Genomic DNA, 72,089 nt, shown 5'->3' on the forward strand with positions numbered 1-72,089 from the left:
AACAGTCTACGCTTTTATCGTACCTAGGAAGACCAGTAGTTGTTTCCGATGCACATCTGGAGACAATCTGTATTCTGTGGACTATCTGAGTGTTGATGAAACACAGAAATTATATCGGGATTGAATACAACAGTCACCATGCGCACTTTCCTTCATGGGAAAAATGTCTCAAACAGTCTACGCTTTGGTCTTTCCCTTGAAGGCCAGAAGTAGATTCCGATACACATCTGGAGGTATTCTGTAATCTGTGGCCTATCAGAGTGTTGATGAAACACAGAAATTGCATCGGGATTGAATACAACAGTCACTATGCGCACTTTCCTCCATGGGAGTAATGTCTCAAACAGTCTACGCTTTGATCGTTTCCTGGAAGACCAGTAGTAGTACCGATGCACATCTAGAGGCATTTTGTAATCAGTGGACTATCAGAGAGTTGATGAAACACAGAAATTGCATCGGGATTGAATACAACAGTCACCATGCGCACTTTCCTCCATGGGAGTAATGTCTATAACAGTCTACGCTTTGATAATTCCCTGGAAGACCAGTAGAAGTTTCCAATGCACATCTGGAGGCATTCTGTAATCTGTGGACTATCTGAGTGTTGATCAAACAAAAATATTAAATCGGGATTGAATACAACAGTCACCATGCGCACTTTCCTTCTGGGAAAAATGTCTCAAACATTCTACGCTTTGATCGTTCCCTTGAAGGCCAGTAGTAGTTTCCGATGCACATCTGGAGGCATTCTGTAATCTGTGGACTAACAGAGTGGTGATGAAACACAGAAAATGCATCGGGATTGAGTAAAACAGTCACCATGCGCACTTTCCTTCATGGGAAAAATGTCTCAAACATTCTACGCTTTGATCGTTACCTTTAAGGCCAGTAGTAGTTTCCGATGCACATCTGGAGGCATTCTGTAATCTGTGGATTATCAGAGTTTTGATGAAACACAGATATTGCATCGGGATTGAATACAACAGTCACCATGCGCACCTTCCTCCATGGGAGTAATGTCTCAAACAGTTTACGCTTTGATCGTTCCCTGGAAGACCAGTAGTAGTTTCCGATACACGTCTGGTGGCATTCTGTAATCTGTGGACTATCTGAGTGTTGATGAAACACAGAAATGGCATCGGGATTCAATACAACAGTCACCATGCGCACTTTCCTCCATGGGAGTATTGTCTCAGACAGACTACGCTTTGGTTGTTCCCAGGAAGACCAGTAGTAATTTCCGATGCACATCTGGAGGCATTCTATAATCTGTGGACTATCAGAGTGTTGATGAAACACAGATAATGCATCGGGATTGAGTAAAACAGTCACCATGTGCACTTTCTTCCATGTGGTAATTCTCATAAAGGCTACGCTTTGATCGTTCCCTGGTTGACCAGTAGTAGTTTCCGATGCACATCTGGAGGCATTCTGTAATCTGTGGATTATCAGACTGTTGATGAAACACAGAAATTGCATCGGGATTGAATACAATAGTCACCATGCGCACTTTCCTCTATGGGAGTAATGTCTGAAACAGTCTACGCTTTGATCGTACCTAGGAAGACCAGTGGTAGTTTCCGATGCACATCTGGAGACAATCTGTAATATGTGGACTATCAGAGTGTTAATGAAACACAGAAATTGCAACGGGATTGAATACAACAGTCACCATGCGCACTTTCCTCCATGGGGGTAATTCTCAAACAGTCTACGCTTTGATCGTTCCGTGGAAGACCAGTAGGAGTTTCCGATGCACATCTGGAGGCATTGTGTATCTGTGGATCTTCAAAGTGTGGATTGAAACTCAGAAATTGCCTCGGGATTGAATACAACAGTCACCATGCGCACTTTCCTCCATGGGATTAATGTCTCAAACAGTATACGCTTTGATCGTTTCCTGGAAGACCAGTAGTAGTACCGATGCACATCTGGAGGCATTTTGTAATCTGTGGACTATCAGAGAGTTGATGAAACACAGAAATTCCATCGGGATTGAATACAACAGTCACCATGCGCACTTTCCTCCATGGGAGTAATGTCTATAACAGTCTACGCTTTGATAATTCCCTGGAAGACCAGTAGAAGTTTCCAATGCACATCTGGAGGCATTCAGTAATCTGTGGACTATCTGAGTGTTGATCAAACAAAAAAACTAAATCGGGATTGAATACAACAGTCACCATGCGCACTTTCCTTCATGGGAAAAATGTCTCAAACATTCTACGCTTTGATCGTTCCCTTGAAGGCCAGTAGTAGTTTCCGATGCACATCTGGAGGTATTCTGTAATCTGTGGCCTATCAGAGTGTTGATGAAACACAGATATTGCATCGGGATTGAATACAACAGTCACCATGCGCACTTTCCTCCATGGGAGTAATGTCTCAAACAGTCTACGGTTTGATTGTTCCCTGGAAGACCAGTAGTAGTTTCCGATGCACATCTGGAGGCATTCAGTAATCTGTGGACTATCAGAGTGTTGATGAAACACAGAAATTGCATCGGGACTGAATACAACAGTCACCATGCGCACTTTCCTCCATGGGAGTAATGTCTCAAACAGTCTACTCTTTGATCGTTCACTGGAAGACCAGTAGTAGTTTCCGAAGCAAGTCTGGAGGCATTCTGTAATCTGTGGACTATCAGAGTGTTGATGAAACACAGAAATTGCATCGGGATTGAATACAACAGTCACCATGCGCACTTTCCTTTATGGGGTAATTCTCAAACAGTCTACGCTTTTATCGTTCCGTGGAAGACCAGTAGTAGTTTCCGATGCACGTCTGGAGGCATTCTGTTATCTGTGGACCTTCAAAGTGTGTATCAAAACACAGAAATTACATCGGGATTGAATATAACAGTCACCATGCGCACTTTCCTCCATGGGAGTATTGTCTCAGACAGACTACGCTTTGGTTGTTCCCAGGAAGACCAGTAGTAATTTCCGATGCACATCTGGAGGCATTCTATAATCTGTGGACTATCAGAGTGTTGATGAAACACAGATAATGCATCGGGATTGAGTAAAACAGTCACCATGTGCACTTTCTTCCATGTGAGTAATTCTCATACAGGCTACGCTTTGATCGTTCCCTGGTTGACCAGTAGTAGTTTCCGATGCACATCTGGTGGCATTCTGTAATCTATGGATTATCAGACTGTTGATGAAACACAGAAATTGCATAGGGATTGAATACAATAGTCACCATGCGCACTTTCCTCTATGGGAGTAATGTCTGAAACAGTCTACGCTTTGATCGTACCTAGGAAGACCAGTGGTAGTTTCCGATGCACATCTGGAGACAATCTGTAATATGTGGACTATCAGAGTGTTAATGAAACACAGAAATTGCAACGGGATTGAATACAACAGTCACCATGCGCACTTTCCTCCATGGGGGTAATTCTCAAACAGTCTACGCTTTGATCGTTCCGTGGAAGACCAGTAGGAGTTTCCGATGCACATCTGGAGGCATTGTGTATCTGTGGATCTTCAAAGTGTGGATTGAAACACAGAAATTGCCTCGGGATTGAATACAACAGTCACCATGCGGACTTTCCTCCATGGGAGTAATGTCTCAAACAGTCTACGCTTTGATCGTTTCCTGGAAGACCAGTAGTAGTACCGATGCACATCTGGAGGCATTTTGTAATCTGTGGACTATCAGAGTGTTGATGAAACACAGAAATTGCATCGGGATTGAATACAACAGTCACCATGCGCACTTTCCTCCATGGGAGTAATGTCTATAACAGTCTACGCTTTGATAATTCCCTGGAAGACCAGTAGAAGTTTCCAATGCACATCTGGAGGCATTCAGTAATCTGTGGACTATCTGAGTGTTGATCAAACAAAAAAATTAAATCGGGATTGAATACAACAGTCACCATGCGCACTTTCCTTCATGGGAAAAATGTCTCAAACATTCTACGCTTTGATCGTTCCCTTGAGGGCCAGTAGTAGTTTCCGATGCACATCTGGAGGTATTCTGTAATCTGTGGCCTATCAGAGTGTTGATGAAACACAGATATTGCATCGGGATTGAATACAACAGTCACCATGCGCACTTTCCTCCATGGGAGTAATGTCTCAAACAGTCTACGGTTTGATTGTTCCCTGGAAGACCAGTAGTAGTTTCCGATGCACATCTGGAGGCATTCAGTAATCTGTGGACTATCAGAGTGTTGATGAAACACAGAAATTGCATCGGGACTGAATACAACAGTCACCATGCGCACTTTCCTCCATGGGAGTAATGTCTCAAACAGTCTAATCTTTGATCGTTCACTGGAAGACCAGTAGTAGTTTCCGAAGCAAGTCTGGAGGCATTCTGTAATCTGTGGACTATCAGAGTGTTGATGAAACACAGAAATTGCATCGGGATTGAATACAACAGTCACCATGCGCACTTTCCTTTATGGGGTAATTCTCAAACAGTCTACGCTTTTATCGTTCCGTGGAAGACCAGTAGTAGTTTCCGATGCACGTCTGGAGGCATTCTGTAATCTGTGGACCTTCAAAGTGTGTATCAAAACACAGAAATTACATCGGGATTGAATATAACAGTCACCATGTGCACTTTCCTCTATGGGAGTAATGTCTGAACAGTCTACGCTTTTATCGTACCTAGGAAGACCAGTAGTTGTTTCCGATGCACATCTGGAGACAATCTGTATTCTGTGGACTATCTGAGTGTTGATGAAACACAGAAATTATATCGGGATTGAATACAACAGTCACCATGCGCACTTTCCTTCATGGGAAAAATGTCTCAAACAGTCTACGCTTTGGTCTTTCCCTTGAAGGCCAGAAGTAGATTCCGATACACATCTGGAGGTATTCTGTAATCTGTGGCCTATCAGAGTGTTGATGAAACACAGAAATTGCATCGGGATTGAATACAACAGTCACCATGCGCACTTTCCTCCATGGGAGTAATGTCTCAAACAGTCTACGCTTTGATCGTTTCCTGGAAGACCAGTAGTAGTACCGATGCACATCTGGAGGCATTTTGTAATCAGTGGACTATCAGAGAGTTGATGAAACACAGAAATTGCATAGGGATTGAATACAACAGTCACCATGCGCACTTTCCTCCATGGGAGTAATGTCTATAACAGTCTACGCTTTGATAATTCCCTGGAAGACCAGTAGAAGTTTCCAATGCACATCTGGAAGCATTCTGTAATCTGTGGACTATCTGAGTGTTGATCAAACAAAAATATTAAATCGGGATTGAATACAACAGTCACCATGCGCACTTTCCTTCTGGGAAAAATGTCTCAAACATTCTACGCTTTGATCGTTCCCTTGAAGGCCAGTAGTTGTTTCCGATGCACATCTGGAGGCATTCTGTAATCTGTGGACTAACAGAGTGGTGATGAAACACAGAAAATGCATCGGGATTGAGTAAAACAGTCACCATGCGCACTTTCCTTCATGGGAAAAATGTCTCAAACATTCTACGCTTTGATCGTTACCTTTAAGGCCAGTAGTAGTTTCCGATGCACATCTGGAGGCATTCTGTAATCTGTGGATTATCAGAGTTTTGATGAAACACAGATATTGCATCGGGATTGAATACAACAGTCACCATGCGCACCTTCCTCCATGGGAGTAATGTCTCAAACAGTTTACGCTTTGATCGTTCCCTGGAAGACCAGTAGTAGTTTCCGAAGCAAGTCTGGAGGCATTCTGTAATCTGTGGACTATCAGAGTGTTGATGAAACACAGAAATTGCATCGGGATTGAATACAACAGTCACCATGCGCACTTCCCTTTATGGGGTAATTCTCAAACAGTCTACGCTTTTATCGTTCCGTGGAAGACCAGTAGTAGTTTCCGATGCACGTCTGGAGGCATTCTGTTATCTGTGGACCTTCAAAGTGTGTATCAAAACACAGAAATTACATCGGGATTGAATATAACAGTCACCATGCGCACTTTCCTCCATGGGAGTATTGTCTCAGACAGACTACGCTTTGGTTGTTCCCAGGAAGACCAGTAGTAATTTCCGATGCACATCTGGAGGCATTCTATAATCTGTGGACTATCAGAGTGTTGATGAAACACAGATAATGCATCGGGATTGAGTAAAACAGTCACCATGTGCACTTTCTTCCATGTGAGTAATTCTCATACAGGCTACGCTTTGATCGTTCCCTGGTTGACCAGTAGTAGTTTCCGATGCACATCTGGAGGCATTCTGTAATCTGTGGATTATCAGACTGTTGATGAAACACAGAAATTGCATAGGGATTGAATACAATAGTCACCATGCGCACTTTCCTCTATGGGAGTAATGTCTGAAACAGTCTACGCTTTGATCGTACCTAGGAAGACCAGTGGTAGTTTCCGATGCACATCTGGAGACAATCTGTAACATGTGGACTGTCAGAGTGTTAATGAAACACAGAAATTGCAACGGGATTGAATACAACAGTCACCATGCGCACTTTCCTCCATGGGGGTAATTCTCAAACAGTCTACGCTTTGATCGTTCCGTGGAAGACCAGTAGGAGTTTCCGATGCACATCTGGAGGCATTGTGTATCTGTGGATCTTCAAAGTGTGGATTGAACACAGAAATTGCCTCGGGATTGAATACAACAGTCACCATGCGGACTTTTCTCCATGGGAGTAATGTCTCAAACAGTCTACGCTTTGATCGTTTCCTGGAAGACCAGTAGTAGTACCGATGCACATCTGGAGGCATTTTGTAATCTGTGGACTATCAGAGTGTTGATGAAACACAGAAATTGCATCGGGATTGAATACAACAGTCACCATGCGCACTTTCCTCCATGGGAGTAATGTCTATAACAGTCTACACTTTGATAATTCCCTGGAAGACCAGTAGAAGTTTCCAATGCACATCTGGAGGCATTCTGTAATCTGTGGACTATCTGAGTGTTGATCAAACAAAAAAATTAAATCGGGATTGAATACAACAGTCACCATGCGCACTTTCCTTCATGGGAAAAATGTCTCAAACATTCTACGCTTTGATCGTTCCCTTGAGGGCCAGTAGTAGTTTCCGATGCACATCTGGAGGTATTCTGTAATCTGTGGCCTATCAGAGTGTTGATGAAACACAGATATTGCATCGGGATTGAATACAACAGTCACCATGCGCACTTTCCTCCATGGGAGTAATGTCTCAAACAGTCTACGGTTTGATTGTTCCCTGGAAGACCAGTAGTAGTTTCCGATGCACATCTGGAGGCATTCAGTAATCTGTGGACTATCAGAGTGTTGATGAAACACAGAAATTGCATCGGGACTGAATACAACAGTCACCATGCGCACTTTCCTCCATGGGAGTAATGTCTCAAACTGTCTACTCTTTGATCGTTCACTGGAAGACCAGTAGTAGTTTCCGAAGCAAGTCTGGAGGCATTCTGTAATCTGTGGACTATCAGAGTGTTGATGAAACACAGAAATTGCATCGGGATTGAATACAACAGTCACCATGCGCACTTTCCTTTATGGGGTAATTCTCAAACAGTCTACGCTTTTATCGTTCCGTGGAAGACCAGTAGTAGTTTCCGATGCACGTCTGGAGGCATTCTGTAATCTGTGGACCTTCAAAGTGTGTATCAAAACACAGAAATTACATCGGGATTGAATATAACAGTCACCATGTGCACTTTCCTCTATGGGAGTAATGTCTGAACAGTCTACGCTTTTATCGTACCTAGGAAGACCAGTAGTTGTTTCCGATGCACATCTGGAGACAATCTGTATTCTGTGGACTATCTGAGTGTTGATGAAACACAGAAATTATATCGGGATTGAATACAACAGTCACCATGCGCACTTTCCTTCATGGGAAAAATGTCTCAAACAGTCTACGCTTTGGTCTTTCCCTTGAAGGCCAGAAGTAGATTCCGATACACATCTGGAGGTATTCTGTAATCTGTGGCCTATCAGAGTGTTGATGAAACACAGAAATTGCATCGGGATTGAATACAACAGTCACCATGCGCACTTTCCTCCATGGGAGTAATGTCTCAAACAGTCTACGCTTTGATCGTTTCCTGGAAGACCAGTAGTAGTACCGATGCACATCTGGAGGCATTTTGTAATCAGTGGACTATCAGAGAGTTGATGAAACACAGAAATTGCATAGGGATTGAATACAACAGTCACCATGCGCACTTTCCTCCATGGGAGTAATGTCTATAACAGTCTACGCTTTGATAATTCCCTGGAAGACCAGTAGAAGTTTCCAATGCACATCTGGAGGCATTCTGTAATCTGTGGACTATCTGAGTGTTGATCAAACAAAAATATTAAATCGGGATTGAATACAACAGTCACCATGCGCACTTTCCTTCTGGGAAAAATGTCTCAAACATTCTACGCTTTGATCGTTCCCTTGAAGGCCAGTAGTTGTTTCCGATGCACATCTGGAGGCATTCTGTAATCTGTGGACTAACAGAGTGGTGATGAAACACAGAAAATGCATCGGGATTGAGTAAAACAGTCACCATGCGCACTTTCCTTCATGGGAAAAATGTCTCAAACATTCTACGCTTTGATCGTTACCTTTAAGGCCAGTAGTAGTTTCCGATGCACATCTGGAGGCATTCTGTAATCTGTGGATTATCAGAGTTTTGATGAAACACAGATATTGCATCGGGATTGAATACAACAGTCACCATGCGCACCTTCCTCCATGGGAGTAATGTCTCAAACAGTTTACGCTTTGATCGTTCCCTGGAAGACCAGTAGTAGTTTCCGATACACGTCTGGTGGCATTCTGTAATCTGTGGACTATCTCAGTGTTGATGAAACACAGAAATGGCATCGGGATTCAATACAACAGTCACCATGCGCACTTTCCTCCATGGGAGTATTGTCTCAGACAGACTACGCTTTGGTTGTTCCCAGGAAGACCAGTAGTAATTTCCGATGCACATCTGGAGGCATTCTATAATCTGTCGACTATCAGAGTGTTGATGAAACACAGATAATGCATCGGGATTGAGTAAAACAGTCACCATGTGCACTTTCTTCCATGTGGTAATTCTCATACAGGCTACGCTTTGATCGTTCCCTGGTTGACCAGTAGTAGTTTCCGATGCACATCTGGAGGCATTCTGTAATCTGTGGATTATCAGACTGTTGATGAAACACAGAAATTGCATCGGGATTGAATACAATAGTCACCATGCGCACTTTCCTCTATGGGGTTTAATGTCTGAAACAGTCTACGCTTTGATCGTACCTAGGAAGACCAGTGGTAGTTTCCGATGCACATCTGGAGACAATCTGTAATATGTGGACTATCAGAGTGTTAATGAAACACAGAAATTGCAACGGGATTCAATACAACAGTCACCATGCGCACTTTCCTCCATGGGGGTAATTCTCAAACAGTCTACGCTTTGATCGTTTCGTGGAAGACCAGTAGGAGTTTCCGATGCACATCTGGAGGCATTGTGTATCTGTGGATCTTCAAAGTGTGGATTGAAACTCAGAAATTGCCTCGGGATTGAATACAACAGTCACCATGCGGACTTTCCTCCATGGGATTAATGTCTCAATCAGTATACGCTTTGATCGTTTCCTGGAAGACCAGTAGTAGTACCGATGCACATCTGGAGGCATTTTGTAATCTGTGGACTATCAGAGAGTTGATGAAACACAGAAATTCCATCGGGATTGAATACAACAGTCACCATGCGCACTTTCCTCCATGGGAGTAATGTCTATAACAGTCTACGCTTTGATAATTCCCTGGAAGACCAGTAGAAGTTTCCAATGCACATCTGGAGGCATTCAGTAATCTGTGGACTATCTGAGTGTTGATCAAACAAAAAAATTAAATCGGGATTGAATACAACAGTCACCATGCGCATTTTCCTTCATGGGAAAAATGTCTCAAACATTCTACGCTTTGATCGTTCCCTTGAAGGCCAGTAGTAGTTTCCGATGCACATCTGTAGGTATTCTGTAATCTGTGGCCTATCAGAGTGTTGATGAAACACAGATATTGCATCGGGATTGAATACAACAGTCACCATGCGCACTTTCCTCCATGGGAGTAATGTCTCAAACAGTCTACGGTTTGATTGTTCCCTGGAAGACCAGTAGTAGTTTCCGATGCACATCTGGAGGCATTCAGTAATCTGTGGACTATCAGAGTGTTGATGAAACACAGAAATTGCATCGGGACTGAATACAACAGTCACCATGCGCACGTTCCTCCATGGGAGTAATGTCTCAAACAGTCTACTCTTTGATCGTTCACTGGAAGACCAGTAGTAGTTTCCGAAGCAAGTCTGGAGGCATTCTGTAATCTGTGGACTATCAGAGTGTTGATGAAACACAGAAATTGCATCGGGATTGAATACAACAGTCACCATGCGCACTTTCCTTTATGGGGTAATTCTCAAACAGTCTACGCTTTTATCGTTCCGTGGAAGACCAGTAGTAGTTTCCGATGCACGTCTGGAGGCATTCTGTAATCTGTGGACCTTCAAAGTGTGTATCAAAACACAGAAATTACATCGGGATTGAATATAACAGTCACCATGTGCACTTTCCTCTATGGGAGTAATGTCTGAAACAGTCTACGCTTTGATTGTACCTAGGAAGACCAGTAGTTGTTTCCGATGCACATCTGGAGACAATCTGTATTCTGTGGACTATCTGAGTGTTGATGAAACACAGAAATTATATCGGGATTGAATACAACAGTCACCATGCGCACTTTCCTTCATGGGAAAAATGCCTCAAACAGTCTACGGTTTGGTCTTTCCCTTGAAGGCCAGAAGTAGATTCCGATACACATCTGGAGGTATTCTGTAATCTGTGGCCTATCAGAGTGTTGATGAAACACAGAAATTGCATCGGGATTGAATACAACAGTCACCATGCGCACTTTCCTCCATGGGAGTAATGTCTCAAACAGTCTACGCTTTGATCGTTTCCTGGAAGACCAGTAGTAGTACCGATGCACATTTGGAGGCATTTTGTAATCAGTGGACTATCAGAGAGTTGATGAAACACAGAAATTGCATCGGGATTGAATACAACAGTCACCATGCGCACTTTCCTCCATGGGAGTAATGTCTATAACAGTCTACACTTTGATAATTCCCTGGAAGACCAGTAGAAGTTTCCAATGCACATCTGGAGGCATTCTGTAATCTGTGGACTATCTGAGTGTTGATCAAACAAAAATATTAAATCGGGATTGAATACAACAGTCACCATGCGCACTTTCCTTCTGGGAAAAATGTCTCAAACATTCTACGCTTTGATCGTTCCCTTGAAGGCCAGTAGTAGTTTCCGATGCACATCTGGATGCATTCTGTAATCTGTGGACTAACAGAGTGGTGATGAAACACAGAAAATGCATCGGGATTGAGTAAAACAGTCACCATGCGCACTTTCCTTCATGGAAAAAATGTCTCAAACATTCTACGCTTTGATCGTTACCTTTAAGGCCAGTAGTAGTTTCCGATGCACATCTGGAGGCATTCTGTAATCTGTGGATTATCAGAGTTTTGATGAAACACAGATATTGCATCGGGATTGAATATAACAGTCACCATGCGCACCTTCCTCCATGGGAGTAATGTCTCAAACAGTTTACGCTTTGATCGTTCCCTGGAAGACCAGTAGTAGTTTCCGATACTCGTCTGGTGGCATTCTGTAATCTGTGGATTATCAGACTGTTGATGAAACACAGAAATTGCATCGGGATTGAATACAATAGTCACCATGCGCACTTTCCTCTATGGGAGTAATGTCTGAAACAGTCTACGCTTTGATCGTACTTAGGAAGACCAGTGGTAGTTTCCGATGCACATCTGGAGACAATCTATAATATGTGGACTATCAGAGTGTTAATGAAACACAGAAATTGCAACGGGATTGAATACAACAGTCACCATGCGCACTTTCCTCCATGGGGGTAATTCTCAAACAGTCTACGCTTTGACCGTTCCGTGGAAGACCAGTAGGAGTTTCCGATGCATATCTGGAGGCATTGTGTATCTGTGGATCTTCAAAGTGTGGATTAAAACACAGAAATTGCCTCGGGATTGAATACAACAGTCACCATGCGGACTTTCCTCCATGGGATTAATGTCTCAAACAGTATACGCTATGATCGTTTCCTGGAAGACCAGTAGTAGTACCGATGCACATCTGGAGGCATTTTGTAATCTGTGGGCTATCAGAGAGTTGATGAAACACAGAAATTGCATCGGGATTGAATACAACAGTCACCATGCGCACTTTCCTCCATGGGGGTAATGTCTATAACAGTCTACGCTTTGATAATTCCCTGGAAGACCAGTAGAAGTTTCCAATGCACATCTGGAGGCATTCTGTAATCTGTGGACTATCTGAGTGTTGATCAAACAAAAAAATTAAATCGGGATTGAATACAACAGTCACCATGCGCACTTTCCTTCATGGGAAAAATGTCTCAAACATTCTACGCTTTGATCGTTCCCTTGATGGCCAGTAGTAGTTTCCGATGCACATCTGGAGGTATTCTGTAATCTGTGGCCTATCAGAGTGTTGATGAAACACAGATATTGCATCGGGATTGAATACAACAGTCACCATGCGCACTTTCCTCCATGGGAGTAATGTCTCAAACAGTCTACGGTTTGATTGTTCCCTGGAAGACCAGTAGTAGTTTCCGATGCACATCTGGAGGCATTCAGTAATCTGTGGACTATCAGAGTGTTGATGAAACACAGAAATTGCATCGGGACTGAATACAACAGTCACCATGCGCACTTTCCTCCATGGGAGTAATGTCTCAAACAGTCTACTCTTTGATCGTTCACTGCAAGACCAGTAGTAGTTTTCGAAGCAAGTCTGGAGGCATTCTGTAATCTGTGGCCTATCAGAGTGTTGATGAAACACAGAAATTGCATCGGGATTGAATACAACAGTCACCATGCGCACTTTCCTTTATGGGGTAATTCTCAAACAGTCTACGCTTTTATCGTTCCGTGGAAGACCAGTAGTAGTTTCCGATGCACGTCTGGAGGCATTCTGTAATCTGTGGACCTTCAAAGTGTGTATCAAAGCACAGAAATTACATCGGGATTGAATATAACAGTCACCATGTGCACTTTCCTCTATGGGAGTAATGTCTGAAACAGTCTACGCTTTGATTGTACCTAGGAAGACCAGTAGTTGTTTCCGATGCACATCTGGAGACAATCTGTATTCTGTGGACTATCTGAGTGTTGATGAAACACAGAAATTATATCGGGATTGAATACAACAGTCACCATGCGCACTTTCCTTCATGGGAAAAATGTCTCAAACAGTCTACGCTTTGGTCTTTCCCTTGAAGGCCAGAAGTAGATTGCGATACACATCTGGAGGTATTCTGTAATCTGTGGCCTATCAGAGTGTTGATGAAACACAGAAATTGCATCGGAATTGAATACAACAGTCAGCATGCGCACTTTCCTCCATGGGGTAATTCTCAAACAGTCTATGCTTTTATCGTTCCATGGAAGACCAGTAGTAGTTTCCGATGCACGTCTGGTGCATTCTGTAATCTGTGGACCTTCAAAGTGTGTATCAAAACACAGAAATTGCATCGGGATTAAATACAACAGTCACCATGTGCACTTCCTCCATGGGAGTAATGTCTCAAACAGACTACGCTTTGATCGTTCCCTGGAAGACCAGTAGTAGTTTCCGATGCACATCTTAAGGCATTCTGTAATCTGTGGAATTTCAAAGTGTGGATTGAAACACAGAAATTGCATCGGGATTAAATACAACAGTCATCATGCGCACTTTCCTCCATGGGAGTAATGTCTCTAACAGTCTACGCTTTGATCATTCCCTGGAAGACCAGTAGTAGTTTCCGATGCTCATCTGGAGGCATTCTGTAATCTGTGGACTATCTGAGTGTTGATGAGACACAGAAATATCGTCGGGATTGAATACAACAGTCACCATGCGCACTTTCCTCCATGGAAGTAATGTCTCAAACTGTCTACTCTTTGATCGTTCCCTTGAAGACTAGTAGTAGTTTCCGATGCACATCTGGAGGCACTCTGTAACCTGTGGACTATCAGAGTGTTGATGAACCACAGAAATGGCATCGGGATTTAATACAACAGTCACCATGCGCACTTTCCTCCATGGGAGTATTGTCTCAGACAGTCTACACTTTGGTCGTTCCCAGGAAGACCAGTAGTGGTTTCCGATGCACATCTGGAGGCATTCTGTAATCTGTGGACTATCAGAGTGGTGATGAAACACAGAAAATGCATCGAGATTGAGTAAAACAGTCACCATATGCACTTTCCTCATGTGAGTAATTTTCATACAGGCTAAGATTTGATCGTTCCCTGGAAGACCAGTAGTAGTTTCCGATGCACATCTGGAGGCATTCTGTAATCTGTGGACTATCAGACTGTTGATGAAACACAGAAATTGCATCGGGATTGAATACAATAGTCACCATGCGCACTTTGATCCATGGGAGTAATGTCAGAAACAGTCTACGCTTTGCTCGTACCTAGGAAGACCAGTAGTAGTTTCCGATGCACATATGGAGACAATCTGTAATCTGTGGACTATCTGAGTGTTGATGAAACACAGAAATTATATCGGGATTGAATACAACAGTCACCATGCGCACTTTCCTTCATGGGAAAAATGTCTCAAACATTCTACGCTTTGGTCTTTCCCTTGAAGGCCAGTAGTAGATTCCGATCCACATCTGGAGGTATTCTGTAATCTGTGGCCTATCAGAGTGTTGATGAAACACAGAAATTGCATCGGGATTGAATACAACAGTCACCATGCGCACTTTCCTCCTTGGAAGTAATGTCTCAAACAGTCTACGCTTTGATCGTTCCCTTGAAGACTAGTAGTAGTTTCCGATGCACATCTGGAGGCATTCTGTAATCTGTGGGCTATCAGAGTGTTGATGAAACACAGAAATTGCATCGGGATCGAATACAACAGTCTTTATGCGCACTTTCCTCCATGGGAGTAATGTCTCAAACAGTCTACGTTTTGATCGTTCCCTGGAAGACCAGTAGTAGTTTACGATGCACATCTGGAGACAATCTGTAATCTGTAGACTATCAGAGTGTTGATGAAACACAGATATTGCATCGGGATTGAATACAACAGTCACCACGCGCACTTTCCACCATGGGAGAAATGTCTCTAACAGTCTACGCTTTGATCGTTCCCTGGAAGACCAGTAGTAGTTTCCGATGCACATCTGGAGGCATTCTGTAATCTGTGGACTATCAGAGTGTTGATGAAACACAGAAATTGCATCGGGATTGAATAAAGCCGTCACCATGCGCACTTCCCTCCATGGAAGTAATGTCTCTAACAGTCTACGCTTTGATCGTTCCCTGGAAGACCAGTAGTAGTTTCCGATGCACATCTGGAGGCATTCTGTAATCTGTGGACTATCAGAGTGTTGATGAAACACAGAAATTGCATCGGGATTGAATAAAGCCGTCACAATGCACACTTTCCTCCATGGAAGTAATGTCTCTAACAGTCGACGCTTTGATAATTCCCTGGAAGACCAGTAGCAGTTTCTAATGCACATCTGGAGGCACTCTGTAATCTGTGGACTATCTGAGTGTTGATCAAACAAAATAATTACATCGGGATTGAATACAACAGTCACCATGCGCACTTTCCTCCATGGGAGTAATGTCTCAAACAGTCTACGTTTTGATCGTTCCCTGGAAGACCAGTAGTAGTTTACGATGCACATCTGGAGACAATCTGTAATCTGTGGACTATCAGAGTGTTGATGAAACACAGAAATTGCATCGGGATTGTATACAACAGTCACCACGCGCACTTTCCAACATGGGAGAAATGTCTCTAACAGTCTATGATTTGATCGTTCCCTGGAAGACCAGTTGTAGTTTCCGATGCACATCTGGAGGCATTCTGTAATCTGTGGACTATCAGAGTGTTGATGAAACACAGAAATTGCATCGGGATTGAATAAAGCCGTCACCATGCGCACTTTCCTCCATGGAAGTAATGTCTCTAACAGTCTACGCTTTGATAATTCCCTGTAAGACCAGTAGCAGTTTGTAATGCACATCTGGAGGCATTCTGTAATCTGTGAACTATCTGAGTGTTGATCAAACAAAAAAATTACATCGCGATTGAATACAACAGTCAGCATGCGCACTTTCCTTCATGGGAAAAATTTCTCAAACATTATACGCTTTGATCGTTCCCTTGAAGGCCAGTAGTAGTTTCCGATGCACATCTGGAAGCATTCAGTAATCTGTGGTCTATCAGAGTGTTGATGAAACACAGAAATTGCATCGGGATTGAATACAACAGTCACCATGCGCACTTTCCTCCATGGGGGTAATTCTCAAACAGTCTACGCATTTATCGTTCCGTGGAAGACCAGTAGTTGTTTCCGATGCACGTCTGACGGCATTCTGTAATCTGTGGACCTTCAAAGTGTGTATCAAAACACAGAAATTGCATCGGGATTGAATACAACAGTCACCATGCGCACTTTCCTCCATGGGAGTAATGTCTCAAACAGTCTACGTTTCGATCGTTCTCTGGAAGACCAGTAGTAGTTTCCGAAGCAAGTCTGGAGGCATTCTGTAATCTGATGAGTATCTGAGTGTTGATGAAATACAGAAATTGCATCGAGTTTGAATACAACAGTCACCATGCGCACTTTCCTCCATGGAAGTAATGTCTCTAACAGTCTACGCTTTGATAATTCCCTGGAAGACCAGTAGTAGTTTCCGATGCACATCTGGAGGCATTCTGTAATCTGTGGACTATCTGAGTGTTGATCAAACAAAAAAATTACATCGGCATTGAATACAACAGTCACCATGCGCACTTTCCTCCATGGGAGTAATGTCTCAAACAGTCTACTCTTTGATCGTTCTCTGGAAGACCAGTAGTAGTTTCCGAAGCAAGTCTGGAGGCATTCTGTAATCTGATGAGTATCTGAGTGTTGATGAAACACAGAAATTGCATCGGGATTGAATACAACAGTCACCATGCGCACTTTCCTCCATGGGGGGTAATGTCTCAAACAGTCTACGTTTTGATCGTTCCCTGGAAGACCATTAGTAGTTTACGATGCACATCTGGAGACAATCTGTGATCTGTAGACTATCAGAGTGTTGATGAAACACAGAAATTGCATCGGGATTGAATACAACAGTCACCACGCGCACTTTCCACCATGGGAGAAATGTCTCTAACAGTCTACGCTTTGATCGTTCCCTGGAAGACCAGTAGTAGTTTCCGATGCACATCTGGAGGCAGTCTGTAGTCTGTGGACTATCAGAATATTGATGAAACACAGAAAATTGCATGGGGATTGAATACAGCCGTCACCATGCGCACTTTCCTCCATGGAAGTAATGTCTCTAACAGTCTATGCTTTGATCGTTCCCTGGAAGACCAGAAGTAGTTTCCGATGCACATCTGGAGGCATTCTGTAATCTGTGGACTATCAGAGTGTTGATGAAACTCAGAAAATGCATAGGGATTGAGTAAAACAGTCACCATGTGCACTTTCCTCCATGTGAGTAAGTTTAATACAGGCTACGCTTTGATCGTTCCCTGGAAGACCAGTAGGAGTTTCCGATGCACATCTGGAGGCATTCTGTAATCCGTGGACTATCTGAGTGTTGATGGAACACAGAAATTGCATCGGGATTGGATACAACAGTCTTTATGCGCACTTTCCTCCATGGGAGTAATGTCTCAAACAGTCTACGTTTTGATCGTTCCCTGGAAGACCATTAGTAGTTTACGATGCACATCTGGAGACAATCTGTGATCTGTAGACTATCAGAGTGTTGATGAAGCACAGAAATTGCATCGGGATTGAATACAACAGTCACCACGCGCACTTTCCACCATGGGAGAAATGTCTCTAACAGTCTACGCTTTGATCGTTCCCTGGAAGACCAGTAGTAGTTTCCGATGCACATCTGGAGGCATTCTGTAATCTGTGGACTATCAGAGTGGTAATGAAACACATAAATTGCATCGGGATTGAATAAAGCCGTCACCATGCGCACTTCACTCCATGGAAGTAATGTCTCTAACAGTCTACGCTTTGATCGTTCCCTGGAAGACCAGTAGTAGTTTCCGATGCACATCTGGAGGCATTCTGTAATCTGTGGACTATCAGAGTGGTAATGAAACACATAAATTGCATCGGGATTGAATAAAGCCGTCACCATGCGCACTTCACTCCATGGAAGTAATGTCTCTAACAGTCTACGCTTTGATCGTTCCCTGGAAGACCAGTAGTAGTTTCCGATGCACATCTGGAGGCATTCTGTAATCTGTGGACTATCAGAGTGTTGATGAAACACAGAAATTATATCGCGATTGAATACAACAGTCACCATGCGCACTTTCCTTCATGGGAAAAATGTCTCAAACATTCTACGCTTTGGTCTTTCCCTTGAAGGCCAGTAGTAGATTCCGATGCACATCTGGAGGTATTCTGTAATCTGTGGCCTATCAGAGTGTTGATGAAACACAGAAATTGCATCGGGATTGAATACAACAGTCACCATGCGCACTTTCCTCCTTGGAAGTAATGTCTCAAACAGTCTACGCTTTGATCGTTCCCTTGAAGACTAGTAGTAGTTTCCGATGCACATCTGGAGGCATTCTGTAATCTGTGGGCTATCAGAGTGTTGATGAAACACAGAAATTGCATCGGGATCGAATACAACAGTCTTTATGCGCACTTTCCTCCATGGGAGTAATGTCTCAAACAGTCTACGTTTTGATCGTTCCCTGGAAGACCAGTAGTAGTTTACGATGCACATCTGGAGACAATCTGTAATCTGTAGACTATCAGAGTGTTGATGAAACACAGATATTGCATCGGGATTGAATACAACAGTCACCACGCGCACTTTCCACCATGGGAGAAATGTCTCTAACAGTCTACGCTTTGATCGTTCCCTGGAAGACCAGTAGTAGTTTCCGATGCACATCTGGAGGCATTCTGTAATCTGTGGACTATCAGAGTGTTGATGAAACACAGAAATTGCATCGGGATTGAATAAAGCCGTCACCATGCGCACTTCCCTCCATGGAAGTAATGTCTCTAACAGTCTACGCTTTGATCGTTCCCTGGAAGACCAGTAGTAGTTTCCGATGCACATCTGGAGGCATTCTGTAATCTGTGGACTATCAGAGTGTTGATGAAACACAGAAATTGCATCGGGATTGAATAAAGCCGTCACAATGCACACTTTCCTCCATGGAAGTAATGTCTCTAACAGTCTACGCTTTGATAATTCCCTGGAAGACCAGTAGCAGTTTCTAATGCACATCTGGAGGCACTCTGTAATCTGTGGACTATCTGAGTGTTGATCAAACAAAATAATTACATCGGGATTGAATACAACAGTCACCATGCGCACTTTCCTCCATGGGAGTAATGTATCAAACAGTCTACGTTTTGATCGTTCCCTGGAAGACCAGTAGTAGTTTACGATGCACATCTGGAGACAATCTGTAATCTGTGGACTATCAGAGTGTTGATGAAACACAGAAATTGCATCGGGATTGTATACAACAGTCACCACGCGCACTTTCCAACATGGGAGAAATGTCTCTAACAGTCTATGCTTTGATCGTTCCCTGGAAGACCAGTTGTAGTTTCCGATGCACATCTGGAGGCATTCTGTAATCTGTGGACTGTCAGAGTGTTGATGAAACACAGAAAATGCATCGGGATTGAATAAAGCCGTCACCATGCGCACTTTCCTCCATGGAAGTAATGTCTCTAACAGTCTACGCTTTGATAATTCCCTGTAAGACCAGTAGCAGTTTGTAATGCACATCTGGAGGCATTCTGTAATCTGTGAACTATCTGAGTGTTGATCAAACAAAAAAATTACATCGCGATTGAATACAACAGTCACCATGCGCACTTTCCTTCATGGGAAAAATGTCTCAAACATTATACGCTTTGATCGTTCCCTTGAAGGCCAGTAGTAGTTTCCGATGCACATCTGGAAGCATTCAGTAATCTGCGGGTCTATCAGAGTGTTGATGAAACACAGAAATTGCATCGGGACTGAATACAACAGTCACCATGCGCACTTTCCTCCATGGGAGTAATGTCTCAAACAGTCTACTCTTTGATCGTTCTCTGGAAGACCAGTAGTAGTTTCCGAAGCAAGTCTGGCGGCATTCTGTTATCTGTGGACTATCAGAGTGTTGATGAAACACAGAAATTGCATCGGGATTGAATACAACAGTCACCATGCGCACTTTCCTCCATGGGGGTAATTCTCAAACAGTCTACGCATTTATCGTTCCGTGGAAGACCAGTAGTTGTTTCCGATGCACGTCTGACGGCATTCTGTAATCTGTGGACCTTCAAAGTGTGTATCAAAACACAGAAATTGCATCGGGATTGAATACAACAGTCACCATGCGCACTTTCCTCCATGGGAGTAATGTCTCAAACAGTCTACGTTTTGATCGTTCTCTGGAAGACCAGTAGTAGTTTCCGAAGCAAGTCTGGAGGCATTCTGTAATCTGATGAGTATCTGAGTGTTGATGAAATACAGAAATTGCATCGAGTTTGAATACAACAGTCACCATGCGCACTTTCCTCCATGGAAGTAATGTCTCTAACAGTCTACGCTTTGATAATTCCCTGGAAGACCAGTAGTAGTTTCCGATGCACATCTGGAGGCATTCTGTAATCTGTGGACTATCTGAGTGTTGATCAAACAAAAAAATTACATCGGCATTGAATACAACAGTCACCATGCGCACTTTCCTCCATGGGAGTAATGTCTCAAACAGTCTACTCTTTGATCGTTCTCTGGAAGACCAGTAGTAGTTTCCGAAGCAAGTCTGGAGGCATTCTGTAATCTGATGAGTATCTGAGTGTTGATGAAACACAGAAATTGCATCGGGATTGAATACAACAGTCACCATGTGCACTTTCCTCCATGTGAGTAAGTTTAATACAGGCTACGCTTTGATCGTTCCCTGGAAGACCAGTAGGAGTTTCCGATGCACATCTGGAGGCATTCTGTAATCCGTGGACTATCTGAGTGTTGATGGAACACAGAAATTGCATCGGGATTGGATACAACAGTCTTTATGCGCACTTTCCTCCATGGGAGTAATGTCTCCAACAGTCTACGTTTTGATCGTTCCCTGGAAGACCATTAGTAGTTTACGATGCACATCTGGAGACAATCTGTGATCTGTAGTCTATCAGAGTGTTGATGAAACACAGAAATTGCATCGGGATTGAATACAACAGTCACCACGCGCACTTTCCACCATGGGAGAAATGTCTCTAACAGTCTACGCTTTGATCGTTCCCTGGAAGACCAGTAGTAGTTTCCGATGCACATCTGGAGGCATTCTGTAATCTGTGGACTATCAGAGTGGTAATGAAACACATAAATTGCATCGGGATTGAATAAAGCCGTCACCATGCGCACTTCACTCCATGGAAGTAATGTCTCTAACAGTCTACGCTTTGATCGTTCCCTGGAAGACCAGTAGTAGTTTCCGATGCACATCTGGAGGCAGTCTGTAATCTGTGGACTATCAGAGTATTGATGAAACACAGAAATTGCATCGGGATTGAATACAGCCGTCACCATGCGCACTTTCCTCCATGGAAGTAATGTCTCTAACAGTTTATGCTTTGATCGTTCCCTGGAAGACCAGTAGTAGTTTCCGATGCACATCTGGAGGCGTTCTGTAATCTGTGGGCTATCAGAGTGTTGATGAAACACAGAAATTGCATCGGGATTGAATACAACAGTCACCATGCGCACTTTCCTCCTTGGGAGTAATGTCTCAAACAGTCTACGTTTTGATCGTTCCCTGGAAGACCAGTAGTAGTTTACGATGCACATCTGGAGGCATTCTGTAGTCTGTGGACTATCAGACTGTTGATGAATCACAGAAATTGCATCGGGATTGAATACAACACTCACCATGCGCACTTTCCTCCTTGGGAGTAATGTCTCAAACAGTCTACGTTTTGATCGTTCCCTGGAAGACCAGTAGTAGTTTACGATGCACATCTGGAGGCATTCTGTAGTCTGTGGACTATCAGACTGTTGATGAATCACAGAAATTGCATCGGGATTGAATACAACAGGCACCATGCGCACTTTTCTCCATGGGAGTAATGTCTCAAACAGGCTATTCTTTGATCGTTCCCTGGAAGACCAGTAGTAGTTCCCGATGCACATCTGGAGGCAGTCTGTAATCTGTGGACTATCAGAGTATTGATGAAACACAGAAATTGCATCGGGATTGAATACAGCCGTCACCATGCGCACTTTCCACCATGGGAGTAATGTCTCAAACAGTCTACGTTTTGATCGTTCCCTGGAAGACCAGTAGTAGTTTACGATGCACATCTGGAGACAATCTGTAATCTGTGGACTATCAGAGTGTTGATGAAACACAGAAATTGCATCGGGATTGAATAAAGCCGTCACCATGCGCACTTTCCTTCATTGAAGTAATGTCTCTAACAGTCTACTCTTTGATCGTTCACTGGAAGACCAGTAGTAGTTTCCGATGCACATCTGGAGGCATTCTGTAATCTGTGGACTATCAGAGTGTTGATGAAACACAGAAATTGCATCGGGATTGAATAAAGCCGCCACCATGCGCACTTACCTCCATGGAAGTAATGTCTCAAACAGTCTACTCTTTGATCGTTCTCTGGAAGACCAGTAGAAGTTTCCAAAGCAAGTCTGGACGCATTCTGTAATGTGTGGACTATCAGAGTGTTGATGAAACACAGAAATTGCATCGGGATTGAATACAACAGCCACCATGCGCACTTTACTCCATGGGGGTATTTCTCAAACAGTCTACCCTTTGATAATTCCCTGGAAGACCAGTAGTAGTTTCTAATGCACATCTGGAGGCATTCTGTAATCTGTGGACTATCTGAGTGTTGATCAAACAAAAAAATTACATCGGCATTGAATACAACAGTCACCATGCGCACTTTCCTTTATGGGAAAAATGTCTCAAACATTTTACGCTTTGATCGTTCCCTTGAAGGCCAGTAGTAGTTTCCGATGCACATCTGGATGCATTCAGTAATCTGTGGACTATCAGAGTGTTGATGAAACACAGAAATTGCATCGGGACTGAATACAACAGTCACCATGCGCACTTTCCTCCATGGGAGTAATGTCTCAAACAGTCTACGCTTTGATCGTTCCCTGGAAGACCAGTAGTAGTTCCCGATGCATATCTGGAGGCAGTCTGTAGTCTGTGGACTATCAGAATATTGATGAAACACAGAAAATTGCATGGGGATTGAATACAGCCGTCACCATGCGCACTTTCCTCCATGGAAGTAATGTCTCTAACAGTCTATGCTTTGATCGTTCCCTGGAAGACCAGAAGTAGTTTCCGATGCACATCTGGAGGCATTCTGTAATCTGTGGACTATCAGAGTGTTGATGAAACTCAGAAAATGCATCGGGATTGAGTAAAACAGTCACCATGTGCACTTTCCTCCATGTGAGTAAGTCTAATACAGGCTACGCTTTGATCGTTCCCTGGAAGACCAGTAGGAGTTTCCGATGCACATCTGGAGGCATTCTGTAATCCGTGGACTATCTGAGTGTTGATGGAACACAGAAATTGCATCGGGATTGGATACAACAGTCTTTATGCGCACTTTCCTCCATGGAAGTAATGTCTCAAACAGTCTACGTTTTGATCGTTCCCTGGAAGACCAGTAGTAGTTTACGATGCACATCTGGAGACAATCTGTGATCTGTAGACTATCAGAGTGTTGATGAAACACAGAAATTGCATCGGGATTGAATACAACAGTCACCACGCGCACTTTCCACCATGGGAGAAATGTCTCTAACAGTCTACGCTTTGATCGTTCCCTGGAAGACCAGTAGTAGTTTCCGATGCACATCTGGAGGCATTCTGTAATCTGTGGACTATCAGAGTGGTAATGAAACACAGAAATTGCATCGGGATTGAATAAAGCCGTCACCATGCGCACTTCCCTCCATGGAAGTAATGTCTCTAACAGTCTACGCTTTGATCGTTCCCTGGAAGACCAGTAGTAGTTTCCGATGCACATCTGAAGGCATTCTGTAATCTGTGGACTATCAGAGTGTTGATGAAACACAGAAATTGCATCGGGATTGAATAAAGCAGTCACCATGCGCACTTTCCTCCATATAAGTAATGTCTCTAACAGTCTACGCTTTGATAATTCCCTGGAAGACCAGTAGTAGCTTCTAATGCACATCTGGAGGCATTCTGTAATCTGTGGACTATCTGAGAGTTGATCAAACAAAAAAATTATATCGGCATTGAATACAACAGTCACCATGCGCACTTTCCTTCATGGGAAAAATGTCTCAAACATTTTACGCTTTGATCGTTCCCTTGAAGGCCAGTAGTAGTTTCCGATGCACATCTGGATGCATTCAGTAATCTGTGGACTAGCAGAGTGTTGATGAAACACAGAAATTGCATCGGGACTGAATACAACAGTCACCATGCGCACTTTCCTCCATGGGAGTAACGTCTCAAACAGTCTACTCTTTGATCGTTCTCTGGAAGACCAGTAGTAGTTTCCGAAGCAAGTCTGGCGGCATTCTGTTATCTGTGGACTATCAGAGTGTTGATGAAACACAGAAATTGCATCGGGATTGAATACAACAGTCACCATGCGCACTTTCCTCCATGGGGGTAATTCTCAAACAGTCTACGCATTTATCGTTCCGTGGAAGACCAGTAGTTGTTTCCGATGCATGTCTGACGGCATTCTGTAATCTGTGGACCTTCAAAGTGTGTATCAAAACACAGAAATTGCATCGGGATTGAATACAACAGTCACCATGCGCACTTTCCTCCATGGGAGTAATGTCTCAAACAGTCTACGTTTTGATCGTTCTCTGGAAGACCAGTAGTAGTTTCCGAAGCAAGTCTGGAGGCATTCTGTAATCTGATGAGTATCTGAGTGTTGATGAAATACAGAAATTGCATCGAGTTTGAATACAACAGTCACCGTGCGCACTTTCCTCCATGGAAGTAATGTCTCTAACAGTCTACGCTTTGATAATTCCCTGGAAGACCAGTAGTAGTTTCTAATGCACATCTGGAGGCATTCTGTAATCTGTGGACTATCTGAGTGTTGATCAAACAGAGAAATTGCATCGGCATTGAATACAACAGTCACCATGCGCACTTTCCTTCATGGGAAAAATGTCTCAAACATTCTACGCTTTGATCGTTCCCTTGAAGGATAGTAGTAGTTTCCGATGCACATCTGGATGCATTCAGTAATCTGTGGACTATCAGAGTGTTGATGAAACACAGAAATTGCATCGGGACTGAATACAACAGTCACCATGCGCACTTTCCTCCATGGGAGTAATGTCTCAAACAGTCTACTCTTTGATCGTTCTCTGGAAGACCAGTAGTAGTTTCCGAAGCAAGTCTGGAGGCATTCTGTAATCTGATGAGTATCTGAGTGTTGATGAAACACAGAAATTGCATCGGGATTGAATACAACAGTCACCATGCGCACTTTCCTCCATGGGGGTAATGTCTCAAACAGTCTACGTTTTGATCGTTCCCTGGAAGACCAGTAGTAGCTTACGATGCACATCTGGAGGCATTCTGTAGTCTGTGGACTATCACACTGTTGATGAAATACAGAAATTGCATCGGGATTGAATACAACAGGTACCATGCGCACTTTCCTCCATGGGAGTAATGTCTCAAACAGGCTATTCTTTGATCGTTCCCTGGAAGACCAGTAGTAGTTCCCGATGCACATCTGGAGGCAGTCTGTAGTCTGTGGACTATCAGAATATTGATGAAACACAGAAAATTGCATGGGGATTGAATACAGCCGTCACCATGCGCTCTTTCCTCCATGGAAGTAATGTCTCTAACAGTCTATGCTTTGATCGTTCCCTGGAAGACCAGAAGTAGTTTCCGATGCACATCTGGAGGCATTCTGTAATCTGTGGACTATCAGAGTGTTGATGAAACTCAGAAAATGCATCGGGATTGAGTAAAACAGTCACCATGTGCGCTTTCCTCCATGTGAGTAAGTCTAATACAGGCTACGCTTTGATCGTTCCCTGGAAGACCAGTAGGAGTTTCCGATGCACATCTGGAGGCATTCTGTAATCCGTGGACTATCTGAGTGTTGATGGAACACAGAAATTGCATCGGGATTGGATACAACAGTCTTTATGCGCACTTTCCTCCATGGGAGTAATGTCTCAAACAGTCTACGTTTTGATCGTTCCCTGGAAGACCATTAGTAGTTTACGATGCACATCTGGAGACAATCTGTGATCTGTAGACTATCAGAGTGTTGATGAAACACAGAAATTGCATCGGGATTGAATACAACAGTCACCACGCGCACTTTCCACCATGGGAGAAATGTCTCTAACAGTCTACGCTTTGATCGTTCCCTGGAAGACCAGTAGTAGTTTCCGATGCACATCTGGAGGCATTCTGTAATCTGTGGACTATCAGAGTGGTAATGAAACACAGAAATTGCATCGGGATTGAATAAAGCCGTCACCATGCGCACTTCCCTCCATGGAAGTAATGTCTCTAACAGTCTACGCTTTGATCGTTCCCTGGAAGACCAGTAGTAGTTTCCGATGCACATCTGGAGGCATTCTGTAATCTGTGGACTATCAGAGTGTTGATGAAACACAGAAATTGCATCGGGATTGAATAAAGCAGTCACCATGCGCACTTTCCTCCATGGAAGTAATGTCTCTAACAGTCTACGCTTTGATAATTCCCTGGAGAACCACTAGTAGTTTCTAATGCACATCTGGAGGCATTCTGTAATCTGTGGACTATCTGAGAGTTGATCAAACAGAAAAATTATATCGGCATTGAATACAACAGTCACCATGCGCACTTACCTTCATGGGAAAAATGTCTCAAACATTTTACGCTTTGATCGTTCCCTTGAAGGCCAGTAGTAGTTTCCGATGCACATCTGGATGCATTCAGTAATCTGTGGACTAGCAGAGTGTTGATGAAACACAGAAATTGCATCGGGACTGAATACAACAGTCACCATGCGCACTTTCCTCCATGGGAGTAATGTCTCAAACAGTCTACTCTTTGATCGTTCTCTGGAAGACCAGAAGTAGTTTCCGATGCACATCTGGAGGCATTCTGTAATCTGTGGACTATCAGAGTGTTGATGAAACTCAGAAAATGCATCGGGATTGAGTAAAACAGTCACCATGTGCGCTTTCCTCCATGTGAGTAAGTCTAATACAGGCTACGCTTTGATCGTTCCCTGGAAGACCAGTAGGAGTTTCCGATGCACATCTGGAGGCATTCTGTAATCCGTGGACTATCTGAGTGTTGATGGAACACAGAAATTGCATCGGGATTGGATACAACAGTCTTTATGCGCACTTTCCTCCATGGGAGTAATGTCTCAAACAGTCTACGTTTTGATCGTTCCCTGGAAGACCATTAGTAGTTTACGATGCACATCTGGAGACAATCTGTGATCTGTAGACTATCAGAGTGTTGATGAAACACAGAAATTGCATCGGGATTGAATACAACAGTCACCACGCGCACTTTCCACCATGGGAGAAATGTCTCTAACAGTCTACGCTTTGATCGTTCCCTGGAAGACCAGTAGTAGTTTCCGATGCACATCTGGAGGCATTCTGTAATCTGTGGACTATCAGAGTGGTAATGAAACACAGAAATTGCATCGGGATTGAATAAAGCCGTCACCATGCGCACTTCCCTCCATGGAAGTAATGTCTCTAACAGTCTACGCTTTGATCGTTCCCTGGAAGACCAGTAGTAGTTTCCGATGCACATCTGGAGGCATTCTGTAATCTGTGGACTATCAGAGTGTTGATGAAACACAGAAATTGCATCGGGATTGAATAAAGCAGTCACCATGCGCACTTTCCTCCATGGAAGTAATGTCTCTAACAGTCTACGCTTTGATAATTCCCTGAAGACCAGTAGTAGTTTCTAATGCACATCTGGAGGCATTCTGTAATCTGTGGACTATCTGAGTGTTGATCAAACAAAAAAATTACATCGGCATTGAATACAACAGTCACCATGCGCACTTTCCTTCATGGGAAAAATGTCTAAAACATTCTACGCTTTGATCGTTCCTTGAAGGATAGTAGTAGTTTCCGATGCACATCTGGATGCATTCAGTAATCTGTGGACTATCACACTGTTGATGAAACACAGAAATTGCATCGGGATTGAATACAACAGGTACCATGCGCACTTTCCTCCATGGGAGTAATGTCTCAAACAGGCTATTCTTTGATCGTTCCCTGGAAGACCAGTAGTAGTTCCCGATGCACATCTGGAGGCAGTCTGTAGTCTGTGGACTATCAGAATATTGATGAAACACAGAAAATTGCATGGGGATTGAATACAGCCGTCACCATGCGCTCTTTCCTCCATGGAAGTAATGTCTCTAACAGTCTATGCTTTGATCGTTCCCTGGAAGACCAGAAGTAGTTTCCGATGCACATCTGGAGGCATTCTGTAATCTGTGGACTATCAGAGTGTTGATGAAACTCAGAAAATGCATCGGGATTGAGTAAAACAGTCACCATGTGCGCTTTCCTCCATGTGAGTAAGTCTAATACAGGCTACGCTTTGATCGTTCCCTGGAAGACCAGTAGGAGTTTCCGATGCACATCTGGAGGCATTCTGTAATCCGAGGACTATCTGAGTGTTGATGGAACACAGAAATTGCATCGGGATTGGATACAACAGTCTTTATGCGCACTTTCCTCCATGGGAGTAATGTCTCAAACAGTCTACGTTTTGATCGTTCCCTGGAAGACCATTAGTAGTTTACGATGCACATCTGGAGACAATCTGTGATCTGTAGACTATCAGAGTGTTGATGAAACACAGAAATTGCATCGGGATTGAATACAACAGTCACCACGCGCACTTTCCACCATGGGAGAAATGTCTCTAACAGTCTACGCTTTGATCGTTCCCTGGAAGACCAGTAGTAGTTTCCGATGCACATCTGGAGGCATTCTGTAATCTGTGGACTATCAGAGTGGTAATGAAACACAGAAATTGCATCGGGATTGAATAAAGCCGTCACCATGCGCACTTCCCCCCATGGAAGTAATGTCTCTAACAGTCTACGCTTTGATCGTTCCCTGGAAGACCAGTAGTAGTTTCCGATGCACATCTGGAGGCATTCAGTAATCTGTGGACTATCAGAGTGTTGATGAAACACAGAAATTGCATCGGGATTGAATAAAGCAGTCACCATGCGCACTTTCCTCCATGGAAGTAATGTCTCTAACAGTCTACGCTTTGATAATTCCCTGGAAAACCACTAGTAGTTTCTAATGCACATCTGGAGGCATTCTGTAATCTGTGGACTATCTGAGAGTTGATCAAACAGAAAAATTATATCGGCATTGAATACAACAGTCACCATGCGCACTTACCTTCATGGGAAAAATGTCTCAAACATTTTACGCTTTGATCGTTCCCTTGAAGGCCAGTAGTAGTTTCCGATGCACATCTGGATGCATTCAGTAATCTGTGGACTAGCAGAGTGTTGATGAAACACAGAAATTGCATCGGGACTGAATACAACAGTCACCATGCGCACTTTCCTCCATGGGAGTAATGTCTCAAACTGTCTACTCTTTGATCGTTCTCTGGAAGACCAGTAGTAGTTTCCGAAGCAAGTCTGGAGACATTCTGTAATCTGTGAACTATCAGAGTGTTGATGAAACACAGAAATTGCATCGGGATTGAATACAACAGTCACCATGCGCACTTTCCTCCATGGGGGTAATGTCTCAAACATTCTAGGTTTTGATCGTTCCCTGGAAGACCAGTAGAAGTTTACGATGCACATCTGGAGGCATTCTGTAGTCTGTGGACTATCACACTGTTGATGAAACACAGATATTGCATCGGGATTGAATACAACAGGCACCCTGCGCACTTTCCTCCATGGGAGTAATGTCTCTAACAGTCTATGCTTTGATCGTTCCCTCGAAGACCAGTAGTAGTTTCCGATGCACATCTGGAGGCATTCTGTAATCTGTGGGCTATCAGAGTGTTGATGAAACACAGAAATTGCATCGGGATTGAATACAGCCGTCTCCATGCGCACTTTCCTCCATGGAAGTAATGTCTATAACAGTCTATGCTTTGATCGTTCCCTGGAAGACCAGTAGTAGTTTCCGATGCACATCAGGAGGCATTCTGTAATCTGTGGGCTATCAGAGTGTTGATGAAACACAGAAATTGCATCGGGATTGAATACAACAGTCACCATGCGCACTTTCCTCCTTGGGAGTAATGTCTCAAACAGTCTACGTTTTGAACGTTCCCTGGAAGACCAGTAGTAGTTTACGATGCACATCTGGAGGCATTCTGTAGTCTGTGGACTATCAGACTGTTGATGAATCACAGAAATTGCATCGGGATTGAATACAACACTCACCATGCGCACTTTCCTCCTTGGGAGTAATGTCTCAAACAGTCTACGTTTTGATCGTTCCCTGGAAGACCAGTAGTAGTTTACGATGCACATCTGGAGGCATTCTGTAGTCTGTGGACTATCAGACTGTTGATGAATCACAGAAATTGCATCGGGATTGAATACAACAGGCACCATGCGCACTTTTCTCCATGGGTGTAATGTCTCAAACAGGCTATTCTTTGATCGTTCCCTGGAAGACCAGTAGTAGTTCCCGATGCACATCTGGAGGCAGTCTGTAATCTGTGGACTATCAGAGTATTGATGAAACACAGAAATTGCATCGGGATTGAATACAGCCGTCACCATGCGCACTTTCCCCCATGGGAGTAATGTCTCAAACAGTCTACGTTTTGATCGTTCCCTGGAAGACCAGTAGTAGTTTACGATGCACATCTGGAGACAATCTGTAATCTGTGGACTATCAGAGTGTTGATGAAACACAGAAATTGCATCGGGATTGAATAAAGCCGTCACCATGCGCACTTTCCTTCATTGAAGTAATGTCTCTAACAGTCTACTCTTTGATCGTTCCCTGGAAGACCAGTAGTAGTGTCCGATGCACATCTGGAGGCATTCTGTAATCTGTGGACTATCAGAGTGTTGATGAAACACAGAAATTGCATCGGGATTGAATAAAGCCGTCACCATGCGCACTTTCCTCCATGGAAGTAATGTCTCTAACAGTCTACGCTTTGATAATTCCCTGGAAGACCAGTAGCAGTTTCTAATGCACATCTGGAGGCATTCTGTAATCTGTGGACTATCTGAGTGTTGATCAAACAAAAAAATTACATCGGGATTGAATACAACAGTCACCATGCGCACTTTCCTTCATGGGAAAAATGTCTCAAACATTCTACGCTTTGATCGTTCCCTTGAAGGCCAGTAGTAGTTTCCGATGCACATCTGGAGGTATTCTGTAATCTGTGGCCTATCAGAGTGTTGATGAAACGCAGAAATTGCATCGGGATTGAATACAAGAGTCACCATGCGCACTTTCCTCCATGGGAGTAATGTCTCAAACAGTCTACGTTTTGATCGTTCCCTGGAAGACCAGTAGTAGTTTACGATGCACATCTGGAGACAATCTGTTATCTGTGGACTATCAGAGTGTTGATGAAACACAGAAATTGCATTGGGATTGAATACAACAATCACCACACGCACTTTCCACCACGGGAGAAATGTCTCTAACAGTCTACGCTTTGATCGTTCCCTGGAAGACCAGTAGTAGTTTCCGATGCACATCTGGAGGCATTCTGTAATCTGTGGACTATCAGATTGTTGATGAAACACAGAAATTGCATCGGGATTAAATAAAGCCGTCACCATGCGCACTTTCCTCCATGGAAGTAATGTCTCTAACAGTCTACGCTTTGATAATTCCCTGAAAGACCAGTAGCAGTTTCTAATGCACATCTGGAGGCATTCTGTAATCTGTGGACTATCTGAGTGTTGATCAAACAAAAAAATTACATCGGGATTGAATACAACAGTCACCATGCGCACTTTCCTTCATGGGAAAAATGTCTCAAACATTCTTCGCTTTGATCGTTCCCTTGAAGGCCAGTCGTAGTTTCTGATGCACATCTGGAGGCATTCAGTAATCTGTGGACTATCAGAGTGTTGATGAAACACAGAAATTGCATCGGGACTGAATACAACAGTCACCATGCGCACTTTCCTCCATGGGAGTAATGTCTCAAACAGTCTACTCTTTGATCGTTCTCTTTAAGACCAGTAGTAGTTTCCGAAGCAAGTCTGGAGGCATTCTGTAATCTGTGGACTATCAGAGTGTTGATGAAACACAGAAATTGCATTGGGATTGAATACAACAGTCACCACGCGCACTTTCCACCATGGGAGAAATGTCTCTAACAGTCTACGCTTTGATCGTTCCCTGGAAGACCAGTAGTAGTTTCCGATGCACATCTGGGGGCATTCTGTAAACTGTGGACTATCAGAGTGTTGATGAAACACAGAAATTGCATCGGGATTAAATAAAGCCGTCACCATGCGCACTTTCCTCCATGGAAGTAATGTCTCTAACAGTCTACGCTTTGATCGTTCACTGGAAGACCAGTAGTAGTTTCCGATGCACATCTGGAGGCATTCTGTAATCTGTGAACTATCAGAGTGTTGATGAAACACAGATATTGCATCGGGATTGAATAAAGCCGCCACCATAAGCACTTTCCTCCATGGAAGTAATGTCTCAAACAGTCTACTCTTTGATCGTTCTCTGGAAGACCAGTAGTAGTTTCCAAAGCAAGTCTGGACGCATTCTGTAATGTGTGGACTATCAGAGTGTTGATGAAACACAGAAATTGCATCGGGATTGAATACAACAGTCACCATGCGCACTTTCCTCCATGGGGGTATTTCTCAAACAGTCTACCCTTTGATAATTCCCTGGAAGACCAGTAGTAGTTTCTAATGAACATCTGGAGGCATTCTGTAATCTGTGGACTATCTGAGTGTTGATCAAACAAAAAAATTACATCGGCTTTGAATACAACAGTCACCATGCGCACTTTCCTTCATGGGAAAAATGTCTCAAACATTCTACGTTTTGATCGTTTCCTTGAAGGATAGTAGTAGTTTCCGATGCACATCTGGATGCATTCAGTAATCTGTGGACTATCAGAGTGTTGATGAAACACAGAAATTGCATCGGGACTGAATACAACAGTCACCATGCACACTTTCCTCCATGGGAGTAATGTCTCAAACAGGCTATTCTTTGATCGTTCCCTGGAAGACCAGTAGTAGTTCCCGATGCACATCTGGAGGCAGTCTGTAGTCTGTGGACTATCAGAATATTGATGAAACACAGAAAATTGCATGGGGATTGAATACAGCCTTCACCATGAGCACTTTCCTCCATGGAAGTAATGTCTCTAACAGTCTACGCTTTGATCGTTCCCTGGAAGACCAGTAGTAGTTTCCGATGCACATCTGGAGGCATTCTGTAATCTGTGGACTATCAGAGTGTTGATGAAACACAGAAATTGCATCGGGATTGAATAAAGCAGTCACCATGCGCACTTTCCTCCATGGAGGTAATGTCTCTAACAGTCTACGCTTTGATAATTCCCTGGAAGACCAGTAGTAGTTTCTAATGCACATCTGGAGGCATTCTGTAATCTGTGGACTATCTGAGAGTTGATCAAACAGAAAAATTATATCGGCATTGAATACAACAGTCACCATGTGCACTTACCTTCATGGGAAAAATGTCTCAAACATTTTACGCTTTGATCGTACCCTTGAAGGCCAGTAGTAGTTTCCGATGCACATCTGGATGCATTCAGTAATCTGTGGACTAGCAGAGTGTTGATGAAACACAGAAATTGCATCGGGACTGAATACAACAGTCACCATGCGCACTTTCCTCCATGGGAGTAATGTCTCAAACTGTCTACTCTTTGATCGTTCTCTGGAAGACCAGTAGTAGTTTCCGAAGCAAGTCTGGAGGCATTCTGTAATCTGTGGACTATCAGAGTGTTGATGAAACACAGAAATTGCATCGGGATTGAATACAACAGTCACCATGCGCACTTTCCTCCATGGGGGTAATGTCTCAAACATTCTAGGTTTTGATCGTTCCCTGGAAGACCAGTAGAAGTTTACGATGCACATCTGGAGGCATTCTGTAGTCTGTGGACTATCACACTGTTGATGAAACACAGATATTGCATCGGGATTGAATACAACAGGCACCCTGCGCACTTTCCTCCATGGGAGTAATGTCTCTAACAGTCTATGCTTTGATCGTTCCCTCGAAGACCAGTAGTAGTTTCCGATGCACATCTGGAGGCATTCTGTAATCTGTGGGCTATCAGAGTGTTGATGAAACACAGAAATTGCATCGGGATTGAATACAGCCGTCTCCATGCGCACTTTCCTCCATGGAAGTAATGTCTATAACAGTCTATGCTTTGATCGTTCCCTGGAAGACCAGTAGTAGTTTCCGATGCACATCTGGAGGCATTCTGTAATCTATGGGCTATCAGAGTGTTGGTGAAACACAGAAATTGCATCGGGATTGAATACAACAGTGACCATGCGCACTTTCCTCCATGGGAGTATTGTCTCATACAGTCTACACTTTGGTCGTTCCCAGGAAGACCAGTAGTAGTTTCCGATGCACATCTGGAGGCATTCTGTAATCTGTGGACTATCATAGTGCTGATGAAACACAGAAATTGCATCGGGATTGAATACAACAGTCACCACGCGCACTTTCCACCATGGGAGAAATGTCTCAAACTGTCTACGCTTTGATCGTTCCCTGGAAGACCAGTAGTAGTTTCCGATGCACATCTGGAGGCAGTCTGTAATCTGTGGACTATCAGAGTATTGATGAAACACAGAAATTGCATCGGGATTGAATACAGCCGTCACCATGCGCACTTCCCCCCATGGGAGTAATGTCTCAAACAGTCTACGTTTTGATCGTTCCCTGGAAGACCAGTAGTAGTTTACGATGCACATCTGGAGACAATCTGTAATCTGTGGACTATCAGAGTGTTGATGAAACACAGAAATTGCATCGGGATTGAATAAAGCCGTCACCATGCGCACTTTCCTTCATTGAAGTAATGTCTCTAACAGTCTACTCTTTGATCGTTCCCTGGAAGACCAGTAGTAGTGTCCGATGCACATCTGGAGGCATTCTGTAATCTGTGGACTATCAGAGTGTTGATGAAACACAGAAATTGCATCGGGATTGAATAAAGCCGTCACCATGCGCACTTTCCTCCATGGAAGTAATGTCTCTAACAGTCTACGCTTTGATAATTCCCTGGAAGACCAGTAGCAGTTTCTAATGCACATCTGGAGGCATTCTGTAATCTGTGGACTATCTGAGTGTTGATCAAACAAAAAAATTACATCGGGATTGAATACAACAGTCACCATGCGCACTTTCCTTCATGGGAAAAATGTCTCAAACATTCTACGCTTTGATCGTTCCCTTGAAGGCCAGTAGTAGTTTCCGATGCACATCTGGAGGTATTCTGTAATCTGTGGCCTATCAGAGTGTTGATGAAACACAGAAATTGCATCGGGATTGAATACAAGAGTCACCATGCGCACTTTCCTCCATGGGAGTAATGTCTCAAACAGTCTACGTTTTGATCGTTCCCTGGAAGACCAGTAGTAGTTTACGATGCACATCTGGAGACAATCTGTAATCTGTGGACTATCAGAGTGTTGATGAAACACAGAAATTGCATTGGGATTGAACACAACAATCACCACACGCACTTTCCACCACGGGAGAAATGTCTCTAACAGTCTACGCTTTGATCGTTCCCTGGAAGACCAGTAGTAGTTTCCGATGCACATCTGGAGGCATTCTGTAATCTGTGGACTATCAGAGTGTTGATGAAACACAGAAATTGCATCGGGATTAAATAAAGCCGTCACCATGCGCACTTTCCTCCATGGAAGTAATGTCTCTAACAGTCTACGCTTTGATAATTCCCTGAAAGACCAGTAGCAGTTTCTAATGCACATCTGGAGGCATTCTGTAATCTGTGGACTATCTGAGTGTTGATCAAACAAAAAAATTACATCGGGATTGAATACAACAGTCACCATGCGCACTTTCCTTCATGGGAAAAATGTCTCAAACATTCTTCGCTTTGATCGTTCCCTTGAAGGCCAGTCGTAGTTTCTGATGCACATCTGGAGGCATTCAGTAATCTGTGGACTATCAGAGTGTTGATGAAACACAGAAATTGCATCGGGACTGAATACAACAGTCACCATGCGCACTTTCCTCCATGGGAGTAATGTCTCAAACAGTCTATTCTTTGATCGTTCTCTTTAAGACCAGTAGTAGTTTCCGAAGCAAGTCTGGAGGCATTCTGTAATCTGTGGACTATCAGAGTGTTGATGAAACACAGAAATTGCATCGGGATTGAATACAACAGTCACCACGCGCACTTTCCACCATGGGAGAAATGTCTCTAACAGTCTACGCTTTGATCGTTCCCTGGAAGACCAGTAGTAGTTTCCGATGCACATCTGGAGGCATTCTGTAATCTGTGGACTATCAGAGTGTTGATGAAACACAGACATTGCATCGGGATTGAATAAAGCCGTCACCATGCGCACTTTCCTCCATGGAAGTAATGTCTCTAACAGTCTACGCTTTGATCGTTCACTGGAAGACCAGTAGTAGTTTCCGATGCACATCTGGAGGCATTCTGTAATCTGTGGACTATCAGAGTGTTGATGAAACACAGAAATTGCATCGGGATTGAATAAAGCCGCCACCATGCGCACTTTCCTCCATGGAAGTAATGTCTCAAGCAGTCTACTCTTTGATCGTTCTCTGGAAGACCAGTAGTAGTTTCCAAAGCAAGTCTGGACGCATTCTGTAATGTGTGGACTATCAGAGTGTTGAAGAAACACAGAAATTGCATGGGGATTGAATACAACAGTCACCATGCGCACTTTCCTCCATGGGGGTATTTCTCAAACAGTCTACCCTTTGATAATTCCCTGGAAGACCAGTAGTAGTTTCTAATGCACATCTGGAGGCATTCTGTAATCTGTGGACTATCTGAGTGTTGATCAAACAAAAAAATTACATCGGCATTGAATACAACAGTCACCATGCGCACTTTCCTTCATGGGAAAAATGTCTCAAACATTCTACGCTTTGATCGTTTCCTTGAAGGATAGTAGTAGTTTCCGATGCACATCTGGATGCATTCAGTAATCTGTGGACTATCAGAGTGTTGATGAAACACAGAAATTGCATCGGGACTGAATACAACAGTCACCATGCGCACTTTCCTCCATGGGAGTAATGTCTCAAACAGGCTATTCTTTGATCGTTCCCTGGAAGACCAGTAGTAGTTCCCGATGCACATCTGGAGGCAGTCTGTAGTCTGTGGACTATCAGAATATTGATGAAACACAGAAAATTGCATGGGGATTGAATACAGCCGTCACCATGCGCACTTTCCTCCATGGAAGTAATGTCTCTAACAGTCTATGCTTTGATCGTTCCCTGGAAGACCAGAAGTAGTTTCCGATGCACATCTGGAGGCATTCTGTAATCTGTGGATTATCAGAGTGTTGATGAAACTCAGAAAATGCATCAGGATTGAGTAAAACAGTCACCATGTGCACTTTCCTCCATGTGAGTAAGTCTAATACAGGCTACGCTTTGATCGTTCCCTGGAAGACAAGTAGGGGTTTCCGATGCACATCTGGAGGCATTCTGTAATCCGTGGACTATCTGAGTGTTGATGGAACACAGAAATTGCATCGGGATTGGATACAACAGTCTTTATGCGCACTTTCCTCCATGGGCGTAATGTCTCAAACAGTCTACGTTTTGATCGTTCCCTGGAAGACCAGTAGTAGTTTACGATGCACATCTGGAGACAATCTGTGATCTGTAGACTATCAGAGTGTTGATGAAACACAGATATTGCATCGGGATTGAATACAACAGTCACCATGCGCACTTTCCACCATGGGAGAAATGTCTCTAACAGTCTACGCTTTGATCGTTCCCTGGAAGACCAGTAGTAGTTTCCGATGCACATCTGGAGGCATTCTGTAATCTGTGGACTATCAGAGTGGTAATGAAACACAGAAATTGCATCGGGATTGAATAAAGACGTCACCATGCGCACTTCCCTCCATGGAAGTAATGTCTCTAACAGTCTACGCTTTGATCGTTCCCTGGAAGACCAGTAGTAGTTTCCGATGCACATCTGGAGGCATTCTGTAATCTGTGGACTATCAGAGTGTTGATGAAACACAGAAATTGCATCGGGATTGAATACAAGAGTCACCATGCGCACTTTCCTCCATGGGAGTAATGTCTCAAACAGTCTACGTTTTGATCGTTCCCTGGAAGACCAGTAGTAGTTTACGATGCACATCTGGAGACAATCTGTAATCTGTGGACTATCAGAGTGTTGATGAAACACAGAAATTGCATTGGGATTGAATACAACAATCACCACACGCACTTTCCACCACGGGAGAAATGTCTCTAACAGTCTACGCTTTGATCGTTCCCTGGAAGACCAGTAGTAGTTTCCGATGCACATCTGGAGGCATTCTGTAATCTGTGGACTATCAGAGTGTTGATGAAACACAGAAATTGTATCGGGATTGAATAAAGCCGTCACCATGCGCACTTTCCTCCATGGAAGTAGTGTCTCTAACACTCTACGCTTTGATAATTCCCTGGAAGACCAGTAGCAGTTTCTAATGCACATCTGGAGGCATTCTGTAATCTGTGGACTATCTGAGTGTTGATCAAACTAAAAAATTACATCGGGATTGAATACAACAGTCACCATGCGCACTTTCCTTCATGGGAAAAATGTCTCAAACATTCTACGCTTTGATCGTTCCCTTGAAGGCCAGTAGTAGTTTCCGATGCACATCTGGAGGTATTCTGTAATCTGTGGCCTATCAGAGTGTTGATGAAACACAGAAATTGCATCGGGATTGAATACAAGAGTCACCATGCGCACTTTCCTCCATGGGAGTAATGTCTCAAACAGTCTACGTTTTGATCGTTCCCTGGAAGACCAGTAGTAGTTTACGATGCACATCTGGAGACAATCTGTAATCTGTGGACTATCAGAGTGTTGATGAAACACAGAAATTGCATTGAGATTGAATACAACAATCACCACACGCACTTTCCACCACGGGAGAAATGTCTCTAACAGTCTACGCTTTGATCGTTCCCTGGAAGACCAGTAGTAGTTTCCGATGCACATCTGGAGGCATTCTGTAATCTGTGGACTATCAGAGTGTTGATGAAACACAGAAATTGCATCGGGATTAAATAAAGCCGTCACCATGCGCACTTTCCTCCATGGAAGTAATGTCTCTAACAGTCTACGCTTTGATAATTCCCTGAAAGACCAGTAGCAGTTTCTAATGCACATCTGGAGGCATTCTGTAATCTGTGGACTATCTGAGTGTTGATCAAACAAAAAAATTACATCGGGATTGAATACAACAGTCACCATGCGCACTTTCCTTCATGGGAAAAATGTCTCAAACATTCTTCGCTTTGATCGTTCCCTTGAAGGCCAGTCGTAGTTTCTGATGCACATCTGGAGGCATTCAGTAATCTGTGGACTATCAGAGTGTTGATGAAACACAGAAATTGCATCGGGACTGAATACAACAGTCACCATGCGCACTTTCCTCCATGGGAGTAATGTCTCAAACAGTCTACTCTTTGATCGTTCTCTTTAAGACCAGTAGTAGTTTCCGAAGCAAGTCTGGAGGCATTCTGTAATCTGTGGACTATCAGAGTGTTGATGAAACACAGAAATTGCATCGGGATTGAATACAACAGTCACCACGCGCACTTTCCACCATGAGAGAAATGTCTCTAACAGTCTACGCTTTGATCGTTCCCTGGAAGACCAGTAGTAGTTTCCGATGCACATCTGGAGGCATTCTGTAATCTGTGGACTATCAGAGTGTTGATGAAACACAGAAATTGCATCGGGATTGAATAAAGCCGTCACCATGCGCACTTTCCTCCATGGAAGTAATGTCTCTAACAGTCTACGCTTTGATCGTTCACTGGAAGACCAGTAGTAGTTTCCGATGCACATCTGGAGGCATTCTGTAATCTGTGGACTATCAGAGTGTTGATGAAACACAGAAATTGCATCGGGATTGAATAAAGCCGCCACCATGCGCACTTTCCTCCATGGAAGTAATGTCTCAAACAGTCTACTCTTTGATCGTTCTCTGGAAGACCAGTAGTAGTTTCCAAAGCAAGTCTGGACGCATTCTGTAATGTGTGGACTATCAGAGTGTTGATGAAACACAGAAATTGCATCGGGATTGAATACAACAGTCACCATGCGCACTTTCCTCCATGGGGGTATTTCTCAAACAGTCTACCCTTTGATAATTCCCTGGAAGACCAGTAGTAGTTTCTAATGCACATCTGGAGGCATTCTGTAATCTGTGGACTATCTGAGTGTTGATCAAACAAAAAAATTACATCGGCATTGAATACAACAGTCACCATGCGCACTTTCCTTCATGGGAAAAATGTCTCAAACATTCTACGCTTTGATCGTTTCCTTGAAGGATAGTAGTAGTTTCCGATGCACATCTGGATGCATTCAGTAATCTGTGGACTATCAGAGTGTTGATGAAACACAGAAATTGCATCGGGACTGAATACAACAGTCACCATGCGCACTTTCCTCCATGGGAGTAATGTCTCAGACAGGCTATTCTTTGATCGTTGCCTGGAAGACCAGTAGTAGTTCCCGATGCACATCTGGAGGCATTCTGTAATCTGTGGACTATCAGAGTGGTAATGAAACACAGAAATTGCATCGGGATTGAATAAAGCCGTCACCATGCGCACTTCCCTCCATGGAAGTAATGTCTCTAACAGTCTACGCTTGATCGTTCCCTGGAAGAACAGTAGTAGTTTCCGATGCACATCTGGAGGCATTATGTAATCTGTGGACTATCAGAGTGTTGATGAAACACAGAAATTGCATCGGGATTGAATAAAGCAGTCACCATGCGCACTTTCCTCCATGGAGGTAATGTCTCTAACAGTCTACGCTTTGATAATTCCCTGGAAGACCAGTAGTAGTTTCTAATGCACATCTGGAGGCATTCTGTAATCTGTGGACTATCTGAGAGTTGATCAAACAAAAAAATTATATCGGCATTGAATACAACAGTCACCATGCGCACTTTCCTTCAATTGAAAAATGTCTCAAACATTTTACGCTTTGATCGTTCCCTTGAAGGCCAGTAGTAGTTTCCGATGCACATCTGGATGCATTCAGTAATCTGTGGACTATCAGAGTGTTGATGAAACACTGAAATTGCATCGGGACTGAATACAACAGTCACCATGCGCACTTTCCTCCATGGGAGTAATGTCTCAAACTGTCTACTCTTTGATCGTTCTCTGGAAGACCAGTAGTAGTTTCCGAAGCACGTCTGGAGGCATTCTGTAATCTGTGGACTATCAGAGTGTTGATGAAACACAGAAATTGCATCGGGATTGAAAACAACAGTCACCATGCGCACTTTCCTCCATGGGGGTAATGTCTCAAACATTCTAGGTTTTGATCGTTCCCTGGAAGACCAGTAGAAGTTTACGATGCACATCTGGAGGCATTCTGTAGTCTGTGGACTATCACACTGTTGATGAAACACAGAAATTGCATCGGGATTGAATACAATAGGGCACCCTGCGCACTTTCCTCCATGGGAGTAATGTCTCTAACAGTCTATGCTTTGATCGTTCCCTGGAAGACCAGTAGTAGCTTCCGATGCACATCTGGAGGCATTCTGTAATCTGTGGGCTATCAGAGTGTTGATGAAACACAGAAATTGCATCGGGATTGAATACAGCCGTCTCCATGCGCACTTTCCTCCATGGAAGTAATGTCTATAACAGTCTATGCTTTGATCGTTCCCTGGAAGACCAGTAGTAGTTTCCGATGCACATCTGGAGGCATTCTGTAATCTGTGGGCTATCAGAGTGTTGGTGAAACACAGAAATTGCATCGGGATTGAATACAACAGTTACCATGCGCACCTTCCTCCATGGGAGTATTGTCTCTTACAGTCTACACTTTGGTCGTTCCCAGGAAGACCAGTAGTAGTTTCCGATGCACATCTGGAGGCATTCTGTAATCTGTGGACTATCATAGTGCTGATGAAACACAGAAATTGCATCGGGATTGAATACAACAGTCACCACGCGCACTTTCCACCATGGGAGAAATGTCTCAAACTGTCTACGCTTTGATCGTTCCCTGGAAGACCAGTAGTAGTTTCCGATGCACATCTGGAGGCAGTCTGTAATCTGTGGACTATCAGAGTATTGATGAAACACAGAAATTGCATCGGGATTGAATACAGCCGTCACCATGCGCACTTTCCTCCATGGAAGTAATGTCTCTAACAGTCTATGCTTTGATCGTTCCCTGGAAGACCAGTAGTAGTTTACGATGCACATCTGGAGGCATTCTGTAGTCTGTGGACTATCAGACTGTTGATGAATCACAGAAATTGCATCGGGATTGAATACAACAGGCACCATGCGCACTTTTCTCCATGGGAGTAATGTCTCAAACAGGCTATTCTTTGATCGTTCCCTGGAAGACCAGTAGTAGTTCCCGATGCACATCTGGAGGCAGTCTGTAACCTGTGGACTATCAGAGTATTGATGAAACACAGAAATTGCATCGGGATTGAATACAGCCGTCACCATGCGCACTTTCCCCCATGGGAGTAATGTCTCAAACAGTCTACGTTTTGATCGTTCCCTGGAATACCAGTAGTAGTTTACGATGCACATCTGGAGAAAATCTGTAATCTATGGACTATCAGAGTGTTGATGAAACACAGAAATTGCATCGGGATTGAATAAAGCCGTCACCATGCGCACTTTCCTTCATTGAAGTAATGTCTCTAACAGTCTACTCTTTGATCGTTCCCTGGAAGACCAGTAGTACTGTCCGATGCACATCTGGAGGCATTCTGTAATCTGTGGACTATCAGAGTGTTGATGAAACACAGAAATTGCATCGGGATTGAATAAAGCCGTCACCATGCGCACTTTCCTCCATGGAAGTAATGTCTCTAACAGTCTACGCTTTGATAATTCCCTGGAAGACCAGTAGCAGTTTCTAATGCACATCTGGAGGCATTCTGTAATCTGTGGACTATCTGAGTGTTGATCAAACAAAAAAATTACATCGGGATTGAATACAACAGTCACCATGCGCACTTTCCTTCATGGGAAAAATGTCTCAAACATTCTACGCTTTGATCGTTCCCTTGAAGGCCAGTAGTAGTTTCCGATGCACATCTGGAGGTATTCTGTAATCTGTGGCCTATCAGAGTGTTGATGAAACACAGAAATTGCATCGGGATTGAATACAAGAGTCACCATGCGCACTTTCCTCCATGGGAGTAATGTCTCAAACAGTCTACGTTTTGATCGTTCCCTGGAAGACCAGTAGTAGTTTACGATGCACATCAGGAGACAATCTGTAATCTGTGGACTATCAGAGTGTTGATGAAACACAGAAATTGCATTGGGATTGAATACAACAATCACCACACGCACTTTCCACCATGGGAGAAATGTCTCTAACAGTCTACGCTTTGATCGTTCCCTGGAAGACCAGTAGTAGTTTCCGATGCACATCTGGAGGCATTCTGTAATCTGTGGACTATCAGAGTGTTGATGAAACACAGAAATTGCATCGGGATTAAATAATGCCGTCACCATGCGCACTTTCCTCCATGGAAGTAATGTCTCTAACAGTCTACGCTTTGATAAATCCCTGAAAGACCAGTAGCAGTTTCTAATGCACATCTGGAGGCATTCTGTAATCTGTGGACTATCTGAGTGTTGATCAAACAAAAATATTACAGCGGGATTGAATACAACAGTCACCATGCGCACTTTCCTTCATGGGAAAAATGTCTCAAACATTCTTCGCTTTGATCGTTCCCTTGAAGGCCAGTCGTAGTTTCTGATGCACATCTGGAGGCATTCAGTAATCTGTGGACTATCAGAGTGTTGATGAAACACAGAAATTGCATCGGGACTGAATACAACAGTCACCATGCGCACTTTCCTCCATGGGAGTAATGTCTCAAACAGTCTACTCTTTGATCGTTCTCTTTAAGACCAGTAGTAGTTTCCGAAGCAAGTCTGGAGGCATTCTGTAATCTGTGGACTATCAGAGTGTTGATGAAACACAGAAATTGCATCGGGATTGAATACAACAGTCACCACGCGCACTTTCCACCATGGGAGAAATGTCTCTAACAGTCTACGCTTTGATCGTTCCCTGGAAGACCAGTAGTAGTTTCCGATGCACATCTGGAGGCATTCTGTAATCTGTGGACTATCAGAGTGTTGATGAAACACAGAAATTGCATCGGGATTGAATAAAGCCGTCACCATGCGCACTTTCCTCCATGGAAGTAATGTCTCTAACAGTCTACGTTTTGATCGTTCCCTGGAAGACCAGTAGTAGTTTCCGATGCACATCTGGAGGCATTCTGTAATCTGTAGACTATCAGAGTGTTGATGAAACACAGAAATTGCATCGGGATTGAATAAAGCCGCCACCATGCGCACTTTCCTCCATGGAAGTAATGTCTCTAACAGTCTACGCTTTTATAATTCCCTGGAAGACCAGTAGCAGTTTCTAATGCACATCTGGAGGCATTCTGTAATCTGTGGACTATCTGAGTGTTGATCAAACAAAAAAACTACATCGGGATTGAATACAACAGTCACCATGCGCACTTTCCTTCATGGGAAAAATGTCTCAAACATTCTACGCTTTGATCGTTCCCTTGAAGGCCAGTAGTACTTTCCGATGCACATCTGGAGGCATTCAGTAATCTGTGGACTATCAGAGTGTTGATGAAACACTGAAATTGCATCGGGACTGAATACAACAGTCACCATGCGCACTTTCCTCCATGGGAGTAATGTCTCAAACAGTCTACTCTTTGATCGTTCTCTGGAAGACCAGTAGTAGTTTCCGAAGCAAGTCTGGAGGCATCCTGTAATCTGTGGACCTTCGAAGTGTGTATCAAAACACAGAAATTGCATCGGGATTGAATACAACAGTCACCATGCGCACTTTCCTCCATGGGAGTAATGTCTCAAACAGTCTACGTTTTGATCGTTCCCTGGAAGACCAGTAGTAGTTTATGATGCACATCTGGAGATAATCTGTAATCTGTGGACTATCAGAGTGTTGATGAAACACAGAAATTGCATCGGGATTGAATACAACAGTCACCACGCGCACTTTCCTCCATGGAAGTAATGTCTCTAACAGTCTACGCTTTGATAATTAGCTGGAAGGCCAGTAGTAGTTTCTAATGCACATCTGGAGGCATTCTGTAATCTGTGGACTATCTGAGTGTTCATCAAACAAAAAAATTACATCGGCATTGAATACAACAGTCACCATGCGCCCTTTCCTTCATGGGAAAAATGTCTCAAACAATCTACGCTTTGATCGTTCCCTTGAAGGCCAGTAGTAGTTTCCGATGCACATCTGGATGCATTCAGTAATCTGTGGACTATCAGAGTGTTGATGAAACACAGAAATTGCATCGGGATTGAATACAACAGTCACCATGCGCACTTTCCTCCTTGGGAGTAATGTCTTAAACAGTCTACGTTTTGATCGTTCCCTGGAAGACCAGTAGTAGTTTACGATGCACATCTGGAGGCATTCTGTAGTCTGTGGACTATCAGACTGTTGATGAATCACAGAAATTGCATCGGGATTGAATACAACAGGCACCATGCGCACTTTCCTCCATGGGAGTAATGTCTCAAACAAGGCTATTCTTTGATCGTTCCCTGGAAGACCAGTAGTAGTTCCCGATGCACATCTGGAGGCATTCTATAATCTGTGGGCTATCAGAGTGTTGATGAATCACAGAAATTGCATCGGGATTGAATACAACAGTCACCATGCGCACCTTCCTTCATGGGAAAAATGTCTCAAACAATCTACGCTTTGATCGTTCCCTTGAAGGCCAGTAGTAGTTTCCGATGCACATCTGGATGCATTCAGTAATCTGTGGACTATCAGAGTGTTGATGAAACACAGAAATTGCATCGGGACTGAATACAACAGTCACCATGCGCACTTTCCTCCATGGGAGTAATGTCTCAAACAGTCTACTCTTTGATCGTTCTCTGGAAGACCAGTAGTAGTTTCCGAAGCAAGTCTGGAGGCATTCTGTAATCTGTGGACTATCAGAGTGTTGATGAAACGCAGAAATTGCATCGGGATTGAATACAACAGTCACCATGCTTACTTTCCTCCATGGGGGTAATGTCTCAAACAGTCTACGTTTTGATCGTTCCCTGGAAGACCAGTAGTAGTTTACGATGCACATCTGGAGGCATTCTGTAGTCTGTGGATTATCACACTGTTGATGAAACACAGAAATTGCATCGGGATTGAATACAACAGTCACCATGCGCACTTACCTCCTTGGGAGTAATGTCTCAAACAGTCTACGTTTTGATCGTTCCCTGGAAGACCAGTAGTAGTTTACGATGCACATCTGGAGGCATTCTGTAGTCTGTGGACTATCAGACTGTTGATGAATCACAGAAATTGCATCGGGATTGAATACAACAGGCACCATGCGCACTTTCCTCCATGGGAGTAATGTCTCAAACAAGGCTATTCTTTGATCGTTCCCTGGAAGACCAGTAGTAGTTCCCGATGCACATCTGGAGGCATTCTGTAATCTGTGTGCTATCAGAGTGTTGATGAATCACAGAAATTGCATCGGGATTGAATACAACAGTCACCATGCGCACTTTCCTCCATGGGAGTATTGTCTCATACAGTCTACACTTTGGTCGTTCCCAGGAAGACCAGTAGTAGTTTCCGATGCACATCTGGAGGCATTCTGTAATCCGTGGACTATCAGAGTGTAGATGAAACACAGAAATTGCATCGGGATTGAATACCACAGTCTTCATGCGCACTTTCCTCCTTGGGAGTAATGTCTCAAACAGTCTACGTTTTGATCGTTCCCTGGAAGACCAGTAGTAGTTTACGATGCACATCTGGAGACAATCTGTAATCTGTGGACTATCAGAGTGTTGATGAAACACAGAAATTGCATCGGGATTGAATACAACAGTCACCACGCGCACTTACCACCATGGGAGAAATGTCTCTAACAGTCTACGCTTTGATCGTTCCCTGGAAGACCAGTAGTAGTTTCCGATGCACATCTGGAGGCATTCGGCAATCTGTGGACTATCAGAGTGTTGATGAAACACAGAAATTGCATCGGGATTGAATAAATCAGTCACCGTGCGCACTTTCCTCCATGGAAGTAATGTCTCTAACAGTCTACGCTTTGATAATTCCCTGGAAGACCAGTAGTAGTTTCTAATGCACATCTGGAGGCATTCTGTAATCTGTGGACTATCTGAGTGTTGATCAAACAAAAAAATTACATCGGCATTGAATACAACAGTCACCATGCGCACTTTCCTTCATGGGAAAAATGTCTCAAACAATCTACGCTTTGATCGTTCCCTTGAAGGCCAGTAGTAGTTTCCGATGCACATCTGGATGCATTCAGTAATCTGTGGACTATCAGAGTGTTGATGAAACACAGAAATTGCATCGGGACTGAATACAACAGTCACCATGCGCACTTTCCTCCATGGGAGTAATGTCTCAAACAGTCTACTCTTTGATCGTTCTCTGGAAGACCCGTAGTAGTTTCCGAAGCAAGTCTGGAGGCATTCTGTAATCTGTGGACTATCAGAGTGTTGACGAAACACAGAAATTGCATCGGGATTGAATACAACAGTCACCATGCTTACTTTCCTCCATGGGGGTAATGTCTCAAACAGTCTACGTTTTGATCGTTCCCTGGAAGACCAGTAGTAGTTTACGATGCACATCTGGAGGCATTCTGTAGTCTGTGGACTATCACACTGTTGATGAAACACAGAAATTGCATCGGGATTGAATACAACAGGCACCATGCGCACTTTATTCCATGGGAGTAATGTCACTAACAGTCTATGCTTTGATCGTTCCCTGGAAGACCAGTAGTAGTTTCAGATGCACATCTGGAGGCATTCTGTAATGTGTGGACTATCAGAATGTTGATGAAACACAGAAATTGCATCGGGATTGAATAAATCAGTCACCATGCGCACTTTCCTCCATGGAAGTAATGTCTCTAACAGTCTACGCTTTGATAATTCCCTGGAAGACCAGTAGTAGTTTCTAATGCACATCTGGAGGCATTCTGTAATCTGTGGACTATCTGAGTGTTGATCAAACAAAAAAATTACAGCGGCATTGAATACAACAGTCACCATGCGCACTTTCCTTCATGGGAAAAATGTCTCAAACAATCTACGCTTTGATCGTTCCCTTGAAGGCCAGTAGTAGTTTCCGATGCACATCTGGATGCATTCAGTAATCTGTGGACTATCAGAGTGTTGATGAAACACAGAAATTGCATCGGGACTGAATACAACAGTCACCATGCGCACTTTCCTCCATGGGAGTAATGTCTCAAACAGTCTACTCTTTGATCGTTCTCTGGAAGACCAGTAGTAGTTTCCGAAGCAAGTCTGGAGGCATTCTGTAATCTGTGGACTATCAGTGTGTTGATGAAACACAGAAATTGCATCAGGATTGAATACAACAGTCACCATGCGCACTTTCCTCCATGGGTGTAATGTCTCAAACAGTCTACGATTTGATCGTTCCCTGGAAGACCAGTAGTAGTTTACGATGCACATCTGGAGGCATTCTGTAGTCTATGGACTATCACACAGTTGATGAAACACAGAAATTGCATCGGGATTGAATACAACAGTCACCATGCGCACTTTCCTCCTTGGGAGTAATGTCTCAAACAGTCTACGTTTTGATCGTTCCCTGGAAGACCAGTAGTAGTTTACGATGCACATCTGGAGGCATTCTGTAGTCTGTGGACTATCAGACTGTTGATGAATCACAGAAATTGCATCGGGATTGAATACAACAGGCACCATGCGCACTTTCCTCCATGGGAGTAATGTCTCAAACAGGCTATTCTTTGATCGTTCCCTGGAAGACCAGTAGTAGTTCCCGATGCACATCTGGAGGCAGTCTGTAATCTGTGGACTATCAGAGTATTGATGAAACACAGAAATTGCATCGGGATTGAATACAGCCGTCACCATGCGCACTTTCCTCCATGGAAGTAATGTCTCTAACAGTCTATGCTTTGATCGTTCCCTGGAAGACCAGAAGTAGTTTCCGATGCACATCTGGAGGCATTCTGTAATCTGTGGCCTATCAGAGTGTTGATGAAACTCAGAAAATGCATCGGGATTGAGTAAAACAGTCACCATGTGCACTTTCCTCCATGTGAGTAATTCTAATACAGGCTACGGTTTGATCGTTCCCTGGAAGACCAGTAGTAGTTTGCGATGCACATCTGGAGGCATTCTGTAATCCCTGGACTATCAGAGTGTAGATGAAACACAGAAATTGCATCGGGATTGAATACAGCAGTCTTCATGCGCACTTTTCTCCATGGGAGTAATGTCTCAAACAGTCTACGCTTTGATCGTTCCCTGGAAGACCAGTAGTAGTTTCCGATGCACATCTGGAGGCATTCTGTAATCTGTGGACTATCAGAGTGTTGATGAAACACAGAAATTGCATCGGGATTGAATAAAGCCGTCACCATGCGCACTTTCCTTCATTGAAGTAATGTCTCTAACAGTCTACTCTTTGATCGTTCCCTGGAAGACCAGTAGTAGTTTCCGATGCACATCTGGAGGCATTCTGTAATCTATGGACTATCAGAGTGTTGATGAAACACAGAAATTGCATCGGGATTGAATAAAGCCGTCACCATGCGCACTTTCCTCCATGGAAGTAATGTCTCTAACAGTCTACGCTTTGATCGTTCCCTTGAAGGCCAGTAGTAGTTTCCGATGCACATCTGGAGGTATTCTGTAATCTGTGGCCTATCAGAGTGTTGATGAAACACAGAAATTGCATCGGGATTGAATACAACAGTCACCACGCGCACTTTCCACCATGGGAGAATTGTCTCTAACAGTCTACGCTTTGATCGTTCCCTGGAAGACCAGTAGTAGTTTCCGATGCACATCTGGAGGCATTCTGTAATCTGTGGACTATCAGAGTGTTGATGAAACACAGAAATTGCATCGGGATTGAATAAAGCCGTCACCATGCGCACTTTCCTCCATGGAAGTAATGTCTCTAACAGTCTACGCTTTGATAATTCCCTGGAAGACCAGTAGCAGTTTCTTGTGCACATCTGGAGGCATTCTGTAATCTGTGGACTATCTGAGTGTTGATCAAACAAAAAAATTACATCGGGATTGAATACAACAGTCACCATGCGCACTTTCCTTCATGGGAAAAATGTCTCAAATATTCTACGCTTTGATCGTTCCCTTGAAGGCCAGTAGTAGTTTCCGATGCACATCTGGAAGTATTCTGTAATCTGTGGATTATCAGAGTGTTGATGAAACACAGAAATTGCATCGGGATTGAATACAACAGTCACCATGCGCACTTTCCTCCATGGGAGTAATGTCTCAAACAGTCTACGTTTTGATCATTCCCTGGAAGACCAGTAGTAGTTTCCGATGCACATCTGGAGGCATTCTGTAATCTGTGGACCATCAGAGTGTTGATGAAACACAGAAATTTCATCGGGATTGAATAAATCCGTCACCATGCGCACTTTCCTCCATGGAAGTAATGTCTCCAACAGTCTACGCTTTGATAATTCCCTGGAAGACCAGTAGCAGTTTCTAATGCACATCTGGAGGCATTCAGTAATCTGTGGACTATCAGAGTGTTGATGAAACACAGAAATTGCATCGGGACTGAATACAACAGTCACCATGCGCACTTTCCTCCATGGAAGTAATGTCTCAAACAGTCTACGCTTTGATCGTTCTCTGGAAGACCAGTAGTAGTTTCCGAAGCAAGTCTGGAGGCATTCTGTAATCTGTGGACTATCAGAGTGTTGACGAAACACAGAAATTGCATCGGGATTGAATACAACAGTCACCATGCTTACTTTCCTCCATGGGGGTAATGTCTCAAACAGTCTACGTTTTGATCGTTCCCTGGAAGACCAGTAGTAGTTTACGATGCACATCTGGAGGCATTCTGTAGTCTGTGGACTATCACACTGTTGATGAAACACAGAAATTGCATCGGGATTGAATACAACAGGCACCATGCGCACTTTATTCCATGGGAGTAATGTCACTAACAGTCTATGCTTTGATCGTTCCCTGGAAGACCAGTAGTAGTTTCAGATGCACATCTGGAGGCATTCTGTAATGTGTGGACTATCAGAATGTTGATGAAACACAGAAATTGCATCGGGATTGAATAAATCAGTCACCATGCGCACTTTCCTCCATGGAAGTAATGTCTCTAACAGTCTACGCTTTGATAATTCCCTGGAAGACCAGTAGTAGTTTCTAATGCACATCTGGAGGCATTCTGTAATCTGTGGACTATCTGAGTGTTGATCAAACAAAAAAATTACAGCGGCATTGAATACAACAGTCACCATGCGCACTTTCCTTCATGGGAAAAATGTCTCAAACAATCTACGCTTTGATCGTTCCCTTGAAGGCCAGTAGTAGTTTCCGATGCACATCTGGATGCATTCAGTAATCTGTGGACTATCAGAGTGTTGATGAAACACAGAAATTGCATCGGGACTGAATACAACAGTCACCATGCGCACTTTCCTCCATGGGAGTAATGTCTCAAACAGTCTACTCTTTGATCGTTCTCTGGAAGACCAGTAGTAGTTTCCGAAGCAAGTCTGGAGGCATTCTGTAATCTGTGGACTATCAGTGTGTTGATGAAACACAGAAATTGCATCAGGATTGAATACAACAGTCACCATGCGCACTTTCCTCCATGGGTGTAATGTCTCAAACAGTCTACGATTTGATCGTTCCCTGGAAGACCAGTAGTAGTTTACGATGCACATCTGGAGGCATTCTGTAGTCTATGGACTATCACACAGTTGATGAAACACAGAAATTGCATCGGGATTGAATACAACAGTCACCATGCGCACTTTCCTCCTTGGGAGTAATGTCTCAAACAGTCTACGTTTTGATCGTTCCCTGGAAGACCAGTAGTAGTTTACGATGCACATCTGGAGGCATTCTGTAGTCTGTGGACTATCAGACTGTTGATGAATCACAGAAATTGCATCGGGATTGAATACAACAGGCACCATGCGCACTTTCCTCCATGGGAGTAATGTCTCAAACAGGCTATTCTTTGATCGTTCCCTGGAAGACCAGTAGTAGTTCCCGATGCACATCTGGAGGCAGTCTGTAATCTGTGGACTATCAGAGTATTGATGAAACACAGAAATTGCATCGGGATTGAATACAGCCGTCACCATGCGCACTTTCCTCCATGGAAGTAATGTCTCTAACAGTCTATGCTTTGATCGTTCCCTGGAAGACCAGAAGTAGTTTCCGATGCACATCTGGAGGCATTCTGTAATCTGTGGCCTATCAGAGTGTTGATGAAACTCAGAAAATGCATCGGGATTGAGTAAAACAGTCACCATGTGCACTTTCCTCCATGTGAGTAATTCTAATACAGGCTACGGTTTGATCGTTCCCTGGAAGACCAGTAGTAGTTTGCGATGCACATCTGGAGGCATTCTGTAATCCCTGGACTATCAGAGTGTAGATGAAACACAGAAATTGCATCGGGATTGAATACAGCAGTCTTCATGCGCACTTTTCTCCATGGGAGTAATGTCTCAAACAGTCTACGCTTTGATCGTTCCCTGGAAGACCAGTAGTAGTTTCCGATGCACATCTGGAGGCATTCTGTAATCTGTGGACTATCAGAGTGTTGATGAAACACAGAAATTGCATCGGGATTGAATAAAGCCGTCACCATGCGCACTTTCCTTCATTGAAGTAATGTCTCTAACAGTCTACTCTTTGATCGTTCCCTGGAAGACCAGTAGTAGTTTCCGATGCACATCTGGAGGCATTCTGTAATCTATGGACTATCAGAGTGTTGATGAAACACAGAAATTGCATCGGGATTGAATAAAGCCGTCACCATGCGCACTTTCCTCCATGGAAGTAATGTCTCTAACAGTCTACGCTTTGATCGTTCCCTTGAAGGCCAGTAGTAGTTTCCGATGCACATCTGGAGGTATTCTGTAATCTGTGGCCTATCAGAGTGTTGATGAAACACAGAAATTGCATCGGGATTGAATACAACAGTCACCACGCGCACTTTCCACCATGGGAGAATTGTCTCTAACAGTCTACGCTTTGATCGTTCCCTGGAAGACCAGTAGTAGTTTCCGATGCACATCCGGAGGCATTCTGTAATCTGTGGACTATCAGAGTGTTGATGAAACACAGAAATTGCATCGGGATTGAATAAAGCCGTCACCATGCGCACTTTCCTCCATGGAAGTAATGTCTCTAACAGTCTACGCTTTGATAATTCCCTGGAAGACCAGTAGCAGTTTCTTGTGCACATCTGGAGGCATTCTGTAATCTGTGGACTATCTGAGTGTTGATCAAACAAAAAAATTACATCGGGATTGAATACAACAGTCACCATGCGCACTTTCCTTCATGGGAAAAATGTCTCAAATATTCTACGCTTTGATCGTTCCCTTGAAGGCCAGTAGTAGTTTCCGATGCACATCTGGAAGTATTCTGTAATCTGTGGATTATCAGAGTGTTGATGAAACACAGAAATTGCATCGGGATTGAATACAACAGTCACCATGCGCACTTTCCTCCATGGGAGTAATGTCTCAAACAGTCTACGTTTTGATCATTCCCTGGAAGACCAGTAGTAGTTTCCGATGCACATCTGGAGGCATTCTGTAATCTGTGGACCATCAGAGTGTTGATGAAACACAGAAATTTCATCGGGATTGAATAAATCCGTCACCATGCGCACTTTCCTCCATGGAAGTAATGTCTCCAACAGTCTACGCTTTGATAATTCCCTGGAAGACCAGTAGCAGTTTCTAATGCACATCTGGAGGCATTCAGTAATCTGTGGACTATCAGAGTGTTGATGAAACACAGAAATTGCATCGGGACTGAATACAACAGTCACCATGCGCACTTTCCTCCATGGAAGTAATGTCTCAAACAGTCTACGCTTTGATCGTTCTCTGGAAGACCAGTAGTAGTTTCCGATACACATCAGGAGGCATTCTGTAATCTGTGGACCTTCAAAGTGTTGATGAAACACAGAAATTGCATCGGTAGTGAATACGTCAGTCACGATTCGCCCTTTCCTCCGTGGGAGTAATGTGTCGTACAGTCTACGCTTGGATCGTTCTTAGGAATATTAGTAGTAGTTTCCGATGCGCATCTGGAGGTATTCTGCAATCTGTGGATTATCAGAGTTTTGATGAAACACAGAAATTGCATCGGGATTGAATACTACAGTCACCATGCGCACTTTTCTCCATGGGAGTAATGTCTCAAACAGTCTATGCTTTGATCGTTCCCTGGAATATGAGTAGTAGTTTCCGATGCGCATCTGGAGCTATTCTGTAATCTGTAGACTTTCAGAGTGTTGATGAAACACAGAAATTTCATCGGAATCGAATACAACAGTCACCCTGCGCACTTTCCTGCATGGGAGTAATGTCTCAAACAGTCTACGCTTTGATCGTTCTTGGAAGACAGTAGTAGTTTCCGATGCACATCTGGACTCATTCTGTAATCTGTGGACTATCAGAGTGTTGATGAAGCACAAAATTGCATGGGGATTGAATACAACAGTCACAATGCGCACTTTCCTCCATGGGAGTAATGTCTCAAACAGTCTACGCTTTGATCGTTCCATGGAATATCAGTAGTAGTTTCCGATGCGCATCTGGAGGTATTCTGCAAACTGTGGACTATCAGAGTGTTGATGAAACACAGAAATTCCATCGGGATTGAATACAACAGTCACCATGCGCACTTTCCTCCATGGGAGTAATTCTCAAACAGTCTACGCTTTGATCGTTCCCTGGGAGACCAGTAGTAGTTTCCGATGCACATCTGGTGGCATTCTGTAATCTGTGGACTATCAGAGCGTTGATGAAACACAGAAATTGCATCGGGATTCAATACAACAGTCACCATGCGCACTTTCCTCCTTGGGACTAATGTCTCAGACAGTCTACGCTTTGATCGTTCTCTAGAAGACCAGTAGTAGTTTCCGATGCACATCTGATGGCATTCTGTAATCTGTGGACTATCAGAATGTTTATGGAACACAGAAATTCCATCGGGATTGAATACAACAGTCACCATGCGCACTTTCCTCCATGGGAGTCATGTATCAAACAGTCTACGCTTTGATCGTTCCTGGAATACCAGTAGTAGTTTCCGATGCACATCAGGAAGCATTCTGTAATCTGTGGACCTTCAAAATGTTAATGAAACACAGAAATTGCATCGGGAGTGAATACAACAGTCATAATCCGCACTTTCCTCCATGGGAGTAACGTCTGAAACAGTCTACGCTTTGATCGTTCGCAGGAAGACGAGTAGTACTTTCCGATGCACATTTGGATTCATCCTGTAGTCTGTGGACTATCAGAGAGTTGATGAAAGAAATTGCATCGAGATTGAATACAACAGTCACCATGCGCACTTTTCTCCATGGGAGTAATGTCTCAAACAGTCTACGGTTTGATCGTTCCCTGGAAGACCAGTAGTGGTTTCCGATGCACATCTGGTGGCATTCTGTAATCTGTGGACTATCAGAGTGTTGATGATACACAGATATTGCATCGGGATTGAATACAACAGTCACCATGCGCACTTTCCTCCATGGGGGTAATGTCTCAAACAGTCTACGCGTTGATCGTTCCCTGGAAGACCAGTAGCTGTTTCCGATGCAAATCTGGTGGCATTCTGTAATCTGTGGACTATCAAAGTGTTGATGAAACACAGAAAATGCATCGGGATTAAATACAACAGTCACCATGTGCACTTTTCTCCACGTGAGTGATATCTCAAACAGTCTACGCTTTGATCGTTCCCTGGAATACCAATAGTAGATTCCGATGCACATCTAGTGGCATTCTGTAATCTGTGGACTAACAGAGTGTTGATGAAAACAGAAATTGCATCGGGATTGAAAACACCAGTCAATATTCGCACTTTCCTCAATGGGAGTAATGTCTCAAACAGTCTACGCTTTGATCGTCCCCTGGAAGACCAGTAGTAATTTCCGACGCACACCTGGTGGCATTCTGTAATCTGTGGACTATCAGAGTAATGATCAAACACAGAAATAACATCGGGATTGAATACAACAGTCACCATGCGCACTTTCCTCCACGGGAGTAATGTCTCAGACAGTCTACGATTTGATCGTTCTCTGAAAGACCAGTAGTAGCTTCCGATGCACATCTGATGGCATTCTGTAATCTGTGGACTATCAGAGTGTTGATGAAACACAGAAATTGCATCGGGAATGAATACAACAGTCACCATGCGCCCTTTCCTCCATGGGGAGTAATGTCTCAAACAGTCTACGCTTTGATCGTTCCCTGGAAGACCAGTAGTAATTTCCGATGCACATTTGGAGGCATTCTGTAATATGTGGACTATCAGAGTGTTGATGAAACACAGAAATTGCATCGCGATTCAATACAACAGTCACCATCCGCTCTTTTCTCCCTCGGAGTAATATCTGAAACAGTCTACGCTTTGATCGTTCCCTGGAATACCAGTAGTAGTTTCCGATGCACATCTATAGGCATTCTGTAATCTGTGGACCTTTAAAGTGTTGAAGAAACACAGAAATTGCATCGGGAGTGAATACATCAGTCACAATCCGCCCTTTCCTACATGGGAGTAAAGTGTGATACAGTCTACGATTGGGTCGTTTCCAGGAAGACCAGTAGTAGTTTCCGATGCCCATCTTGTGGCATTCTGTAATCTGTGGACTTTCAGAGTGTTGATGAAACACAGAAATTGCATCGGGATTGAATACAACATTCACCATGCGCACTTTCCTGCATGGGAGTAATGTCTCAAACAGTGTACGCTTTGATCGTTCTTGGAAGACCAGTAGTAGTTTCCGATGCACATCTGGAGGCATTCTGTAATCTGTGGACTATCTGAGTGTTGATGAAACACAGAAATATCATCGGGATTGAATACAACAGTCACCATGCGCACTTTCATCCATGGGAGTAATGTCTCAAACAGTCTACGCTTTGATCGTTCCCTGGAAGACCAGTAGTAGTCTCCGATGCACACCTGGTGGCATTCTGTAATCTGTGGACTAACAGAGTGTTGATGAAACACAGAAATTGCATCGGGATTGAATGCAATAGTCAATATTCGCACTTTCCTCCATGGGAGTAACGTCTCAATCAATCTACGCTTTGATCGTTCCCTGGAAGACCAGTAGTAATTTCCGACGCACACCTGGTGGCATTCTGTAACCTGTGGACTATCAGAGTGATGATGAAACACAGAAATAGCATCGGGATTGAATGCAACAGTCACCATGCGCACTTTCCTCCATGGGAGTAATGCCTCTGACAGTCTACGATTTGATCGTTCTCTGAAAGATTAGTAGTTGTTTCCGATGCACATCTGGTGGCTCTCTGTATTCTGTGGACTATCAGATTGTTGATGAAACAGAGAAATAGCATCAGGATTGCATACAACAGGCACCATGCGGTCTTTCCTCCATGGGAGTAATGTCACAAACAGTCTACGCTTTGATCGTTCCCTGGTAGACCAGCAGTAGTTTCCGATGCAAATCTGGTGGCATTCTGTAATCTGTGGACTATCAGAGTGTTGATGAAACACAGAAAATGCATCGGGATTAAATAGAACAGTCACAATGTGTACTTTTCTCCACGTGAGTGATATCTCAAACTGTCTACGCTTTGATCGTTCCCTGGAATACCAGTAGTAGATTCCGATGCACATCTGGAAGCATTCTGTAATATGTGGACTATAAGAGTGTTGATGAAACACAGAAATTGCATCGCGATTGAATACAACAGTCACCATCCGCGCTTTTCTCCATCGGAGTAATATCTGAAACAGTCTACGCTTTGATCGTTCCCTGGAATACCAGTAGTAGTTTCCGATGCACATCTGGAGGCATTCTGTAATCTGTGGACCTTCAAAGTGTTGATGAAACACAGAAATTGCATCGGTAGTGAATACGTCAGTCACGATTCGCCCTTTCCTCCGTGGGAGTAATTTGTGGTACAGTCTACGCTTGGATCGTTCCCAGGAATATCAGTAGTAGTTTCCGATGCGCATCTGGAGGTATTCTGCAATCTGTGGACTATCAGAGTGTTGATGAAACACAGAAATTGCTTCGGGATTAAATACAACAGTCACCATGCGCACTTTCCTCCATGGGAGTAATGTCTCAAACAGTCTATGCTTAGATCGTTCCCTGGAAGACCAGTAGTAATTTCCGATGCACATCTGGACTCATTCTGTAATCTGTGGACTATCAGAGTGTTGATGAAGCACAGAAATTGCATCGGGATTGAATACAACAGTCACAATGCGCACTTTCCTCCATGGGAGTAATGTCTCAAACAGTCTACGCTTTGATCGTTCCCTGGAATATCAGTAGTAGTTTCCGATGCGCATCTGGAGGTATTCAATAATCTGTGGACTATCAGAGTGTTGATGAAGCACAGAAATTGCATCGGGATCGAATACAACAGTCACCATGCGCACTTTCCTCCTCGGGACTAATGTCTCAGACAGTCTACGCCTTGATCGTTCTCTAGAAGACCAGTAGTAGATTCCGATGCGCATCTGATGGCAATCTGTAATCTGTGGACTATCAGAGTGTTTATGGAACACAGAAATTGCATCGGGATTGAATACAACATTCACCATGCGCACTTTCCTCGATGGGAGTAATGTCTCAAACAGTGTACGATTTGATCGTTCCCTGGAAGACCAGTAGCAGTTTCCGATGCACATCTGGTGGCATTTTGTAATCTGTGGACTATCAGAGTGTTGATGAAATACAGAAATTGCATCGAGATTGAATACAACAGTCACCATGCGCACTTTTCTCCATGGGAGTAATGTTTCAAACAGTCTACGTTTTGATTGTTCCCTGGAAGACTAGTATTAGTTTTCGATGCACATCTGGAGGCATTCTGTAATCTATGGACTATCAGAGTGTTGATGAAACACAGAAATTCCATCGGGATTGCATACAACTGACACCATGCGCACTTTCCTCCATGCGAGTAATGTCTCAAACAGTCTACGCTTTGATCGTTCCCTGGAAGACCAGTAGTAGTTTCCGATGCACATCTGGTGGCATTCTGTAATCTGTGGACTATCAGAGTGTTGATGATACACAGATATTGCATCGGGATTGAATACAACAGTCACCATGCGCACTTTCCTCCATGGGAGTAATGTCTCAAACAGTCTACGCGTTGATCGTTCCCTGGAAGACCAGTAGTGGTTTCCGATGCAAATCTGGTGGCATTATGTAATCTGTGGACTATCAGAGTGTTGATAAAACACAGAAAATGCATCGGGATTAAATACAACAGTCACCACGCGCACTTTCTTCCATGGGAGTAATGTCTCAAATAGTCTACGCTTTGATCGTTCCTTGGAAGACCAGTAGTAATTTCCGATGCACATCTGGTGGCATTCTGTAATCTGTGGACTATCAGAGTGTTGGTGAAACACAGAAATAGCATCGGGATTGAATACAACAGTCACCATGCGCACTTACCTCGATGGGAGTAATGTCTCAAACAGTCTACGCTTTCATCGTTCCCTGGAAGACCAGTAGTAGTTTCCGATGAACATCTGGTGGCATTCTGTAATCTGTGGACTATCAGAGTGTTGATGAAACACAGAAAATGCATCGGGAATGAATACAACATTCACCATGCGCCCTTTCCTCCATGGGAGTAATGTCTCAAACAGTCTACGCTTTGATCGTTCCCTGGAAGGCCAGTAGTAGTTTCCGATGCACATCTGGTGGCATTCTGTAATCTGTGGACTGTGAGAGTGTTGATGAAAAACAGAAATTGCATCGGGTTTGAATACAACAGTCACCATGCACACTTTCCTCCACGGGAGTGATATCTCAAACAGTCTACGCTTTGATCCTTCCCTGGAATACCACTAGTAGTTTCCGATGCACATCTGGTGGCATTCTGTAATCTGTGTACTATCACAGTGTTGATGAAACACAGAAATAGCATCGGGATTGAATTCAACAGTGACCATGCCCACTTTCCTCCATGGGAGTAATGTCTCAAACAGACTACGCTTTGATCGTCCCCTGTAAGACCATTAGTAATTTCCGACGCACACCTGGTGGCATTCTGTAACCTGTGGACTATCAGAGTAATGATGAAACACAGAAATAGCATCGGGATTGAATGCAACAGTCACCATGCGCACTTTCCTCCATGGGAGTAATGTCTCAGACAGTCTACGATTTGATCGTTCTCTGAAAAACCAGTAGTAGTTTCCGATGCACATCTGATGGCATTCTGTAATCTGTGGACTATCAGAGCGTTGATGAAACACAGAAATTCCATCGGGATTGAATACAACAGTCATCACGCGCACTTTCCTCCATGGGAGTAATGTCTCAAACAGTCTACGATTGGATCGTTCATTGGTTGACCAGTAGTAGTTTCCGATGCACATCTGGTGGCATTCTGTAATCTGTGGACTATCAGAGTGTTGATGAAACACAGAAATTGCATCGGGATTGAATACAACAGTCACCATGCGCACTTTCCTCCATGGGAGTAATGTCTCAAACAGTCTACGCTTTGATCGTTCCCTGTAAGACCAGTAGTAGTTTCCGATGCACATCTGGTGGCATTCTGTAATCTGTGGACTGTGAGAGTGTTGATGAAACACAGAAATTGCAACGGGATTGAATACAACAGTGAATACTCACACTTTCCTCCATTTGAGTAATATCTCAAAGCGTCTACGCTTTGATCGATCCCTGGAAGACCAGTAGTAATTTACGATGCACACTTGGTGGCATTCTCTAATCTGTGGACTAACAGAGTGTTGATGAAACACAGAAATGTCATCGGGATTGAATACAACAGTCAATATCCGCACTTTCCTCCATGGGAGTAGTGTCTCAAACAGTCTACGCTTTGATCGTCCCCTGAAAGACCAGTAGTAGTTTCCGATGCACATCTGGTGGCATTCTGTAATCTGTGTACTATCAGACTGTTGATGAAACACAGAAGTAGCATCGGGATTTAATACAACAGTCTCCATGCGCACTTTCATCCATGTGAGTAATGTCTCAAACAGTCTACGCTTTGATCGTTCCCTGGAAGACCAGTAGTAGTCTCCGATGCACACCTGGTGGCATTCTGTAATCTGTGGACTAACAGAGTGTTTATGAAACACAGAAATTGCATCGGGATTGAATACAACATTCAATATTCGCACTTTCCTCAATGGGAGTAATGTCTCAAACAGTCTACGCTTTGATCGTCCCCTGGAAGACCAGTAGTAATTTCCGACGCACACCTGGTGGCATTCTGTAGTCTGTGGACTATCAGAGTAATGATGAAACACAGAAATAGCATCGGGATTGAATACAACAGTCACCATGCGCACTTTCCTATATGGGAGTAATGTCTCAGACAGTCTACGACTTGATCGTTCTCTGAAAGACCAGTAGTAGTCTCCGATGCACACCTGGTGGCATTCTGTAATCTGTGGACTAACAGAGTGTTGATGACACACAGAAATTGCATCGGGATTGAATGCTATAGTCAATATTCGCACTTTCCTCTATATGAGTAATGTCTCAAACAGTCTACGCTTTGATCGTCCCCTGGAAGACCAGTAGTAATTTCCGACGCACACATGGTGGCATTCTGTAACCTGTGGACTATCAGAGTAATGATGAAACACATAATTAGCATCGGGATTGAATGCAACAGTCACCATGCGCACTTTCCTCCATGGGAGTAATGTCTCAGACAGTCAACGATTTGATCATTCTCTGAAATACCAGTAGTAGTTTCCGATGCACATCTGATGGCATTTTGTAATCTATGGACTATCAGAGTGTTGATGAAACACAGAAATTCCATCGGGATTGAATACAACAGACATCATGCGCACTTTCCTCCATGGGAGTAATGTCTCAAACAGTCCACGATTGGATCGTTCATTGGTTGACCAGTAGTAGTTTCCGATGCACATCTGGAGGCATTCTGTAATCTGTGGACTATCAGAGTGTTGATGAAACACAGAAATTGCATCGGGATTGAATACAACAGTCACCATGCGCACTTTCCTCCATGGGAGTAATGTCTCAAACAGTCTACGCTTTGATCGTTCCCTGGAAGACCAGTAGTAGTTTACGATGCACATCTGGTGGCATTCTGTAATCTGTGGACTGTGAGAGTGTTGATGAAACACAGAAATTGCATCGGGTTTGAATACAACAGTCACCATGCACACTTTCCTCCACGGGCGTGATATCTCAACAGTCTACGCTTTGATCCTTCCCTGGAATACCACTAGTAATTTTTTCGATGCACATCTGGTGGCATTCTGTAATCTGTGTACTATCAGAGTGTTGATGAAACACAGAAATAGCATCGGGATTGAATACAACAGTTACCATGCGCACTGTCCTCCATGGGAGTAATGTCTCAAACAGTCTACGCTTTGATCGTTCCCTGGAAGACCAGTAGTAGTCTCCGATGCACACTTGGTGGCATTCTGTAATCTGTGGACTAACAGAGTGTTGATGAAACACAGAAATGTCATCGGGATTGAATACAACAGTCAATATTCGCACTTTCCTCAATGGGAGTAATGCCGCAAACAGTCTACGCTTTGATCGTCCCCTGGAAGACCAGTAGTAATTTCCGACGCAAACCTGGTGACATTCTGTAATCTGTGGACTATCAGAGCGTTGATGAAACACAGAAATAGCATCGGGATTCAATACAACAGTCACCATGCGCACTTTCCTCCATGGGAGTAATGTCTCAAACGGTCTACGCTTTGATCGTTCCCTGGAAGACCAGTAGTAGTCTCCGATGCACACCTGGTGACATTCTGTAATCTGTGGACTAACAGAGTGTTGATGAAACACAGAAATTGCAACGGGATTGAATACAACAGTGAATACTCGCACTTTCCTCCAATTGAGTAATATCTCAAAGCGTCTACGCTTTGATCGTTCCCTGGAAGACCAGTAATAATTTCCGATGCACATCTGGTGGCATACTGTGATCTGTGGACTATCAGAGTGTTGGTGAAACACAGAAATAGCATCGGGATTGAATACAACAGTCACCATGCGCACTTACCTCCATGGGAGTATGTCTCAAACAGTCTACGCTTTGATCGTTCCCTGGAAGACCAGTAGTAGTTTCCGATGCACATCTGGTGGCATTCTGTAATCTGTGGACTATCAGAGTGTTGATGAAACACAGAAATTGCATCGGGATTGAATACAACAGTCACCATGCGCACTTTCCTCCATGGGAGTAATGTCTCAAACAGTCTACGCTTTGATCGTTCCCTGGAAGACCAGTAGTAGTCTCCGATGCACACTTGGTGGCATTCTGTAATCTGTGGACTAACAGAGTGTTGATGAAACACAGAAATGTCATCGGGATTGAATACAACAGTCAATATTCGCACTTTCCTCCATAGAAGTAATGTCTCAAACAGTCTACGCTTTGATCGTCCCCTGGAAGACCAGTAGTAGTTTCCGATGCACATCTGGTGGCATTCTGTAATCTGTGGACTATCAGAGCGTTGATGAAACACAGAAATAGCATCGGGATTGAATACAACAGTCACCATGCGCACTTTCCTCCATGGGAGTAATGTCTCAAACAGTCTACGCTTTGATCGTTCCCTGGAAGACCAGTAGTAGTCTCCGATGCACACCTGGTGGCATTCTGTAATCTGTGGACTAACAGAGTGTTGATGAAACACAGAAATTGCATCGGGATTGAATACAACAGTCAATATTCGCACTTTCCTCAATGGGAGTAATGCCTCAAACAGTCTACGCTTTGATCGTCCCCTGGAAGACCAGTAGTAATTTCCGACGCACACCTGGTGGCATTCTGTAATCTGTGGAATATCAGAGTAATGATGAAACACAGAAATAGCATCGGGATTGAATACAACAGTCACCATGCGCACTTTCTTCCATGGGAGTAATGTCTCAAATAGTCTACGCTTTGATCGTTCCCTGGAAGACCAGTAGTAGTCTTCGATACACATCTGGTGGCGTTCTGTAATCTGTGGACTACCAGAGTGTTGATGAAACACAGAAATTGCAACGGGATTGAATACAACAGTGAATACTCGCACTTTCCTCCATTTGAGTAATATCTCAAAGCGTCTACGCTTTGATCGTTCCCTGGAAGACCAGTAATAATTTCCGATGCACATCTGGTGGCATACTGTAATCTGTGGACTATCAGAGTGTTGGTGAAACACAGAAATAGCATCGGGATTGAATACAACAGTCACCATGCGCACTTACCTCCATGGGAGTATGTCTCAAACAGTCTACGCTTTGATCGTTCCCTGGAAGACCAGTAGTAGTTTCCGATGCACATCTGGTGGCATTCTGTAATCTGTGGACTATCAGAGTGTTGATGAAACACAGAAATTGCATCGGGATTTAATACAACAGTCACCATGCACACTTTCCTCCACGGGAGTGATATCTCAACAGTCTACGCTTTGATCCTTCCCTGGAATACCACTAGTAATTTTTTCGATGCACATCTGGTGGCATTCTGTAATCTGTGTACTATCAGAGTGTTGATGAAACACAGAAATAACATCGGGATTGAATACAACAGTTACCATGCGCACTTTCCTCCATGGGAGTAATGTCTCAAACAGTCTACGCTTTGATCGTTCCCTGGAAGACCAGTAGTAGTCTCCGATGCACACTTGGTGGCATTCTGTAATCTGTGGACTAACAGAGTGTTGATGAAACACAGAAATGTCATCGGGATTGAATACAACAGTCAATATTCGCACTTTCCTCCATAGAAGTAATGTCTCAACAGTCTACGCTTTGATCGTCCCCTGGAAGACCAGTAGTAGTTTCCGATGCACATCTGGTGGCATTCTGTAATATGTGGACTATCAGAGCGTTGATGAAACACAGAAATAGCATCGGGATTCAATACAACAGTCACCATGCGCACTTTCCTCCATGGGAGTAATGTCTCAAACAGTCTACGCTTTGATCGTTCCCTGGAAGACCAGTAGTAGTCTCCGATGCACACCTGGTGGCATTCTGTAATCTGTGGACTAACAGAGTGTTGATGAAACACAGAAATTGCATCGGGATTGAATACAACAGTCAATATTCGCACTTTCCTCAATGGGAGTAATGCCTCAAACAGTCTACGCTTTGATCGTCCCCTGGTAGACCAGTAGTAATTTCCGACGCACACCTGGTGGCATTCTGTAATCTGTGGAATATCAGAGTAATGATGAAACACAGAAATAGCATCGGGATTGAATACAACAGTCACCATGCGCACTTTCTTCCATGGGAGTAATGTCTCAAATAGTCTACGCTTTGATCGTTCCCTGGAAGACCAGTAGTAGTCTCCGATACACATCTGGTGGCGTTCTGTAATCTGTGGACTACCAGAGTGTTGATGAAACACAGAAATTGCAACGGGATTGAATACAACAGTGAATACTCGCACTTTCCTCCATTTGAGTAATATCTCAAAGCGTCTACGCTTTGATCGTTCCCTGGAAGACCAGTAATAATTTCCGATGCACATCTGGTGGCATACTGTAATCTGTGGACTATCAGAGTGTTGGTGAAACACAGAAATAGCATCGGGATTGAATACAACAGTCACCATGCGCATTTACCCCCATGGGAGTATGTCTCAAACAGTCTACGCTTTGATCGTTCCCTGGAAGACCAGTAGTAGTTTCCGATGCACATCTGGTGGCATTCTGTAATCTGTGGACTATCAGAGTGTTGATGAAACACAGAAATTGCATCGGGATTGAGTACAACAGTCACCATGCGCACTTTCCTCCATGGGAGTAATGTCTCAAACAGTCTACGCTTTGATCGTTCCCTGGAAGACCAGTAGTAGTTTCCGATGCACATCTGGTGGCATTCTGTAATCTGTGGACTGTGAGAGTGTTGATGAAACACAGAAATTGCATCGGGTTTGAATACAACAGTCACCATGCACACTTTCCTCCACGGGAGTGATATCTCAACAGTCTACGCTTTGATCCTTCCCTGGAATACCACTAGTAATTTTTTCGATGCACATCTGGTGGCATTCTGTAATCTGTGTACTATCAGAGTGTTGATGAAACACAGAAATAGCATCGGGATTGAATACAACAGTTACCATGCGCACTTTCCTCCATGGGAGTAATGTCTCAAACAGTCTACGCTTTGATCGTTCCCTGGAAGACCAGTAGTAGTCTCCGATGCGCACTTGGTAGCATTCTGTAATCTGTGGACTAACAGAGTGTTGATGAAACACAGAAATGTCATCGGGATTGAATACAACAGTCAATATTCGCACTTTTCTCCATAGAAGTAATGTCTCAACAGTCTACGCTTTGATCGTCCCCTGGAAGACCAGTAGTAGTTTCCAATGCACATCTGGTGGCATTCTTTAATATGTGGACTATCAGAGCGTTGATGAAACACAGAAATAGCATCGGGATTCAATACAACAGTCACCATGCGCACTTTCCACCATGGGAGTAATGTCTCAAACAGTCTACGCTTTGATCGTTCCCTGGAAGACCAGTAGTAGTCTCCGATGCACACCTGGTGGCATTCTGTAATCTGTGGACTAACAGAGTGTTGATGAAACACAGAAATTGCATCGGGATTGAATACAACAGTCAATATTCGCACTTTCCTCAATGGGAGTAATGCTTCAAACAGTCTACGCTTTGATCGTCCCCTGGAAGACCAGTAGTAATTTCCGACGCACACCTGGTGGCATTCTGTAATCTGTGGAATATCAGAGTAATGATGAAACACAGAAATAGCATCGGGATTGAATACAACAGTCACCATGCGCACTTACTTCCATGGGAGTAATGTCTCAAATAGTCTACGCTTTGATCGTTCCCTGGAAGACCAGTAGTAGTCTTCGATACACATCTGGTGGCGTTCTGTAATCTGTGGACTACCAGAGTGTTGATGAAACACAGAAATTGCAACGGGATTGAATACAACAGTGAATACTCGCACTTTCCTCCATTTGAGTAATATCTCAAACCGTCTACGCTTTGATCGTTCCCTGGAAGACCAGTAATAATTTCCGATGCACATCTGGTGGCATACTGTAATCTGTGGACTATCAGAGTGTTGGTGAAACACAGAAATAGCATCGGGATTGAATACAACAGTCACCATGCGCATTTACCCCCATGGGAGTATGTCTCAAACAGTCTACGCTTTGATCGTTCCCTGGAAGACCAGTAGTAGTTTCCGATGCACATCTGGTGGCATTCTGTAATCTGTGGACTATCAGAGTGTTGATGAAACACAGAAATTGCATCGGGATCGAATACAACAGTCACCATGCGCACTTTCCTCCATGGGAGTAATGTCTCAAACAGTCTACGCTTTGATCGTCCCCTGGAAGACCAGTAGTAGTTTCCGATGCACATCTGGTGGCATTCTGTAATCTGTGGACTGTGAGAGTGTTGAGGAAACACAGAAATTGCATCGGGTTTGAATACAACAGTCACCATGCACACTTTCCTCCACGGGAGTGATATCTCAACAGTCTACGCTTTGATCCTTCCCTGGAATACCACTAGTAATTTTTTCGATGCACATCTGGTGGCATTCTGTAATCTGTGTACTATCAGAGTGTTGATGAAACACAGAAATAGCATCGGGATTGAATACAACAGTTACCATGCGCACTTTCCTCCATGGGAGTAATGTCTCAAACAGTCTACGCTTTGATCGTTCCCTGGAAGACCAGTAGTAGTCTCCGATGCACACTTGGTGGCATTCTGTAATCTGTGGACTAACAGAGTGTTGATGAAACACAGAAATGTCATCGGGATTGAATGCAATAGTCAATATTCGCACTTTCCTCCATGGGAGTAATGTCTCAATCAGTCTACGCTTTGATCGTCCCCTGTAAGACCATTAGTAATTTCCGACGCACACCTGGTGGCATTCTGTAACCTGTGGACTATCAGAGTAATGATGAAACACAGAAATAGCATCGGGATTGAATGCAACAGTCACCATGCGCACTTTCCTCCATGGGAGTAATGTCTCAGACAGTCTACGATTTGATCGTTCTCTGAAAGACCAGTAGTAGTTTCCGATGCACATCTGATGGCATTCTGTAATCTGTGGACTATCAGAGCGTTGATGAAACACAGAAATTCCATCGGGATTGAATACAACAGTCATCAGGCGCACTTTCCTCCATGGGAGTAATGTCTCAAACAGTCTACGATTGGATCGTTCATTGGTTGACCAGTAGTAGTTTCCGATGCACATCTGGAGGCATTCTGTAATCTGTGGACTATCAGAGTGTTGATGAAACACAGAAATTGCATCGGGATTGAATACAACAGTCACCATGCGCTCCTTCTTCCATGGGAGTAATGTCTCAAATAGTCTACGCTTTGATCGTTCCCTGGAAGACCAGTAGTAGTCTCCGATACATATCTGGTGGTGTTCTGTAATCTGTGGACTACCAGAGTGTTGATGAAACACAGAAATTGCAACGGGATTGAATACAAGAGTGAATACTCGCACTTTCCTCCATTTGAGTAATGTCTCAAAGCGTCTACGCTTTGATCGTTCCCTGGAAGACCAGTAGTAATTTCCGATGCACATCTGGTGGCATACTGTAATCTGTGGACTATCAGAGTGTTGGTGAAACACAGAAATAGCATCGGGATTGAATACAACAGTCACCATGCGCACTTACCTCCATGGGAGTATGTCTCAAACAGTCTACGCTTTGATCGTTCCCTGTAAGACCAGTAGTAGTTTCCGATGCACATCTGGTGGCATTCTGTAATCTGTGGACTAACAGAGTGTTGATGAAACACAGAAATGTCATCGGGATTGAATACAACAGTCAATATTCGCACTTTCCTCCATGGGAGTAATGTCTCAAACAGTCTACGCTTTGATCGTCCCCTGGAAGACCAGTAGTAGTTTCCGATGCACATCTGGTGGCATTCTGTAATCTGTGGACTATCAGAGCGTTGATGAAACACAGAAATAGCATCGGGATTCAATACAACAGTCACCATGCGCACTTTCCTCCATGGGAGTAATGTCTCAAACAGTCTACGCTTTGATCGTTCCCTGGAAGACCAGTAGTAGTCTCCGATGCACACTTGGTGGCATTCTGTAATCTGTGGACTAACAGAGTGTTGATGAAACACAGAAATGTCATCGGGATTGAATACAACAGTCAATATTCGCACTTTCCTCCATGGGAGTAATGTCTCAAACAGTCTACGCTTTGATCGTCCCCTGGAAGACCAGTAGTAGTTTCCGATGCACATCTGGTGGCATTCTGTAATCTGTGGACTATCAGAGCGTTGATGAAACACAGAAATAGCATCGGGATTGAATACAACAGTCACCATGCGCACTTTCCTCCATGGGAGTAATGTCTCAAACAGTCTACGCTTTGATCGTTCCCTGGAAGACCAGTAGTAGTCTCCGATGCACACCTGGTGGCATTCTGTAATCTGTGGACTAACAGAGTGTTGATGAAACACAGAAATTGCATCGGGATTGAATACAACAGTCAATATTCGCACTTTCCTCAATGGGAGTAATGTCTCATACAGTCTACGCTTTGATCGTCCCCTGGAAGACCAGTAGTAATTTCCGACGCACACCTGGTGGCATACTGTAATCTGTGGACTATCAGAGTAATGATGAAACACAGAAATAGCATCGGGATTGAATACAACAGTCACCATGCGCACTTTCCTATATGGGAGTAATGTCTCAGACAGTCTACGACTTGATCGTTCTCTGAAAGACCAGTAGTAGTCTCCGATACACACCTGGTGGCATTCTGTAATCTGTGGACTAACAGAGTGTTGATGAAACACTGAAATTGCATCGGGATTGAATGCAACATTCACCATGCGCACTTTCCTCGATGGGAGTAATGTCTCAAACAGTGTTCGATTTGATCGTTCCCTGGAAGACCAGTAGCAGTTTCCGATGCACATCTGGTGGCATTTTGTAATTTGTGGACTATCAGAGTGTTGATGAAACACAGAAATTGCATCGGGATTGAATACAACAGTCACCATGCGCACTTTCCTCCATGGGAGTCATGTATCAAACAGTCTACGCTTTGTGCGTTCCTGGAATACCAGTAGTAGTTTCCGATGCACATCTGGTGGCATTCTGTAATCTATGGACTATCAGAGTGTTGATGAAACACAGAAGTTGCATCGGGATTGAATACAACAGTCACCATGTGAACTTTCCTATACGGGAGTAATGTCTCAAACAGCCTATGTTTTGATCGTTCCCTGGAAGACCAGTAGTAGTTTCCGATGCACATCTGGAAGCATTCTGTAATCTGTGGACCTTCAAAATGTTGATGAAACACAGAAATTGCATCGGGAGTGAATACAACAGTCATAATCTGCACTTTCCTCCATGGGAGTAACGTCTGAAACAGTATACGCTTTGATCGTTCCCAGGAAGACGAGTAGTACTTTCCGATGCACATTTGGAGGCAACCTGTAGTCTGTGGACTATCAGAGAGTTGATGAAAGTCAGAAATTGCATCGAGATTGAATACAACAGTCACCATGCGCACTTTTCTCCATGGGAGTAATGTTTCAAACAGTCTACGTTTTGATTGTTCCCTGGAAGACTAGTAGTAGTTTTCGATGCACATCTGGAGGCATTCTGTAATCTATGGACTATCAGAGTGTTGATGAAACACAGAAATTCCATCGGGATTGCATACAACTGACACCATGCGCACTTTCCTCCATGGGAGTAATGTCTCAAACAGTCTACGCTTTGATCGTTCCCTGGAAGACCAGTAGTAGTTTCCGATGCACATCTGGTGGCATTCTGTAATCTGTGGACTATCAGAGTGTTGATGATACACAGATATTGCATTGGGATTGAATACAACAGTCACCATGCGCACTTTCCTCCATGGGAGTAATGTCTCAAACAGTCTACGCGTTGATCGTTCCCTGGAAGACCAGTAGTGGTTTCCGATGCAAATCTGGTGGCATTCTGTAATCTGTGGACTATCAGAGTGTTGATGAAACACAGAAAATGCATCGGGATTAAATACAACAGTCACTACGCGCACTTTCTTCCATGGGAGTAATGTCTCAAATAGTCTACGCTTTGATCGTTCCTTGGAAGACCAGTAGTAATTTCCGATGCACATCTGGTGGCATTCTGTAATCTGTGGACTATCAGAGTGTTGGTGAAACACAGAAATAGCATCGGGATTGAATACAACAGTCACCATGCGCACTTACCTCCATGGGAGTAATGTCTCAAACAGTCTACGCTTTCATCGTTCCCTGGAATACCACTAGTAGTTTCCGATGCACATCTGGTGGCATTCTGTAATCTGTGTACTATCACAGTGTTGATGAAACACAGAAATAGCATCGGGATTGAATACAACAGTGACCATGCCCACTTTCCTCCATGGGAGTAATGTCTCAAACAGACTACGCTTTGATCGTTCCCTGGAAGACCAGTAGTAGTCTCCGATGCACACCTGGTGGCATTCTGTAATCTGTGGACTAACAGAGTGTTGATGAAACACAGAAATTTCATCGGGATTGAATACAACAGTCAATATTCGCACTCTCCT

The sequence above is a fragment of the Schistocerca gregaria genome, chromosome 4 (genome assembly GCF_023897955.1).
Source record: "Schistocerca gregaria isolate iqSchGreg1 chromosome 4, iqSchGreg1.2, whole genome shotgun sequence".
NCBI classification, from domain to species: domain Eukaryota; kingdom Metazoa; phylum Arthropoda; class Insecta; order Orthoptera; family Acrididae; genus Schistocerca; species Schistocerca gregaria.